The 70,939-nt window shown below is 44.9% G+C and overlaps 1 protein-coding gene, 1 pseudogene and 9 gene segments (V, D, J or C); all 11 read right to left on the minus strand.

Annotated features, from left to right (window-relative positions):
- Window positions 1-2,247: 2,247 nt before the first annotated feature.
- LOC113891085 lies at window positions 2,248-8,778 on the minus strand. The gene is made up of 3 exons (XM_027538797.1): window positions 8,641-8,778; window positions 8,011-8,379; window positions 2,248-3,175 (listed from the first exon to the last, which is right to left on the minus strand). The coding sequence occupies exons 1-3, from the start codon at window positions 8,672-8,674 to the stop codon at window positions 2,859-2,861; spliced, it is 720 nt and encodes a 239-aa protein (XP_027394598.1). The 5' UTR covers window positions 8,675-8,778; the 3' UTR covers window positions 2,248-2,858.
- Window positions 8,779-9,529: 751 nt separating this feature from the next.
- LOC113890846 lies at window positions 9,530-11,209 on the minus strand. The segment is given in 3 exon segments: window positions 9,530-9,579; window positions 10,494-10,865; window positions 11,128-11,209. Coding segments are annotated over 3 exon segments (504 nt in total).
- An 8,249-nt stretch (window positions 11,210-19,458) lies between these two features.
- LOC113890847 lies at window positions 19,459-21,721 on the minus strand (annotated as a pseudogene).
- A 54-nt stretch (window positions 21,722-21,775) lies between these two features.
- Window positions 21,776-27,464, minus strand: LOC113890848. The segment is given in 3 exon segments: window positions 21,776-21,816; window positions 26,597-27,025; window positions 27,361-27,464. Coding segments are annotated over 3 exon segments (513 nt in total).
- Window positions 27,465-32,554: 5,090 nt separating this feature from the next.
- On the minus strand, window positions 32,555-33,068 carry LOC113890849. The segment is given in 2 exon segments: window positions 32,555-32,859; window positions 32,986-33,068. Coding segments are annotated over 2 exon segments (354 nt in total).
- A 6,625-nt stretch (window positions 33,069-39,693) lies between these two features.
- Window positions 39,694-40,265, minus strand: LOC113890850. The segment is given in 2 exon segments: window positions 39,694-40,067; window positions 40,189-40,265. Coding segments are annotated over 2 exon segments (423 nt in total).
- A 1,128-nt stretch (window positions 40,266-41,393) lies between these two features.
- Window positions 41,394-41,937, minus strand: LOC113890851. The segment is given in 2 exon segments: window positions 41,394-41,761; window positions 41,889-41,937. Coding segments are annotated over 2 exon segments (417 nt in total).
- Window positions 41,938-47,090: 5,153 nt separating this feature from the next.
- Window positions 47,091-47,796, minus strand: LOC113891089. The segment is given in 2 exon segments: window positions 47,091-47,525; window positions 47,655-47,796. Coding segments are annotated over 2 exon segments (456 nt in total).
- Window positions 47,797-56,406: 8,610 nt separating this feature from the next.
- LOC113890852 lies at window positions 56,407-57,094 on the minus strand. The segment is given in 2 exon segments: window positions 56,407-56,774; window positions 56,908-57,094. Coding segments are annotated over 2 exon segments (555 nt in total).
- A 4,131-nt stretch (window positions 57,095-61,225) lies between these two features.
- Window positions 61,226-61,729, minus strand: LOC113891098. The segment is given in 2 exon segments: window positions 61,226-61,561; window positions 61,674-61,729. Coding segments are annotated over 2 exon segments (375 nt in total).
- Window positions 61,730-70,292: 8,563 nt separating this feature from the next.
- Window positions 70,293-70,772, minus strand: LOC113890853. The segment is given in 2 exon segments: window positions 70,293-70,618; window positions 70,724-70,772. Coding segments are annotated over 2 exon segments (375 nt in total).
- Window positions 70,773-70,939: the final 167 nt, after the last annotated feature.

Genomic DNA, 70,939 nt, shown 5'->3' on the forward strand with positions numbered 1-70,939 from the left:
ACTCCAGTACTCTTGCCTGGAAAATCCCATGGATGGAGGAGCCTGGTAGGCTACAGTCCATGGGGTCGCTAAGAGTCGGACACGGCTGAGCGACTTCCCTTTCACTTTTCACTTTCATGCATTGGAGAAGGAAATGGCAACCCACTCCAGTGTTCTTGCCTGGAGAATCCCAGGGACCGGAGAGCCTGATGGCCTGCCGTCTATGGGGTCGCACAGAGTCGGACACGACTGAAGCGACTTAGCAGCAGCAGCAACAGCTTTTAAAGAGATTTCACACACACAAGCAGCGGTGGTATGCTGATTTTCCTTTGTGTTGAATTTCAAGCTTCCCTTTTCATGTTTTCATCGTGAGGTGCGCAGAATATTATTTCCTGTTACAGAGGCTGAGACCAGGCGTCAGAAAGGTTCCGTCTTGCCTGAGAACATAGATCTAAAAATGGCGGAGCTGACCTCAAGGCCACTGGAGGACAGGGAAAGTGCTGTGAAGTGTGGGAATCACTGCAGATGGCAGCTCAGGGGTCAGGCCAGGGAACAAACTACATCCGGATCCCTCCTGATGCTGGCTTCCCTGGCAGAGGAAGAAGCTTGAATTAATCTGGCACCTGGCACCACCCCCCAGCCCCACCTTGCCATGGCCTTGGGCCCCTCTGGGCCACGTCAAAGGCCGGTTGTGCTCACCCAGTTGTGGAGCCTCCATCACAGAGGCTTTTTTTTTTGCAGAAATATCAAAATATGCTATTTTGTTTTGACCCCTTGTCGTGGGGTCTTCATAGGAAGCCTGGCTTTAGAGGATGAGAATCGTCACGTCTGTTTCCTTTCCCAGCCTGCGGGGTGAAGGTAGGGGGCAGAGGGGGCCGGCTCATGTTTTGGGCCACCATCTGCTCAGGTAGAGAGGTAAGAGCCTCTGTCCCCTGTTAGAATGACTTGGCTCATTTCTAGTGGCCTTACATTGCCTAAACTCACGTTCTGTAGTGCTCTTCTCCATGGCAGTCCACATGGCTAGGCAGATTTTTCATTCTTCTGAATCCTATTTATTGACTCAGTGTGTGAGTTTGCTAGGGCTGCCTTAACAAAATAATGGCAGAAATCCATCTTCTCACAGTTTTGGGAGCTGAGAAGTGCGTGATCAAGGAAGGTGTTGATAGAAGAAACTTCATATATTGAGTCATGGAGAAGTCATTCTGGCTTATACATGAGTTAACTTGAATTTTTTACCAACTAAAACAGCCTATTTGTGGCCTATCAAACATACACTGTATATCTGCTTTACTTAGTAAAGAAAAGTACTTTACTTTTAAAAAGTGCTTTACTGACTGGAAGTAAAAGATGTCTGTGTTAAAAGATAAAGGGCCCCCCTTCCTGGGACACCAGGGCTGGTGCTCCTTTGATGACATGACTCCCTTCCCAGAGACCAGTGCCATACTGACTCACTGAGTTCCTGCTGATCTATTTGTTCAATTTGGTCTATTTGGAGGGAATGTATTCCTGACTTGCTTAATGTTCTTTGTTCTGCCAAGATATAAAACTGGGCTGAAAACCCTGCTTCTCTGGAGCAGCTCCTCAGAGTTGTCTTAGAGCCTGCCTTTCGGGTTCTAGGCTTCTGTTTGGCTTAAATAAAACTTGTTTCTATTCCTATTTCAGATCATTTATTATTTTTGTCAACAGGGTTGGTTTCTCCAGGGGTCTCTCTCCTTGCGTTGCCGACGGTCATCTTTTCACTGACTTCACGTGGCCTTTCCTCTGTGGGTACCTCCCTAGGGCCTCTCCTTATATATCCTGATCTCTTCTGATAAGAACAAGGTCAGATTGGCTTACGGGCCACCCTAATGGCCTCAATTAAATTATTTATTTAAAGATCCTATTACATTCTGAGGGACTGGGGGTTAGGATTACAACATATAAATTTTGGAGGAACACAGTTCAGTCCATAGCACTAAGGAAATATTTCCTGTGTTCCTGTGATGTTCCTGTAATTTTTCTAACCTGTATGGCAACAGCAAAGAAGATAATAGTAAAAGATCTGTTCTTTCATGGCATCTGGGTGTATTTACAGACTTCCCTGCTGGCTCAGCAGTAAAAGAATTCACCTGCCAATGCAGGAGATGCAGGTTCAAACTCTGAGTCGGGAAGATCCCCTGGAGAAGGAAAATGGCAACCCACTCCCATATTCTTGCCCAGGAAATCCCATGAACAGAGGAGCCTATCTGACTACAGTCCATGGAGTTGCAAAGAGTTGGACACAACTTAGCAACTAAACAATAACAATGTGTATTTATGCATGTGCACATCCACACATATGGAAGGAGATATGACTGTGAGAGGCAGACAGTACATTAAAAAATATATATGTATCTTTATATATATATGTATATATATGATGTGTATATAATATATATAGTTGATCTTTGAACAAGATGGAATTTGAACTGCCCTGGTCTACTTATACATGGAATTTTTTTTCAATAACTATTGTAGTGTTACATGATTTGAGGTTGGTTAAACACAGGATGTGGAACTTTAGATACCAAGGAGTCCCTACAAAGTTATATGTGGATTTTCAACTGTGCAGAGGGTTAGTGTCCCTAATCTGTACCTAGTTCAAGGATCAACTATTTATATCAAATTATAATGATTAATTGATTATATTCCAATGATTAGATCATCGGAAAAGACCCTGATGCTGGGAAAGATTGAAGGCAGGAGGAGAAGTGAACGACAGATGACAGATGGCATCACCGACTTGAGGGACATGAGTTTGAACAAGATCTGGGATTTGGTGATGGACAGGGAAGCCTGGCAGGCTGCAGTCCATGGGGCCGCAAAGACCCGGACATGACTGAGTGGCTGAACTGAACTGACTAATGATTAGGCATTATTGAAATGGAATAAAGTGATAATAAATGTGAGTAACTGGTGGCTGGGTCCACAGGTACTATGTGAGCATAGAAGGTTAGGAAAGCTCTCTCTGGGGAGATGGTATTTGAGTTGAGACCTGGATAACAAGACGTCAGCCCTGTGAAGGTGGGGAAACGAGTGCTTTTGCCATTCCCTGTCCAGTCTACAACAGAAATAAATTGACACAGGGACTTCCCTGGTGATCCAGTGGTTAAGACTCCACACTTCCAAAGCAGGGTCGAGGGTTCGATTCCTGGTTGGGGAACTGAGATCCCGCAGGCTTCATGGCACAGCAAAAAAAAAAAAAGAAAAAAAAAAGAGAGAGAGAAATAAATTGACACCTACAATGACTGCTTTTTAAATTAAATTACCCTATCATCTAGCATATGGATACTTCACCTTGGTATTAATTTTAATGTAAAAAGTTGTATTTAAAGGAGGGTCATAGATACACTGAAATATTCTTATAAGTTAATGTAAGCGCTATCTTTTGACATGGCATTTATGAAATATTGTTGGGTTAAGAGAATGAATTATAAAATACATATCATATTATATAATCTCATTTAAATAGTGATTTTAATTTTCCTCAGTTTAATAATCTGTGTATTTTATACTGTGCATTAATTTTGTTAAAGAAATAGTTGAAATAAAGAGAAACAGTTACAATAATAAATAAAAATTTCCCAGAGAGGGCAATACTTAATCTTGAGGATGGAATTGTTAATGGTAAAATGTCATGTGTCACAGTGAGAAATAAATTTAGATATTAATTAAAATGTGTGTTTTATCTCTACCAGGCACAGTGCTGTGTGGTTTACATGGATGACTTCATCTCAGTCTTATGAAAATCCCATTCCTTATATTTTTGCATCACTATTATCCTTATTTTATATATGAGGATATTATATGTATGAATATGAGATTGTGTAACTTGTTCAAGGTTATACCTGGTGATGAAGCAGGGGAGCCAAGTTTTATTTTTTATTAATTTTTTAATTTTATTTTATTTTTAAACTTTACAATATTGTATTGGTTTTGCCAAATATCGAAATGAATCCGCCACAGGTATACATGTGTTCCCCATCCCGAACCCTCCTCCCTCCTCCCTCCCCATACCATCCCTCTGGGTCGTCCCAGTGCACCAGCCCCAAGCATCCAGTATCGTGCATCAAACCTGGACTGGCGACTCATTTCATACATGATATTATACATGTTTCAATGCCATACTCCCAAATCATCCCACCCTCTCCCTCTCCCACAGAGTCCATAAGACTGTTCTATACCTCAGTGTCTCTTTTGCTGTCTCGTACACAGGGTTATTGTTACTATCTTTCTAAATTCCATATATATGTGTTAGTATACTGTATTGGTGTTTTTCTTTCTGGCTTACTTCACTCTGTATAATAGGCTCCAGTTTCATCCATCTCATTAGAAGTGATTCAAATGAATTCTTTTTAATGGCTGAGTAATTCTCCATTGTGTATATGTACCACAGCTTTCTTATCCATTCATCTGCTGATGGACATCTAGGTTGCTTCCATGTCCTGGCTATTATAAACAGTGCTGTGATGAACATTGGGGTACATGTGTCTCTTTCAATTCTGGTTTCCTTGGTGTGTATGCCCAGGAGTGGGATTGCTGGATCATAAGGCTGTTCTATTTCCAGTTTTTTAAGGAATCTCCACACTGTTCTCCATAGTGGCTGTACTAGTTTGCATTCCCACCAACAGTGTAAGAGGGTTCCCTTTTCTCCACACCCTCTCCAGCATTTATTGCTTGTAGACTTTTGGATTGCAGCCATTCTGACTGGCGTGAAATGGTACCTCATAGTGGTTTTGATTTGCATTTCTCTGATAATGAGTGATGTTGAGCATCTTTTCATGTGTTTGTTAGCCATCTGTATGTCTTCTTTGGAGAAATGTCTATTTAGTTCTTTGGCCCATTTTTTGATTGGGTCATTTATTTTTCTGGAGTTGAGCTGTAGGAGTTGCTTGTATATTTTTGAGATTAGTTGTTTGTCAGTTGCTTCATTTGTTATTATTTTCTCCCATTCTGAAGGCTGTCTTTTCACCTTGCTAATAGTTTCCTTTGTTGTGCAGAAGCTTTTAAGTTTAATTAGGTCCCATTTGTTTATTTTTGCTTTTATTTCCAATATTCTGGGAGGTGGGTCATGGAGGATCCTGCTGTGATGTATGTCGGAGAGTGTTTTGCCTATGTTCTCCTCTAGGAGTTTTATAGTTTCTGGTCTTACGTTTAGATCTTTAATCCATTTTAAATTCAGGTCTGCCTGAGGACAGAGATCAAGTTCCTAACCACAGTGTTTTTACTGCTTCTTAGGAGAAAATTTTGCCATCCTATAGGAGGGGGCTCACAGTCCAAAGCTTATCTGTAGGTGAATTTGCCCACTTCCTGGGGAAATGGGAGCAGGAAACAGGAAGGGAAGCCAGCATTTTTGATCCATTCCATCAAACAGGTGCACATGTGGATCCTGGTGACCAGGAGAATCAGCATGTGTACGAACTAGCTGAGACCCACTGGACCTTGTACAGCACTAGGAGCGTGATGGGAATTGCTCCTTCCTCAAGCCAGGATGCACGAACAGAACACACTTAGTGACAGGGAAACTACAAAGCTAACCTCTCAGGCAACTGACAGGGACTATTACTTTCCTTGGTCTTCTTGGCTTTGGCTGGGGGGTTTTAAGTAGTTTCCTCTGAATATTCATGGCCACCGAGTAGTCAGCCCACTGGGGTTTCGCATAGACACTGTATGGCCATAAAGATGGACACTGAGAATTACAAAAGAAAACATCAAGTCTATTGCATCCCAGTTGCTTGACAGAGCCAAAAATATATATTTCCTGGAAAGCCTACCTTTACTCCAAGATTTAGGGGATTCCCAACGATAAATTTATAATATCAAATTACATAATGCATAAGAAGCCACTCTGAGTAAGAGGCAGCAGAAACCACCAGAAAATTGAGATTGTCATGAATAGATAAAAATTCCAAGTAGAAGTTTAATTTTCTTCAGTGCTCAGTCGTGTCCAACTCTTTGCAACCCCATGGACTGTAGCCAGCCAGACTCCTCTGTCCAACCAGGCAAGAATACTGGAGTAGGTTGCCATTTCCTACTCCAGAGGATCTTCCTGACCCAGGCATTGAACCTGCCTCTTTTGTGTCTCCTGCGTTGGCAGGTGGATTCTTTACCACTGTGCCACCTAACCTTAGAGAAATAAAATACATGTGGAGCAAGGTTCTTTAAAAATGACTACTCATCAGATTTCCCTTGTGGTCCAGTGGTTAAGAATCTGGCTGCCAAGACGGAGGACATATGTTCAGTCCTTGGTCTGGGAAGATCCCACGTGCAGTGGAGCAATTAAGCCCATGCTCCACAACGTGCTCTAGGACTCATGGGCCAGAACTACTGAGCCCACGTGCTGCAACTACCAAAGCCTGCGTGCCTTAGAGCCTGGGCTTCATAACAAGAGAAGCCACCGCAAGGAGAAGCTCTCGCGCTGCAGCTAGAGAAAGCCCACATGCAGCAATGAAGACCCAGTGCAGCCAAAAATAAGTGGTTAATTTAAAAAAAATGACGGCTCACATATGTGAAAGACCCAAGTAGATTTCCTGGACATGAAAATAAAGTTTAAAAAGTCGATTGGAAGGTGAAACAGGTTATTGGAGCTAAGGTGTGAATCAGTAAATGGGACAGAGAGTCTAAAGGAATGACCCCCTAACAGAGTAGACAGAGCAAAATGGGGGGAAATGTGAATGAATGGCTAGAGTCTAGATGACACTGAAAGAAAGCTGAACACGGGCTAGATCTATCCTTCGGGACTGAAGTTCTGGACCTGCTGAAGATTTTCCTTTGTCACCACCTTTCAGAACCACACTTGTGTTAAAATGGAGTGATGATTCCAGAATAAAGTACAAGCCTACCCAGAAACAGGCTCATGGCTTTTCAACTAGGGAACAGAGAAATTCCCACAAAACTGTAGACTGAGGGGAAGGTGTGAGTGTAATAAGAGTATGTATCGTAAAACTGGGACTTGCTCTTGCAATTGAATTGTGCCTCTTTCCAGCTGTGCTAGAATTTGGTCTTGATTATACATTTTCCACTTCATAACAGAATACTCCATGCGTCAAGTTTACAGTTCTGCAGGTCTGCTGATGTCCAGTTCTGAATGCCATGATAAACCTTTAGTAAAGAGCCAAGAGCAGTTTTTCAAAGGGAGAATAGTTATTGGCAGGTAGAAGGGAGTAAAGCATGACACAGAGCTCTGTGCATCTGCCTCGTGATTCTCACTGGGGAATGTCAGGAGCTCTACAGAGCACTGATATCTGCCACAGGCACTTCAAGAATAACTGAGCCTGCTTGGTTTACGACGCTGGTGGCCGAGAAGCTTCCATCATAGCCTCGTTCTGCTACCGAGCTCTGCCTTGCACTGGCCCAGCCTGACAGATTGTATAGTAAATGGGCCAGAGTAGCATACCCAAGAGTAGTATATGTTAACTCCAAAACCAGAGGGTCCCACGAAGCGTTGTGCCTCTTTCTCCATGTCTGGAAACAGCTCGCCTCTCACTTTGGAGGACATTCCAGCATATCTCACACCTCTGGACTACTCAGAAGCTCACCAAGGGGGCAGATCCCTGAATTTTTGCAGATTGACATTGGTCTGCCATCCATATATCATACCAAGGCATCTAGAGGGCTTTATAATTCCCATTTGCCAAGAACATTCAGCAAAATGCCATCAGTGTAATGGACCAGTATGATATAAATATGACTAAGTGCATTCTGAACTATATTAATAGAGAACAGGCTAAATATAGCTCAGAGATAAAATACTTAAAGAGTATTTCTGACTCTGCCACTTGAAGGCAAACTGTATCCGATTGTCTTTATTATTTCTAAACACTCCCTGGGAGAAATTTTATCCTCGGCCTCCAGTAGTCAACTTCCTGTCTGTGGATTAAGTCCTCCAGCTGGTCACCCAGTTCCCTCCTCATCCCCAGCCGACCACTCACACTAACCCCCACCCACCAGCACACAGGCAGCTGCCTCTGTGGTTTCCCCCTCCAGCCTGCCTCCCAGGGTTCTCAGGCTCACCTGGCCGGGAGCTGGGTGGGAAGGAGAGGGGTTCTTGCTGAGACCCTTGATCTGTGCCCAGCGCTGTGTCTCCAGCACTGCAGAAATAAGAGCTACTGTCTTCGGAGCTCATGTTGCTCACAGTCAGAGTTGAGAACTCCAGTTTCGGGCGGTCAATGGGAAACTTGTCCTCAGTAAACCCACTCTCGTAAGTAGCCCTGGAGCCCTGATTGGCAGTAGCCATCAGCACCAAGCTCTGTCCTGGAAGCTGTCGGTACCAGTACATCATGGTGAGCTGGCTATCGACATGACACTCGATCGTCATGGAGGTCCCGTGTTGACGGATGGCCCTGCTTGGCTCTTGAGAGAGGAGAGCACTGAACACAGAACCTAGATCCAGAGAGACAGAAACACCCTTGAGAGCTGACAACCTTGTCCCCAGGCAGGAGGGTCTCCTACTATTTGCTCCAGTATCACCTTGCTCCCAATCAGCCCTGGAGCACTGTCTCCACTCTGGATTTGTTCTTCCAGCTGTTACTGTGTTAGGATTCCCTAAACGAATATCTCTCCCATCCTCTGACTGTGGGCCTCAGACCCTCTACTCCTCAGCATGCATATTCACCCCAAAAATCCCCCGGGATAAGGCCATACCCAGTCCCAGGAGAAGTAGCAGAAGAGACAACATCTTTAGGTGAAAGCCTTGCCTCTCCGCAGAGAAAAGGCACTAACACATCAAATTCAAGTTCTTCTTCCTTCACCAACGTGTAGCTCTTTCCTATGACTCTGTTCCTGGCCTGTCCCAGGAAGCCTAGTTTCTGCAGAACATGGGGACAATTCTTCTGCCCCCTAGTGGAGCTGTGTGGCTCTTCACTTGGGCTGGATCTTTATTCGCTAGGCTCCCAGCCTCCAACTTTGGTCTCATCACCACCCTCTGCCACTCCCCATGCATCATTGTTGAGCACCACTCATGTTCTACTCCTCGGTATAAAGCAAGAATGGGATGCAGTATTGACCTCAGATAACTAAAGGTAAGATTTTAGAATACTAGGGTAACATAACTCAGGATTGCAACCGTTGGCTGAGTATTTCCGTTATTCCAAACTGAGCTGATTTTTCTTTCCCTGATACCTACTCCGGTAAACTGACTCCTATTCCTGAATTCATTCCTCTTAATAAATAGAGATCCAACCAGTCCATTCTAAAGGAGATCAGCCCTGGGTGTTCTTTGGAAGGAATGATGCTAAAGCTGAAACTCCGGTACTTTGGCCACCTCATGCAAAGAGTTGACTCATTGGAAAAGACTCTGATGCTGGGAGGGATTGGGAGCAGAAGGAGAAGGGGATGACAGAGGATGAGATGGTTGGATGGCATCACCAACTCGATGGACGTGAGTCTGAGTGAACTCTGGGAGTTGGTGCTGGACAGGGAGGCCTGGCATGCTGCAATTCATGGGGTCGCAAAGAGTTGGACACGACTGAGTGACTAAACTGAAATGATACATTTTCCACTTCAAAACAGAATACTCTGTGCGTCTTCAACTTTACAGTTTTTCAGGTCTGCTGATGTCCAGTTCTGAATGCCACGATAAGCCTTTAGTAAAGAGTAAAGAGCAGTTTTTCAAAGGGAGAATAGTTATCGGCAGATAGAAGGGAGTAAGCATGACATGGAGCTCTGTGCATCTGCCTCGTGATTCTCACTGGGGAATGTCAGGAGCTCTACAGAGCATTGATATCTGCCACAGGCACTTCAAGAAAAACTGAGCCTGCTTGGTTTATGACCCTGGTGGCTGAGAAGCTTCCATCATAGCCTCGTTCTGCTACCGAGCTCTGCCTTGCACTGGCCCAGCCTGACAGATTGTATAGTAAATGGGCCAGAGTAGCATACCCAAGAGTAGTAGACGTTAACTCCAAAATCCAGAGGGTCCCACGAAGCATTGTGCCTCTTTCTCCATGTCTGGAAACAGCTCAACTCTCATTCTGAAGGACATTCCAGCATATCTCACACCTCTGGACTACTCAGAAGCTCACCAAGGGGGCAGATCCCTAAATTTTTGCAGATTGACATTGGTCTGCCATCCATATATCATACCAAGGCATCTAGAGGGCTTTATAATTCCCATTCGCCAAGAACAATCAGCATAATGCCATCAGTGTAATGGACCAGTATGATATAAATATGACTAAGTGCATTCTGAACTATATTAATAGAGAACAGGCTAAATATAGCTCAGAGATAAAATACTTAAAGAGTATTTCTGACTCTGCCACTTGAAGGCAAACTGTATCTGATTGTCTTACTATTTATAAACACTTCTCTGGGAGAAATTTTATCCTCGGCCTCCAGTAGTCACCCTTCCTCTCTGTGGATGAAGTCCTCTAGCTGATCCCCTAGTTTCCTCCTCATCCCCAGCTGACCCATTCACACTGACCCCGCCCACCTGCACACAGGCAGCTGCCTCTGTGGTTTGCCCCATCCAGCCTGCCTCCCAGAGTTCTCAGGCTCACCTGGCTGGGAGCTGGGTGGGTGGGAGAGGGGTTCTTGCTGAGACCCTTGATCTGTGCCCAGCACTGTGTCTCTAGCACTGCAGAAATAAGAGCTGCTGTCTTCGGAGCTCGCGTTGCTCACAGTCAGAGTTGAGAACGCAAGGATTGGGCGGCTAATGGGAAATTTGTTGTCAGTAAACCCACTCTCGTAAGTAGCCTTGGAGCCCTGATTGGCAGTAGCCATCAGCACCAAGCTCTGTCCTGGAAGCTGACGGTACCAGTACATCGCGGCGAGCTGGTTATCAACCTGAGGACACTCGATCATCACGGAGGTCCCGCGTTGACGGATGGCCCTGCTTGGCTTTTGCGAGATGAGAGCACCGAATACAGAACCTAGATCGAGAGAGACAGAAACACCCTTGAGAGCTGATAAGCTTGTCCCCAGGCAGGAGGGTCTCCTACTATTTGCTCCAGTATCACCTTGGCTCGCAATCAGCCCTGGAGCACTGCCTGCCCTCTGGTTTTGCTTTTCCAGCTGTTACTGTGTTAGGATTCCCTAAACGAATATCTCTCCCATCCTCTGACTGTGGGCCTCAGACCCTCTACTCCTCAGCATGCATATTCACCCCAAATTTCCCCTGGGATAAGGCCGTACGCAGTCCCAGGAGAAGTAGCAGAAGAGACAACATCTTTAGGTGAGAGCCTTGCCTCTCCGCAGAGAAAAGGCACTAACACATCAAATTCAAGTTCTTCTTCCTTCACCAACGTGTAGCTCTTTCCTACCGGCTCTGTTCCTCGCCTGTCTCAGGAAGCCTAGTTTCTGTAGAATGTGGAGACAATTCGTCTGCCCCCTAGTGGAGCTGTGTGGCTCTTCACTTGGGCTGGATCTTTATTCACTAGGCTCCCAGCCTCCAACTTTGGTCTCATCACCACCCTCTGCCACTCCCCATGCATCATTGTTGAGCACCACTCATGTTCTACTCCTCGGTATAAAGCAAGAATGGGATGCAGTATTGACCTCAGATAACTAAAGGTAAGATTTTAGAATACTAGGGTAACATAACTCAGGATTGCAACCGTTGGCTGAGTATTTCAGTTATTCCAAACTGAGCTGATTTTTCTTTCCCTGATACCTACTCCGGTAAACTGACTCCTATTCCTGAATTCATTCCTCTTAATAAACGGAGATCCAACCAGTCCATTCTAAAGGAGATCAGCCCTGGGTGTTCTTTGGAAGGAATGATGCTAAAGCTGAAACTCCGGTACTTTGGCCACCTCATGCAAAGAGTTGACTCATTGGAAAAGACTCTGATGCTGAGAGGGATTGGGGGCAGGAGGAGAAGGGGATGACGGAGGATGAGATGGCTGGATGGCATCACTGACTCGATGGACGTGAGTCTGAGTGAACTCTGGGGGTTTGTGCTGGACAGGGAGGCCAGGCATGCTGCGATGCATGGGGTCGCAAAGAGTCGGACAGGACTGAGTGACTGAATTGAACTGATACATTTTCTACTTCATAACAGAATACTCCGTGCGTCTTCAACTTTACAGTTTTGCAGGTCTGCTGATGTCTAGTTCTGAATGCCCTGATAAACCTTTAGTAAAGAGTAAAGAGCAGTTTTTCAAAAGGAGAATAGTTATTGGCAGATAGAGGGGAGTAAAGCATGACACAGAAGTCTGTGTATCTGCCTCATGATTCTCACTGGGGAATGTCAGGAAGTCTACAGAGCATTGATATCTGCCACAGGCACTTCAAGAAAAACTGAGCCTGCTTGGTTAACGACCCTGGTGGCTGAGAAGTTTCCATCATAGCCTCGTTCTGCTACCGAGCTCTGCCTTGCACTGGCCCAGCCTGACAGATTGTATAGTAAATGGGCCAGAGTAGCATACCCAAGAGTAGTATATGTTAATTCCAAAATCCAGAGGGTCCCACGAAGCATTGTGCCTCTTTCTCCATGTCTGGAAACAGCTCAACTCTCATTTTGAAGGACATTCCAGCATATCACACACCCCTGGACTACTCAGAAGCTCACCAAGGGGGCAGATCCCTAAATTTTTGCAGATTGACATTGGTCTGCCATCCATATATCATACCAAGGCATCTAGAGGGCTTTATAATTCCCATTCGCCAAGAACATTCAGCAAAATGCCATCAGTGTAATGGACCAGTATGATATAAATATGACTAAGTGCATTCTGAACTACATTAATAGAGAACAGGCTAAATATAACTGAGAGATAAAATACTTAAAGAGTATTCCTGACTCTGCCACTTGAAGGCAAACTGTATCTGATTGTCTTACTATTTATAAACACTCCTCTGGGAGAAATTTTATCCTCGGCCTCCAGTAGTCACCCTTCCTGTCTGTGGATGAAGTCCTCTAGCTGATCCCCTAGTTTCCTCCTCATCCCCAGCCGACCCATTCACACCGACCCTGCCCACCAGCACACAGGCAGCTGCCTCTGTGGTTTGCCCCATCCAGCTGCCTCCCAGGGTTCTCAGGCTCACCTGGCCGGGAGGTGGGTGGGTGGGAGAGGGGTTCTTGCTGAGACCCTTGATCTGTGCCCAGCACTGTGTCTCCAGCACTGCAGAAATAAGAGCTACTATCTTCGGAGCTCGCATTGCTCACAGTCAGAGTTGAGAACTCCAGTTTCGGGCGGTCAATGGGAAACTTGTCCTCGGTAAACCCACTCTCGTAAGTAGCCTTGGAGCCCTGATTGGCAGTAGCCATCAGCACCAAGCTCTGTCCTGGAAGCTGACGGTACCAGTACATCATGGTGAGCTGGCTATCAACCTGACGACACTCGATCATCACGGAGGTCCCGCGTTGACGGATGGCCCTGCTTGGCTTTTGAGAGATGAGAGCACCGAATACAGAACCTAGATCCAGAGAGACAGAAACACCCTTGAGAGCTGACAACCTTGTCCCCAGGCAGGAGGGTCTCCTACTATTTGCTCCAGTATCACCTTGCTCCCAATCAGCCCTGGAGCACTGTCTCCACTCTGGATTTGCTCTTCCAGCTGTTACTGTGTTAGGATTCCCTAAACGAACATCTCTTCCATCCTCTGACTGGGGGCCTCAGACCCTCTACTCCTCAGCATGCATATTCACCCCAAAAATCCCCCGGGATAAGGCCATACCCAGTCCCAGGAGAAGTAGCAGAAGAGACAACATTTTTAGGTGACAGCCTTGCCTCTCTGCAGAGAAAAGGCAGTAACACATCAAATTCAAGTTCTTCTTCCTTCACCACCGTGTAGTTCTTCCCTACTGACTCTGTTCCTGGCCTGTCGCAGGAAGCCTAGTTTCTGCAGAACATGGGGACAATTCTTCTGCCCCCTAGTGGAGCTGTGTGGCTCTTCACTTGGGCTGGATCTTTATTCGCTAGGCTCCCAGCCTCCAACTTTGGTCTCATCACCACCCTCTGCCACTCCCCATGCATCATTGTTGAGCACCACTCATGTTCTACTCCTCGGTATAAAGCAAGAATGGGATGCAGTATTGACCTCAGATAACTAAAGGTAAGATTTTAGAATACTAGAGTAACATAACTCAGGATTGCAACCGTTGGCTGAGTATTTCCGTTATTCCAAACTGAGCTGATTTTTCTTTCCCTGATACCTACTCCGGTAAACTGACTCCTATTCCTGAATTCATTCCTCTTAATAAATGGAGATCCAACCAGTCCATTCTAAAGGAGATCAGCCCTGGGTGTTCTTTGGAAGGAATGATGCTAAAGCTGAAACTCCGGTACTTTGGCCACCTCATGCAAAGAGTTGACTCATTGGAAAAGACTCTGATGCTGAGAGGGATTGGGGGCAGGAGGAGAAGGGGATGACGGAGGATGAGATGGCTGGATGGCATCACTGACTCGATGGACGTGAGTCTGAGTGAACTCTGGGAGTTGGTGCTGGACAGGGAGGCCTGGCGTGCTGCGATGCATGGGGTCGCAAAGAGTCGGACAGGACTGAGTGACTGAATTGAACTGATACATTTTCTACTTCATAACAGAATACTCCGTGCGTCTTCAACTTTACAGTTTTGCAGGTCTGCTGATGTCTAGTTCTGAATGCCCTGATAAACCTTTAGTAAAGAGTAAAGAGCAGTTTTTCAAAAGGAGAATAGTTATTGGCAGATAGAGGGGAGTAAAGCATGACACAGAAGTCTGTGTATCTGCCTCATGATTCTCACTGGGGAATGTCAGGAAGTCTACAGAGCATTGATATCTGCCACAGGCACTTCAAGAAAAACTGAGCCTGCTTGGTTAACGACCCTGGTGGCTGAGAAGCTTCCATCATAGCCTCGTTCTGCTACCGTGTTCTGCCTTGCACTGGCCCAGCCTGAGGGATCCTTTAGTAAATGGGCCAGAGTAGCATACCCAAGAGTAGTATATGTTAACTCCAAAATCCAGAGGGTCCCACGAAGCATTGTGCCTCTTTCTCCATGTCTGGAAACAGCTCGCCTCTCATTTTGAAGGACATTTCAGCATATCTGACACCTCTGGACTACTCAGAAGCTCACCAAGGGGGCAGATCCCTGAATTTTTGCAGATGTACATTGGTCTGCTATCCATATATCATACCAAGGCATCTAGAGGGCTTTATAATTCCCATTCGCCAAAAACAATCAGAATAATGCCATCAGTGTAATGGACGAGTAAGATATAAATATGACTAAGTGCATTCTGAACAATATTAATAGAGAACAGGCTAAATATAGCTCAGAGATAAAATACTTAAAGGGTATTTCTGACTCTGCCACTTGAAGGCAAACTGTATCTGATTGTCTTTATTATTTCTAAACACTCCCCTAGGAGAAATTTTATCCTCGGCCTCCAGTAGTCACCCTTCCTGTCTGTGGATGAAGTCCTCCAGCTGGTCACCCAGTTCCCTCCTCATCCCCAGCCAACCCATTCACACCGACGCCACCCACCAAAACACAGGCAGCTGCCTCTGTGGTTTTCCCCCTCCAGCCTGCCTCCCAGGGTTCTAACGTTCACCTGTCTAGGAGCTGGGTGGGTGGGAGAGGGGTTCTTGCTGAGATCCTTGAACTGTGCCCAGCGCTGTGTCTCCAGCACTGCAGAAATAAGAGCTACTGTCTTCGGAGCTCGTGTTGCTCACAGTCAGAGTTGAGATCTCCAGTTTCGGGCGGTCAATGGGAAACTTGTCCTCAGTAAACCCACTCTCGTAAGTAGCCTTGGAGCCCTGATTGGCAGTAGCCATCAGCACCAAGCTCTGTCCTGGAAGCTGACGGTACCAGTACATGAAATTGACCTGGCTATCGACCTGACACTCGATCATCACGGAGGTCCCGCGTTGACGGATGGCCCTGCTTGGCTTTTGAGAGACGAGAGCACCGAACACAGAACCTAGATCCAGAGAGACAGAAACATCCGTGAGCTGACAACCTTGTCCCCAGGCAGGACGGTCTCCTACTGTTTGCTCCAGTCTCACCTTGGCTCGCAATCAGCCCTGGAGCACTGCCTGCACTTTGGATTTGTTCTTCCAGCTGTTACTGTGTTAGCATTCCTAATTGAACATCTCTCCCATCCGCTGACTGGGGGCCTCAGACCCTCTACTCCTCAGCATGCATATTCACCCCAAATTTCCCCCAGGATAAGGCCATACCCAGTCCCAGGAGAAGTAGCAGAAGAGACAACATCTTTAGGTGAGAGCCTTGCCTCTCCGCAGAGAAAAGGCACTAACACATCAAATTCAAGTTCTTCTTCCTTCACCAACGTGTAGTTCTTCCCTACTGACTCTGTTCCTGGCTTGTCCCAGGAAGCCTAGTTTCTGCAGAACATGGGGACAATTCTTCTGCCCCCTAGTGGAGCTGTGTGGCTCTTCACTTGGGCTGGACCTTTATTCACTAGGCTCCCAGCCTCCAACTGTGGTTTCATCACCACCTTCTGCCACTCCCCATCCATCATTGTCGAGCACTACTTATATTCTGCTCCTCGGTATAAAGCAAGAATGGGATGCAGTATTGACCTCAGATATCTAAAGGTAAGATTTTAGAATACTAGGGTAACATAACTCAGGATTGCAACCATTTGCTGAGTATTTCGGTTATTCCACACTGAACTGATTTTTCTTTCTCTGATACCTACTCCGGTAAACTGACTCCTACTTCTGAATTAATTCCACTTAATAAACAGAGAGCCAACCAGTCCTTTCTAAAGGAGATCAGCCGTGGGTGTTCTTTGGAAGGAATGATGCTAAAGCTGAAACTCCAGTACTTTGGCCACCTCATGCAAGGAGTTGACTCATTGGAAAAGACTCTGATGCTGAGAGGGATTGGGGGCAGGAGGAGAAGGGGATGACAGAGGATGAGATGACTGGATGGCATCACCGACTCGATGGACAGGAGTCTGAGTCAAATCTGGGAGTTGGTGCTGGACGCAGGGAGGTGTGCTGCAATGCATAGGGTGGCAAAGAGTTGGACACGACTGAGTGACTGAACTGAAATGATACATTTTCCACTTCATAACAGAATACTCCGTGCCTCTTCAACTTTACAGTTTTGCAGGTCTGATGATGTCCAGTTCTGAATGCCATGATAAGCCTTTAGTAAAGAGCCAAGAGCAGTTTTTCAAGGGAGAAAAGTTATTGGCAGATAGAATTGAGTAAAGCATGACACAGAGCTCTGTACATCTGCCTCGTGATTCTCACTGGGGAATGTCAGGAGGTCTACAGAGCATTGATATCTGCCACAGGCACTTCAAGAACAACTGAGCCTGCTTGGTTTATGACCCTGGTGGCTGAGAAGCTTCCATCATTGCCTGGTTCTGCTACCGCGCTCTGCCTTGCACTGGCCCAGCCTGACGGATTGTATAGTAAATGGACCAGCGTAGCATACCCAAGAGTAGTATATGTTAACTCCAAAATCCAGAGGGTCCCACGAAGCGTTGTGCCTCTTTCTCCATGTCTGGAAACAGCTCGCCTCTCACTTTGGAGGACATTCCAGCATATCTCACACCTCTGGACTACTTAGAAGCTCACCAAGGGGGAAGATTCCTGAATTTTTGCAGATTTACATTGGTCCGCCATCCATATATCATAGCAAGGCATCTAGAGGGCTTTATAATTCCCATTCACCAAAAACAATCAGCATAATTCCATAAGTGTAATGGACCAGTATGATATAAATATGACTTAGTGCATTCTGAACTTTATTAATAGAGAATAGGCTATATATAGCTCAGAAATCAATTACTTAAAGGGTATTTTTGACTCTGCCACTAGAAGGCAAACTGTATCTGATTGTCTTTACTATTTCTAAACACTCCTCTGGGAGAAATTTTATCCTCGGCCTCCAGTAGTCACCCTTCCTGTCTGTGGATGAAGTCCTCCAGCTGATCACCCAGTTCCCTCCTCATCCCCAGCCAACCCATTCACACCGACCCCCGCCCACCAAAACACAGGCAGCTGCCTCTGTGGTTTGCCCCATCCAGCCTGCCTCCCAGGGTTCTAAGGCTCACCTGGCTGGGAGCTGGGTGGGTGGGAGAGGGGTTCTTGCTGAGACCCTTGATCTGTGCCCAGCACTGTGTCTCTAGCACTGCAGAAATAAGAGCTGCTGTCTTCGGAGCTCGCGTTGCTCACAGTCAGAGTTGAGAACGCCTGCTTTGGGCGGCTAATGGGAAACTTGTTGTCAGTAAACCCACTCTCGTAAGTAGCCTTGGAGCCCTGATTGGCAGTAGCCATCAGCACCAAGCTCTGTCCTGGAAGCTGACGGTACCAGTACATGAAATTGACCTGGCTATCGACCTGACACTCGTTCATCACGGAGGTCCCGCGTTGACAGATGGCCCTGCTTGGCTTTTGAGAGACGAGAGCACCGAACACAGAACCTAGATCCAGAGAGACAGAAACACCCGTGAGCTGACAAGCTTGTCCCAGGCAGAAGGGTCTCCTATTGTTTGCTCCAGTCTCACCTTGGCTCGCAATCAGCCCTGGAGCACTGCCTCCACTCTGGATTTGCTCTTCCAGCTGTTACTGTGTTAAGATTCCCTAAACGAACATCTCTCCCATGAGTTGACTGGGGGCCTCAGACCCTCTACTCCTCAGCACCCCAAATTTCCCCCGGGATAAGGCCGTACCCAGTCCCAGGAGAAGTAGCAGAAGAGTCAACATCTTTAGGTGACAGCCTTGCCTCTCTGCAGAGAAAAGGCACTAACACATCAAATTCAAGTTCTTCTTCCTTCACCACCGTGTAGTTCTTCCCTACTGACTCTGTTCCTTGCCTGTCCCAGGAAGCCTAGTTTCTGTAGAATGTGGAGACAATTCTTCTGCCCCCTAGTGGAGCTGTGTGGCTCTTCACTTGGGCTGGATGTTTATTCACTAGGCTCCCAGCCTTCAACTTTGGTCTCATCACCACCCTCTGCCATTCCCCATCCAACATTGTTGAGCACGACTTATATTCTACTCCTCGGTATAAGCAAGAATGGGATGTAGTATTGACCTCAGATAACTAAAGGTAAGATTTTAGAATACTAGGATAACATAACTCAGGATTGTAACCGTTGGCTGAGTATTTCAGTTATTCCAAACTGAGCTGATTTTTCTTTCCCTGATACCTACTCCGGTAAACTGACTCCTATTCCTGTATTCATTCCTCTTAATAAACAGAGATCCAACCAGTCCTTTCTAAAGGAGATCAGCCGTGGGTGTTCTTTGGAAGGAATGATGCTAAAGCTGAAACTCCAGTACTTTGGCCACCTCATGCAAGGAGTTGACTCATTGGAAAAGACTCTGATGCTGGGAGGGATTGGGGGCAGGAGGAGAAGGGGATGACAGAGGATGAGATGACTGGATGGCATCACCGACTCGATGGACATGAGTCTGCATCAACTCCGGGAGTTGGTGCTGGACAGGGAGGTCAGGCATGCTGTGATGCATGGGGTCGCAAAGAGTCGGACATGACTGAGTGACTGAACTGAAATGATACATTTTCTACTTCATAACAGAATTCTCCGTTCGTCTTCAACTTCACAGTTTTGCAGGTCTGCTGATGTCCAGTTCTGAATGCCATGATAAACCTTTAGTAAAAAGCAAAGAGCAGTTTTTCAAAGGGAGAATAATTATTGGCAGGTAGAAGGGAGTAAAGCATGACACAGAGCTCTGAGCGTTTGCCTTGGGATTCTCACTGGGGAATGTCAGGAGCTCTACAGAGCATTGATATCTGCCACAGGCACTTCAAGAAAAACTGAGCCTGCTTGGTTTATGACCCTGGTGGCTGAGAAGCTTCCATCATAGCCTCGTTCTGCTACCGAGCTCTGCCTTGCACTGGCCCAGACTGACAGATTGTATAGTAAATGGGCCAGAGTAGCATACCCAAGAGTAGTAGACGTTAACTCCAAAATCCAGAGGGTCCCATGAAGCATTGTGCCTCTTTCTCCATGTCTGGAAACAGCTCAACTCTCATTCTGAAGGACATTCCAGCATATCTCACACCTCTGGACTACTCAGAAGCTCACCAAGGGGGCAGATCCCTAAATTTTTGCAGATTGACATTGGTCTGCCATCCATATATCATACCAAGGCATCTAGAGGGCTTTATAATTCCCATTCGCCAAGAACAATCAGCATAATGCCATCAGTGTAATAGACCAGTACGATATAAATATGACTAAGTGCATTCTGAGCTATATTAATAGAGACCAGGCTAAATATCAGATCAGATCAGATCAGTCGCTCAGTTGTGTTCGACTCTTTGCGACCCCATGAATCGCAGCATGCCAGGCCTCCCTGTCCATCATCAACTCCCGGAGTTCACTCAGACTCACGTCCATTGAGTCAGCGATGCCATTCCACCATCTCATTCTCTGTCGTCCCCTTCTCCTCCTGCCCCCAATCCCTCCCAGTATCAGAGTCTTTTCCAATGAGTCAACTCTTCGCATCAAGTGGCCAAAGTACTGGAGTTTCAGCTTTTGCATCATTCTTTCCAAAGTAATCCCAAGGCTGATCTCCTTCAGGATGGACTGGTTGGATCTCCTTGCAGTTCAAGGGACTCTCAAGAGTCTTCTCCAACACCACAGTTCAAAAGCATCAATTCTTCGGCGCTCAGCCTTCTTCACAGTCCAACTCTCACATCCATACATGACCACATCCATACATGACCAGGATAAACCATAACCTTGACCAGATGAACCTTTGTTGGCAAAGTAATGTCTCTGCTTTTGAATATGCCATCTAGGTTGGTCATAACTTTCCTTCCAAGGCTAAATATAGCTCAGAGATAAATTACTTAGAGGGTATTTCTGACTCTGCCACTTGAAGGCAAACTGTATCTGATGTCTTTACTATTTCTCAACACTCCTCTGGGAGAAATTTTATCCTTGGCCTCCAGTAGTCACCCTTCCTGTCTGTGGATGAAGTCCTCCAGCTGGTCGTCCAGTTCTCTCCTCATCCCCAGCTGATCATTCACACCGACCCCGCCCACCAGCACACAGGCAGCTGCCTCTGTGGTCTCCCACCTCCAGCCTGCCTCCCAGGGTTCTCAGGCTCACCTGGCTGGGAGCTGGTTGGGAGGGAATGGTGTTCTTCCTGAGACCCTTGATCTGTGCCCAGCACTGTGTCTCCAGCACTGCAGAAATAAGGGCTGCTGTCTTCGGAGCTCGCATTGCTCACAGTCAGAGTTGAGAACTCCAGTTTCTGGTGGTTAATGGGAAACTTGTTGTCAGTAAACCCACTCTCGTAAGTAGCCTTGGAGCCCTGATTGGCAGTAGCCATCAGCACCAAGCTCTTTCCTGGAAGCTGACGGTACAGTACATCAAGGCGAGCTGGCTATCAACCTGACAACACTTGATCGTCACAGAGGTCCCGCGTTGATGGATGGCCCTGCTTGGCTTTTGAGAGAGGAGAGCACTGAACACAGAACCTAGATCCAGAGACACAGAAACACCCTTGAGAGCTGACAAGCTTGTCCCCAGGCAGAAGGGTCTCCTACTGTTTGCTCCAGTCTCACCTTGGCTCGCAATCAGCCCTGGAGCACTGCCTCCACTCTGGATTTGCTCTTCCAGCAGTTACTGTGTTAGGATTTCCTAATAGAACATCTCTCTGCTGTTTGATTGGGGTCATCTCATCATCTCATTATGATCCTCATGAGAGGGTCATCTCATCTGCTGATCCTCTACTCCTCAGCATGCATATTCACCCCAAATTTCCCCCGGGATAAGGCCATACCCAGTTCCAGGAGAAGCAGCAGAAAAGTCAACATCTTTAGGTGACAGCCTTGCCTCTCCGCAGAGAAAAGGCACTAACACATCAAATTCAAGTTCTTCCTTCACCACCGTGTAGCTCTTCCCTACCGGCTCTGTTCCTCGCCTGTGGCAGGAAGCCTAGTTTCTGCAGAACATGGAGACAATTCGTCTGCCCCCTAGTGGAGCTGTGTGGCTCTTCACTTGGGCTGGATCTTTATTCACGAGGCTCCTAGCCTGCAACTGCAACCTCCGCCACTCCCCATCCATCATTGTTGAGCACCACTCATGTTCTACTCCTCGTTATAAAGCAAGAATGGGATGCAGTATTGACCTCAGATAACTAAAGGTAAGATTTTAGAATACTAGGGTAACATAACTCAGAATTGCAACCGTTGGCTGAGTATTTTGGTTATTCCACACTGAACTGATTTTTCTTTCCCTGATACCTACTCTGGTAAACTGACTCCTGTTCCTGAATTCATTCCTCTTAATAAACGGTACCCCCCACTTGTCTTGTTGTCTAGGCTCAGAAGTTCATCTTCATCACCTCTTTTCTTCTCACCTCCCACATTTATTAATTCACAACTTAAGTGCACTGTACCTCTATCGTCTCTCACTTCTCATTTTGGTCATTTCAGTTATAACTATTTGGTTCCTCTTTACTTAATGGCTATTTGTGGGAGACCTGGTTTCAATCCCTGGGTTGGGAAGATCCCCTAGAGAAGGGAAAGGCTACCCACTTCAGTGTTCTGGCTTGGAGAATTCCATGGATACAGTCCATGGGGTTGCAAAGAATTGGACATGACTGAGCGACTTTCACTTTCACTTTTCTGCTATTATACTGCAGCTCATTGTGGACTATAAGACATATCTCTGTCTGTAAAATTCGGCCACAGTGCTGTGGTCCATTTAATCATCCAGTTGTTTCCTCTATCATGCAACTTCCTGAAACAGCTTAATACTTGTGTAAAAGCTAAGCCAGTCTTTTTGAACACTTACTCTGTTTTACACATGTCATTTCAGACTGTCTATAAATTAGGGTACTTAGGCAACTATGATCCCATATTTTACAGATTAGGCAAGTTTATAGATTTAGTTCGGTTCAGTCGCTCAGTTGTGACCGACTCCTTGCAGCCTCATGGACTGCAGCACTCCAGTCTTCCCTGTCCTTCACCATCTCCCAGAGCTTACTCAAACTCATGTCCATTGAGTTCATGATGCTAATCCAACCATCTAATCCCAAAGATTTTTATGTAACCTGATCAAGTTCACATAATTTGTGACTAAGCAGCAGAAGCAGGACACGGATCCATGTGTACATGATACCAAAGCTCAAAAGTTAGCACAGGTACCACAAGAGGTTGCCTCACGTTCAGTTACTCGTGCCTTAGTAGAGTAGAAGCTGGTGGATGGCTGACAACTATAGGCCTAATGCCCTAAAGGAAATGAGGGATCTCTAGAAAGAGATCCCTGCAAAACTAACTTAGTTCTTTGGTTCTGAGATGCCATCTGTTGTAAGATGTACTTTAAAATAACTTTTGTTGTTTTTGGGTGGTGGTTAATTCTAATATGTTAGTAATAAAAATTGATTATGGGATTTGCCAATATTTTAGAAAAGTAAAACTGTGCAAAAAATTTCTATTAAAAAGGAGGAAATGTGAACCACAGAATTGAACTGGAGTCTCTTGCACTGAAGGCAGATTCTCTGCCAGCTGAGCTACCAGGTAAAAGGTATAGAATAATCCAATTTTTTCTTGACATGAAACATTAACTACATTAAAATCTCTTGGTCAAATATATCAAACGTTCTTCCAAAATAACCCAGTCTTTTTCTGTTTTAGCAATCCTAAATTCTTCAGACAATTGCCTAGTGATTTACTGTGAGGGCACAAGCAAGAGTCTAAAATGGAAGAAAGCCCTGACTCCCTGTTCCGTTTCCCAGCTGTAATGAGGCGCTGCTCAAGGGTCAGGTGGATCAGCACAGGAGTGGGGGTCTTCCCACCGCTGAGAGAGCTCCAGACAAAACACTCTTTGGGCCCTGAGGTGGGGAGGAGGTTGTGAGAGGGAGCTAGGATCTAGAAGCACCTGAAGCTGAATTAGAGGGGAAAGTGTCCCCGGATTCCCCCTCCTTCTCCTAGGAGGAGGCCTCAGCAGAGGGGCTGAGAAAATCTTCCACCCAAAGCCCAAGGCCTCAGCTAAAGAGACCTAGGAATGCAGTTCCAGGGCTAGGGATGCAAATACTATGAAAAATATATATTTTAAAAACTGTATTTATTATTTATTTGGCTGCTCCAAGTCTTAGTTGAAATCCGTGGGATCTTCAGTCTTGGTTGTGGTATTGGAACTCCTAGATGCAACATGCAGGATCTATTTCCCTGACCAGGGATCGAACTCCAGCTCCCTGCCTTGGGAGTGTGGAGTCTTAGCCATTGAAACACCAGGGAAGTCCTGAAAAAGAATTTAAAAAAATGTTAATTTGTTAATTGTTTTTTATTGGAGTATAGTTGCTTTACAATGTAGTGTTAGTTTCTACTGCAGAGCAAAATGAATCAGCCGTAAGTGTACATATCCCCTCCCTTTGGACTTCCTTCCCACAGTGCAATTAAGTAGAGTTCCCTGTGCTGTATACCACGGGTTCTCATTCGTTATCTACTGTATACATAGCATCAATAGTGTGTATGCGTCATTCCCAATGGCCAGCCCAGGGGTCTGAGTCCTCGACTGCAGCTGCCTCAGAGACTGCAAGGCGGTGGCCCCTCTGAAGCCACCATCTCCAGAACTCGCTCATCTCTCAGGCAGAACTAAAGAGAGGTCTGGAAATCTTGCATCGGCTGCTAAAACGTTCTGGCCTGGCAGTAACGTGTCACTTATACTTATTGCTCATTCTCGGCAACAAGCCTCATGCCCTGCCCCACCTCCAACCTCCAGAAGCCAGGAAGTACAATCCCATCATGTGTCAGGAAGCGGGGAAGCCAGAAATATGTGGGGGACAGCACTCATGATTGTTGTGTGTGAGTGTGTGTGTTAGTTGCTCAGTTGTATCCAACTCTTTGTGACCCCATGGACTGTAGCCCACCAGTCTCCTCTGTCCATGGGATTTCCCAGGCAAGAATACTGGAGTGGGTAACCATTCCCTTCTCCAGGGGATCTTCCTGACCCAGCGATTGAACCTGGGTCTCCTGCATTGCAGGCAGATTCTTTACTGTTTGAGCCACCAGGGAAGCCCTCGGGATTGTTAGTCACCCATAGAATACAAGTCTCCTCTGTCTCCTTCCTATGAGAATGCTGATAAGTTTGATTAGTTATCTATCTCTCTCCCATGCTGCCCATTAGGTTAGGCAACTCTGACCTTGTTTCCTGTTCCATGAATAGACCTGGATGCATTTCAGTAAATCAAAACCATCATAACCTGATTGTAACTGGTTCAGGAAGGAACGTGAGACATAATGCAGGTTGATGAGATGCTATGAGAGGTTGCAGGGCCTTTGGGAAAAGCTTTTCTCATTCTTCTAGGTCAGCTTCTAGGAGTAACTCTCTTCTTCCTGGAGATGAGGGAGAAAGTGAGGGAGACCTGCTGTGGCCTCGTTACAACCGAATTCTTACCACCTCCTGCATCCTAGCTTATTCCTTCTCTCAGAACTTTTCAGTCATTACCAACCACTCAGAGAATGTGGAGAAAGATTCCTTTTTCTCAGTTTTCCTTTATAGGCTGAATGAACAGAATTTGGATTCCCCAAACATTCTCTGGAATCAGCACATATGGTTGATCAGGTTTATATCAGGGAGGGGTTGACAATGTGTGACTGTCCTCAGTGGAGAGTAAAGCTACTCAGGACTTCCCAGGTGGTCCACTGGTTAAGAATTCTCCTGCCAATGCAGGCGACATAGTTTGGATTCCTGGTCTGGGAAGACCCCTCATGCCTCGGGGCAACTAAGCCTGTGTGCCACAACTGCCGAGCCATGTTCCAGGGCCCGTGCGTGCCACTACTGAAGCCCGTGTGCTTAGAGCGCGAGGTCTGAAACAAGATAAGCCACACTAGGAGAACCCTGCACGTGGCAAAGAAGAGTAGCCTTGGCTTGCGGCAACTAGAAAAAGCCTGCACAGCAATGAAGACCCAGGACAGCCAAAAAAACAAGAATAAATAAATAATAAAATTTTTAAAAATATTTTTAAAAAGTGCAAAGATACTGAGCAGGGTAGCAAATGTATAGTAAAAGGAAGAGGATAGGAAAGGAAAGGAAAAAAAGGATTTAACCAATGCTAGGATGGCAGGGCCTGGTGGGTTGCCGTCTATGGGGTTGCACAGAGTCGGACATGACTGAAGCGACTTAGCAGCAGCAGCAGCAGCAGGGCATAAACAGCTATACTTCAATAAAATTGTTTTTAAATGTTAAACTATAATTTGTAAACATGTTATTTATTTATTTTGCTTTTTATTTAGTTTTGGCTGTGCTGGGTCTTCATTTCTGTGTGCAGCCGTCTTGCCTGGTAAATTCCACGGATGGAAAAGCCTGGCAGGCTACAGTACCGGGGGGGCTCAAAGAGTCAGATATGAATGAGCACAAGCACAACAGCAACGAAGCTCTAATTTGCCTTTGTAAAAATTCTAAATAGATGTTTAAAAAAATTACATCACCACTTTTTATAACCTGAGACCCTTACAGTTGAAATATAATTTCAAAGACTAATACATTAATAATAATAAAAAAAATGGTAGGGGAGAAGTTCCCTGGTGTGGATCTGAGAGAGGAGTCCTCCCGGTGTGGGTCGAGTTTCATGACTTGAGGTTGGGAACAACATACAAGATCGGGCAGGTCCACTCCAGAATGGCCCCTGACTTGGAAAAGGGTGGTGACGGGGGCTTAAAAACTAGCCTGTGCTGCCCTGGCCAAGAAGTGTGGCTGTGGGCTTGGTCCCTCCCTACTGTCTGCCTTTCTTCCAATGGGCACACACGCGAGGTAGGAGCAGCATAACTCGGGCCCTGACTCATGGTCCCCCCACCCCGCTTCCTGCATCTGCCCTTTTTGTGCAGAGAGGATGTGGCCGTGCTGCGCTGTGTATTCACTGCTGGCGCAGAGGTACATAGACGTCTGGTTGGTGGTGGCAGACGCCAGGGTCAGAGGGAAGCTCTCCTTCTTCTTTCTGGAGACGCTGTACCCATGGGGCACATCCCCTTCCTCAACCGTGCCAGCACCGATTGAGAAATGGAGCAGCCGCAGCCCCAGCGCTGGGTCTTGTCGGTACCAGAACATTCTCTCATGGTCCATGTTCTGTATGCACTCTATCACGACTTTCTCTCCCCTCCTTTTGACCAGGTATCTTGGAGTTTGGGTTACCTGTGCATCCACGAGGCCTGTGAAGGAGGATGGAGGAGGTGAACAAAGAGGCCATCAGGAAGCTTCCCTGGCGGCTCAGTGGGAAAGAGTCTGCCTGCAGTGCAGGAGACCAGGGTTCGATCCCTGGATTGGGGAAGATCCCCTGCAGAAGGAAATGGCAACCCACTCCAGTATCCTTGCCTGGGAAATTTCATGGACAGAGGAACCTGGCGGGCTACAGCCCTTGTGGTCACAAAGAGTCAGACATGACTAAGCATGCAGGCACACACAGGAAGCTTAATGAGAGAAAAATCTTGTATCCAGGGTCTAGAAGCAATGGGACAGGGGTTTGCCACCGACTTTCTGGACTCACCTACTCCCAGGAAGCAAAAGGCATAGAGGAGCCTGATTCCCATGGCAGGTTCAAGGCAAGAGGGTCCTCTCCCAGACCCAGGCTACAGGGGGATGAGCTATGAAGTCATGGTCCTGCCCAAGCCACTCAGATTCTAGAGAGTCAGGAGGTGCTAAAGTGAAAGCCAGCCCTTTTCCTTGTGGGCTATGTGTGTGTGTGCATGTGTATAGAAAAAAGTTAACCTTGTCTGATCTGTGGAAGGACCTGCTTACAAGGTTGGTATTCAGCTTGATCCTGAATCGGCCTGGGAACTTGAATTTCTGGAGTGTTCTCACGATTTGATAACTGGTGACTGTGATTCATTTTACCTAGAGTGCTTGCACAAACAATGTAGCTTATACTGAGCACTGTTGTGTTTCTCTGAGTCTGGAATTCAGTATGTGCTAGACAGCAAGGGCCTGTGAGGTGAGCCCTCTCAGTTTACAAGGGCTCCCTTAATAATGTTCTGTAGAAGGGGCGACTTAACAGAAATTTATCTTCTCACTGTTCTGGAAGCTGGAAGTTCAAGATCAAAGTGTCGGTGGGTTGGTTTCTCTGGAGGCCTCTGTCCTTGGAGGGCTGGTGGCCGTCTTCTCCCCTGTCCTCACGTTGTCTTGCTTCTTTGTGTGTCTCTGTGTCCTCATTTTTCCCTCTTGTAAGGACACCAGCCATACTGGTAGATGGCCCGTCCCCGTGACCTCATTTAACGTGGATTACTGCTTTAAAGACCTTCTCCCCAAAGACTGAATGAATTAGTTTTCATCAAGACTGGCAGAAAGATTAAGTTTGTAGAACATGGCAAATTGAGTTTGAAGTACCAATGGAGATTTCAAGTGACATTACCATGTAGAAAGTTGCGTTGGGCTGAACCTCAAATTAGGTAACTGACTAGAATACTGAATCTGATAGTTGTTAGAATAGAGAGTTTTATTAAAGTGATGAATTTGAATGATGTTGTTCCAAGAAAGTGCATAAAGTAATGAGAAGGGAGAAAGAGAAAGGAATGTTGGAAAAAATTGATTTAATAGAAGAATACAGAAATAGTAGTCTACCAAGGACATTGACAGTGAGTGAACCAAAAATTAAGAAAACAAATCATGAGTAGTGTTCTGCTTTAGTCTGGCTGCTTTAACAGAACTTCAGACTGGGTAGCTTGTAAATTACAGAAATTATTTCCCACAGTTCTGAAGGTTGGAAGTCTGAGATCAGAGTGCTTGCATTATTGGTGGGTGCTCTTTTCTGGTTGTAGACTTCTTGCAACCTCACTTGGTTAGAGGGTGGGCTAGGGAGCTCACTGGGGTTTCTTTCATAAGGGCATTAATTCCATCCATGAGGGCTCCATTATTTTGACCTAATCATTTCCCTGGGCTTCCCTGATGGCTCAGTCATTAAAGAATCCACTTGCAATGCGGGAGACCTGGGCTCAAGCCCTGGGTTGGGAAGATCCCCTGGAAGAGGGCATGTCAACCCACTCCAGTATTCTTGCCTGGAGAATCTCCATGGACAGAGGAGCCTGGTGGGCTGCAGTCCATAGGGTTGCAAAGAGTCCGACACGACTGAGTGACTAAGCATACAGTAATCATCTCCCAAAGGCCCCACCCCCAATACCATCACATTTGCAACTAGAATTTCAACATAAATTCAGAGTAGAGGGGGGAACATAAACATCCAGACCATAGAATGTTTTAGCTCTAAAAATCCACCCAATTTTGTAGATATTTCTTTAGCATGTGAGCAATTATTTGAGGTAGAGGTTAGGCACCAGAAAAAAAATTCCATAAGGAAGACCAAGACTGAATTCCTTCAAGGAACAGTTTAAATTAGAACTCTCCTAGTCCTAGGAACAAAGAGAAAACTGGTGCCTTAGGGCAGGTCTAAGTCAAGAATAGTGGTATGCCAGCTCCAGGCTCAGCCCACTCCAGTATTCTTGCCTGGAGAATCTGTGGATGGAGGAGCCTGGTGGGCTGCTGTCCATAGGGTCGCACAGAGTCGGACACGACTGAAGCAACTTAGTAGCAGCAGCAGCAGCTCCACGCTCTGATACAACGGAGGGCACCGGGTTTGTGGATTCTATATAAGTGCAAAGGAGTCTGTCGACATCATTGTCTCAGAGTCTCTCATGAGATAGGGTTCACTTGTGATGACTTCCAGGAACTAAGAATAAGTTATTGGATATAGACTCTTTCACAGGAAGCAGTCTTTGGGTGTCAGTCTCCACTGACATCTTTGATTTAATTAGTATAAATCTATTTATATTGAGAATATAATAAAAGTGGGGCTTCCCAGGTGGCGCCAGTGGTAAAGAATTAGCCTGCCAATGCAGGAGACGTGGGGGTTCAATCCCTGGGTGAGAAAGATCCCCTGGAGAAGGACATGGCAAGCCACTCCAGTATCCTTGCCCGGGGTACTACAGACATGGCTGAACACAGCACAGCCATAAATAAAAGGTATAATCTGGCTTGGACCTAAAGAGCAACAATTATTGTAGTTCAGAAATACCTTGGGTAAGTCTTGCAAAAAATAGAGAATGGTCCCGGGGAAGTCTCTGTGTATGACAGCGTGTGATATTCCCAGGAGAGAACTCACCTTGAAGTAAGGGTAGGTATGGAGCCTGGCAGGATAAACTTACCCAGTAATACAGCCATAGTTCTTAAAAAGATGAGCAGATTCTAAGCTCAGCTGGGTTTTACTGCCTGAATTTGTGTCTTGGATGAGGTCCTCTGTCTTCCCTTGCTTCAAGTTAAAATTATTATTTTAATGGTTGGAGTGTATGTAATTGAATGAAACTGTGTGCTAAAATCTCAGTAAGACGCTGGAGATCAAGACATAGATCTGTAGTCTTGCCCCTTCAGCACTGACAAAGAAAAGGTTGAGCCAAAGGCTTTCTCTTGTATTTTCATCAATAGAGATGCCACTCGGCAGGAAACTTTCTACTGGGTGTGATGATGGAACCCACTGGGAACAATAGTACAGTCTTGCTGTATTGAGCTGCAAAGCTGAAGAAGCATCTGCAGTGGCCGACAGGTATTTTAGGGCTCAACAGAAAAGAATCCAATGGATACAGTGGTACCAAGAGAGGCAACATCCTTGTTGGATGACATATAGCACAGAGTAAACGGGGGCTGCAGTAGAGGAGGAATAAAAGTACCCGAGGACGTGATTTATCTTGTTTACGTACCCAGGTGGAAACCCCTGGCATTTCCCCAAGGTAGGTGTGGGAGAGGACTTTGCAGGGGACTTAGATCCTGGACAAGACAGAGAAGTATTGGGAAGATGATTGAAAAGAAGATCAATTCCTTTATGCATATAACAGGACTCTCTTCAGGCACTCTGGTAAGTACAGGGAAAAGTAACCAGTATAGGAACGGTCCCTGCTCTCGTTGACTTTGCCTTTATTCATATGAATTTTAAATAGCAAACAATGGAGTGTGTTAATTGCCCTGAGAATAATAGTTTAGGCTGTCTTTAGAGCACTTTCCTAGTGGCTCAGATGGTAAAGTGTCGGCCTGCAATGCAGGAGACCTGGGTTTGATCCCTGGGTTGGGAAGATCCTCTGGAGAAGGAAATGGCAACCCACTCCAGTACCCTTGCCTGGAAAATCCCATGGACGGAGGAGCCTGGTGGGCTACAGTCCATGGGGTCGCAAAGAGTCGGACACGACTGAGCGACTTCACTTCACTAGAGCACTTAGCAGAGGAAATAATCCCATGAGGGATTCGAGGAAATCTTCCTGAGGAAAAGACCTCTGGATTGGTATGTGGAGAAATCATCAGCTAGGTGTCCAGGTAGAGAGGGAGAGGAAGAGGGAGAGAGTAAACACTCTCTGGGAGAGTGAACATTACTGGTGAAGATCCAAGAGTGAGTCAGCGTAGTATGGATATGGGGACCTGAGGGAGATGGACTCTGTCTCCTTGAATGGAAAGCAGGTGTGGTAACTGAAAGAGGACGTTCCTCTTAGGAAGCTGGTGGTTTAGTCCCTTAGTCATGCCTAACTCTTGCAACCCCACAAATGGTAGCCCGCCAGGCTGCTCTGTCCATGGGGTTTCCCAGGCAAGAATACTGGAGTGGGTTGCCATTTCCTTCTCCAGTTAGGAAAGTGCGTGCGTGCGTGCGTGCGTGCGTGCGAAGTCACTTCAGATGTGTCCAATTCTTTGAGACCCTGTGGATTGCAGCCCACCAGGGTCCTCTGTCCATGGGATTCCCCAGGCAAAAATACTGGAGTGGGTTGCCATGCCTTCTTCCAGGGAATCTTCCTAACCCCAGGATCAAACCTGCATCTCTTATGTCTCCTGCATTGGCAGGTGGGTTCTTTACCACGAGTGCCACCTGGGAAGCCCAATTAGGAAGGAAGACAGGTGCAAAGACTGCATCTTGGAGGGTGTTGAGAAGCTTGTGAACTACCATAAACTTGTGACTTTAAGTAAATGAAAGACACTGATGGGTTTTAGGCTCCAGAGTGGTTTGTGGGTGAGGGCAGGGAGCACATTGGAAGGTGGTGGGAGACCACATATCAGATCACAGTGTTATCAGTGAGATTAGGAAAATTAGTAAAATTTGCAAGGAATTTAATACTAAGAAGCGTGCAGGCGATGGTGGTGGATTAAGTGTGGAGGAAGAGTATGTCTGAGACGGTGAGCATGACTCCTACATCTCTGGCTTGTGTGTTTGGCTGGATGGCAGACCACTTGCAGAGATGAAGGAAATGGGAGAGATATTAGATTTAGTTAACAACTCAGATGTGCTATTCTCCCCAAGTGTCAAAACCTCCAGGAATAGGTCCTAGCAGGTGGGATTGAAATTTGGTTGAGTGATTGGGCTGAAAATGAAATCTTCAGTTTGGGCTACAGTGAAGCTCAGCGAGGACAAAGGATTGAAGTATGCATAAAATTCCTTTTCTAGGAGAGAAATTCTTTACTAGAATTATTTACTGTGCTAGACTTCACACAGGGAGCGTGTCCTGTCTGCACTTTGAAAAGCTTGTGGGTACCGGAAATAAGAGGGGAACACGTTGCCAACAGGTTGCCTTGCTCAGACTCCCCAAAGCTGGGGAGGCAAGGGAGGACTCCTGGGGTCTCTGATGGTGGGGAAGTTTGTCCTCTTGGCTGGGTGGGGCCTCCTAAGGGAGGAGCCTCCTCTCTTGTGGCCGCCCTTTTTGTGCAGAGAGCAGCTGGCTGTGTCACACTGTGGATTCACTGCTGGCACAGAGGTACAAGGAGGTCTGGTTGGTGCTGGCCAACTCCAAGGTCAGGGGGAAGTTTGGTTTCTCTTCTCGAGAGGCAGTGTATCCATCAGGGATATCTCCATTTTCAATAAACCCAACATTCCTTGAAAAGTAGATCAGCTTTGGACCCAGCCCTGGGTCTTGTCGATACCAGTACATCGCATCATGGTTCATATTCTGAGAACAAGTCAATGTCACCCTCTTTCTGGTCTCTGTGATGCGGTGTCTTGGGCTCTGGGTCACATCGGCTTCCAGGGGGCCTGTGGAGGAAGGAAGTAGAGCAAGAGAAAGCTGAGGAGGCACCTGGTGCTGCAACCTTCACAGAAGGACTTGAGCTAAAACCGGCAAGCTACGGCCAAGGCTTGCCCATGGGTTCTGGGACTCACCTGCTCCCAGGAGATAAAACAGGAAACAGCCCAGGAGCCAGGGACCCATGGCAGTGTCACTCAGGCTTTGCCTGCCCTGGGGGCCCTAGTTGGTTTCTGTGATGTCTCTCTGCAGTTACTTGACCCTCATTTTCAGGAGAGCAGCTCCTCCCATTTCCTTAGAGGGCTGAAGGGTAACACAGGTCCTGGGCCAATGTGGGTTGGCAAGGCTTGCAGTCACTGGCATTTTCCTTGCCCTCCTCTGAGACTGCTGGTTTCTATCAATTTGACACCTTCTTATTAGCACACTCTTGTCAAAGTTGAAAAATATTTCTGTATTTTTATATCTTTATCATGAAAATCGGTATAACATATTTGGTCATCACTTAGAAATGTGAGAACATGAAACTTCCACTATCATCAAAGCAACAGTTTTTCTACCTCAGAAGATCTCATTTCTACTCTGTAGGAAAAAATTCCAAGATTATTCCTATCTTTGACTATCCATTGGTGTATTTTTTAACCACGACCTCTTGAAAGTATCTCCTGTGTAAAAACTTAGCCAAATCCACTTTATGGGTTATTTTTATCAGTCTGTATTCAGTTCAAGATCCTAGACTCAGGGCTCTTTTCTTGTTAGCAGATTAAATTTAGTAGTAGCCAGTGTAAGTTGGCATCATTGACTCAATGGACATGAGTTTGGGCAAACTCCGGGAGATGGTGAAGGACAGGGAAGCCTGGCTTGCTGCAGTCCATGTGGTCACAAAGATTCGGACACGACTGAGTGATTGAACAACAGCAACTGTGTAAGTAGCTTCTTTTCTCAAGGCTGGTATTAGATGGATCTTTCTTCCTTCTCTTTTCTCTCCTCTTATGCTGCTGCTGCTGCTGCTAAGTCGCTTCAGTCGTGTCCGACTCTGTGCGACCCCATAGATGGCAGCCCACCAGGCTCCCCCGTCCCTGGGATTCTCCAGGCAAGAACACTGGAGTGGGTTGCCATTCCCTTCTCCAATGCATGAAAGTGAAAAGTGAAAGTGAAGTCGCTCAGTCATGTCCGACTCTTGGCGACCCCATGGACTGCAGCCTACCAGGCTCCTCTGTCCATGGGATTTTCCAGGCAAGAGTACTGGAGTGGGTTGCCATTGCCTTCTCCCTCTCCTCTTATAGAAGCTGTGAAAGGCAGAGAAGAGATCTGCCTTCTTCAATAACCTCTTACTTTTACCAGCCAGTTCAGTTTCTTTGCTGCCTGTGGGGTGTGGCTTTCCTGGTTTGTGGTCTCCACATGGGCGGGTTCTGTTGCTGCATATTGAATTGTAGCCAGGCTGTGTTCTCTGCTCTGGCTCACAGTTACGGGGAGCTCTGCCTATAACTGGGGTGTCATAGCATCTTCTTAGCTCCTCCAGCCACTCACATATTGCTCCTTTTCCAGGACACAATGTCCTTCCTGCATTGAGGTGACTTTCCTGGGATTGCTTAGAATATTTCCCTGCATTGAACAGCTTTGAGTTTTTCTTGAGCTTTGCTGGAACCAAAGTATTCTTGGTCAGGAGGAGGAGAAGGAAAGACACTGCCCCTTCCTCCTAATTGCTTCAGCCACAGCTAGAGCTTTGCTGAATCACTGTCATCTCCAGGCAAGAAATGGGTCCTTATCTCAAACTTCAGAGGTGGCCTTCTTTCCCCCGGTCTCCTTCATGGTGGAATGAGTTCAGGGCCAACAGTCCCTATTCCATACAAATAAAGGAGATGCAGCTGCTGTCATGACATTAACTCTGCTCTAAGGAGGAGTCTTCTTTCTTTTTCTATTTCTGTGCCATTCCTTATATAAAAAAATTATTTTTGGCAGCACTGGGTCTTTTTTGCAGTGCTCGGGCTTCTCATTGTGGTGGCTTCTCGTTGTGGAGCTCAGGCTCTAGGCACACAGGCTTCAGTAGCTGTGGTCCATGGGCTTAATTGCCCTGCACCACGTGGGATCTTCCCAGACAAGGGATCAAACCCGAATCCCCTGCATTGCACGGTGAATTCTTAACCACTGGACCAACAGCCCTGTGCTGTTTCTTTTTGGAAAAGATGGTAGGGATCAAAATTGGCTCTACTTCAGTCCTAGGCAGTCCTCCAAATATCCTAGCTATGGGTACAGCATTCTCGAAGAGGGGAAAAATTCTCATGAACCTGCCTCAAGTAAATAATTTTGCTTTACTCAGTAAACCTTATCATTCCAAATTGCATCTTTCCAAATCTTTCAGTTTGTCTACATTCACAAAGATAAACTAACAATGCACACTTTTATCCATTGGATTTTCCAAATTCTTTTTTTTTTTTTGGATTTTCCAAATTCTGTGGTACTTTCAACACCGTAGAGGTGGACAATTACAGCTCAAAGATTTATAGTTTATCCCAAGCACTTCCTATATTAGATTAACCCAATATTTAGGAGGCAGCTGCTTCTATATTCTTACCAAGCCATGAGCTAATTCATTCTCCTCAGACACATGCTTCTTCCCCCATCCCTGTCCTGTTGACTGTGAAGCTGTTCTGGTTTCTTCTTTCTCAACATCAAGCAAAACACTGAAGTGATGCTGTTAACCTGAGTCCCCCTTATCCTTATACTAGGAACCAGTTCCTATACCTCCCCACTCTTCCTTCTCAGAACTTCCGTCTGATCACTCCTTCCCAAGGCCAACACTTGAGTTTTGGGAACTCCACTTCCCCAATATGGGCCAGGCTCCTGTATCCTAACAAAGGGAGTGAGAAGAAAACAGAATCCTCGAGATGTCCAGGAGCTCCGAATGGCCCCTCCATCTTTTACACTTTAATGTAACACCTTTACGCAGCACTGTCCATCTCTTTCTGTCTTTCCCTGAGCCTCTTCGGTAATTGCTCTCAGCCTCCTCTCTGAGGCTCTGCTTAGTAAACTCTGCTGCATCTCTCATCCTCCTCCTGGCTGACAATTTCCTGACAATAATAATCAGGTTGCCTCTACCCAACTGAGGAAACATCTCTTTAAAATCCCTGCAAGTAGAACACATTTTTCCCTTTAAACACAGCATTGTTTTTTTACCTCTGGATGATCCTGAATATAGAAACAGACTATAGAATTTTCACCATCCTTCAAATCCTATTTTACTTCTGGTGACTGCAGCCAGGAAACTAAAAGACGCTTACTCCTTGGAAGGAAAGCTATGACCAACCTAGATAGCATATTCAAAAGCAGAGACATTACTTTGCCAACAAAGGTCCATCTAGTCAAGGTTGTGGTTTCTCCAGTGGTCATGTATGGATGTGAGAGTTGGACTGTGAAGAAGGCTGAGCACCGAAGAATTGATGCTTTTGAACTGTGCTGTTGGAGAAGACTCTTGAGAGTCCCTTGGACTGCAAGGAGGTCCAACCAGTCCATCCTAAAGGAGATCAGTCCTGGGTGTTCATTAGAAGGAATGATGCTAAAGCTGAAACTCCAGTACTTTGGCCACCTTATGCAAAGGGTTGACTCATTGGAAAAGACCTTGATGCTGGGAAGGATTGGGAGCAGGAGGAGAAGGGGATGACAGAGGATGAGGTGGTTGGATGGCATCACCAACTCAACGGACGTGAGTTTGAGCAAGCTCCGGGAGTTGGTGATGGACAGGGAAGCCTGGCATGCTGCGGTCCATGGGGTCGCAAAGAGTAGGGCATGACTGAGTGACTGAACTGACCTGATTCACTTATTGAGTCCAGAAATAGCTGATGGCTCTGAAATTTCTTGTTTATTGATATGGCAGGAGATATTTTTCATTTCACAAAGGGGAGGTTGATCCTTTCTTTTCTTTTTCCCTTTCTCTCTCTTTCTCCCAGTTTCCATCTCTCTTTCTCTCTTTCCCCCTATGTATATGAGTGTGTTTGTGTGGTCACTTTATGGTGGAATGAAGCAGAAAAGTGAATGGACTTCTGATATGCTCAACAACAAGGGCAAATGGCAATCTTCTGCTGTTTGGAGGGTGACTTCATGTGTCACACCTCCTTGCTTTCCTTGACAGCAGCACCCTGGTGGCTCTGCACCACCTCGAGGAGACTGTCAGGTCAAAGGAAGGAATTCTTCCCAGGAGAACAGTACCTCCCTGAGGCTAGCAGTGACTGTGGGGCTCCCTGCTGGAACTTTCTAATCCTAACCCTGCGGAGATGAGGCATTAGCAGAAATGGAGTTTGTCAAGAGCAGACATTGGTAGCATCCGCCTTTAAAAGTGCATCATCTGATTCAAGCTCCCATCCTTAGCCCTTTCCCTCTTAGACTGCTCGCAGAGTAGCTTTCTTCATCAGCCCTCTTCTTGCAGCTGCTTGGCAGTAGGGCTCTGTATTAGCTTTCTATTCCTGCTATATAACAAATGTTTACCAAATCCAAGCCCACTCTGCTCACCACAGGATCAGCCAATACATAGGGAGATGAGGAGTTGAGATAAGGAATAGAGACTTTATTTGGAAAGCCAGCAGACCAAGAAGATGGCAGACTAACATCCCCCCAAAATCATATTATTGGGGTTTGGATGCCAGTTTCTTTTAACAGAACAGAGAAGGGGAGAAGGTGAGGTAGTAAAGTAAAAAGGCCATTAGTTTGTCTTGGCTTGGCCAGCATTGGGGGGTGGGGGGAGGAATGTGTTAATTTCTGCTTTCCTATAGCCATTCACAGGTGCTGCATGCTAAGTCACTTCAGTAGTGTTGATGCTCTGCAGCCCTCTGGTCTGTAGCCCTCCAGGCTCCTCTGTCCATGAGCTTCTCCAGGCAAGAATATTGGAGTGGGTTGCCGTTTCCTGTTCCAAGCGATCTTCCCAACCAGGGATAGAACCCTCGTCCCTTTATGTCTCCTGCATCGACAGATGGGTTCTTTACCACTAGCGCCACTGGGAAGCCCTGTGGGCAGAATCAGATTGTCTCTTTGTTCAGTGAGCTGAATGAGCCACTTATTTAACATTCAGGCAGAAGGGCAGGGTTCCCAGAGTCAGGCCATTATGTATGATTATAATAAGAGCAACAAAAAGCAAAGATTTAAGTCTAAGAAGGAGACCCAACCTGGAGTCAGGTTTTGCTCTTCACTGTTACAAAATTATCCAAACTCAGTGGCTTAAAAGAACATAAATTAACTATCTTACCATAGGTTAGAAGTTTGACATGGGTCTCATTAGGGTGAAATCAAAGTATGCAGGGATTTGTACCTTTCCTGGGGCTCTAGGGGGGAATCTGTTTATTTGTTTTTTCCAATAACTAGAGACCACCCACGTCCCTTGGACCCCTTCCTCCATCTTCAAAGCCAGTAACAGCAGATGGAACCCTCCTCAAAGTACACGGACGCCAGGGGCTGTTAAGGGCCTATGTGTCTAGTTGGGTCCACAGGATGATTCAGGCGACTCCCTATCTTGAGGTCAACTGATTAGCAAATTTAGCTGCATCTACAAATCTAATTCTCTTTTTTCACGTAAGGGATCCAACAAGTCCATCCTAAAGGAGATCAGTCCTGGGTGTTCATTGGAAGGACTGATGTGGAAGCTGAAACTCCAATATTTTGGCTACCTAATGCGAAGAGCTGACTCATTTGAAAAGACCCTGATGGTGGGAAAGATTGAGGGCAGGAGGAGAAGAGGACGACAGAGGGTGAGAGGATGATGGCATCACCAACTCAATGGACATGAGTTTGGGTGGACTCCAGGAGCTGGTGATGGACAGGGAGGCCTGGCGTGCTGTGGTTTGTCTTTTTCAATTCCTAGAGACCACCCACGTCCCTTTGACCCCCTTCCTCCATCTTCAAAGCCAGTAACAGCAGATGGAACCCTCCTCAAAGTACACGGACATCAGGGGCTCTTAAGGGCCTATGTGTCTAATTGGGTCGCAGAGTTGGGCACGACTGAGGGACTGCACTGCACTGAACTGGACATATTCACAGGTTCCAGGACTAGGGCATGGACAGTTGCTTATCACAAAATACGCTTCTTTGGGGGAACTACACGGTAAACTTAAAGTTCTGCTCCCTAATAATCCCTGAAGACAAACGTATTTCATTTTCTTTTTCACTTCCTACTCCTTCCCCTCACACACAAAGTAAGTTTCTCCTCTCTCTGGGTGGTCCACACATTGTCTGAAAACTTTTCAACACCCTCTGGGTCCTCTTACTCAGGCCATTCCATGTCTGGGTATCACGCGTGCTCAGTCGCATCAGCCATGTCTGACTCTTTGTGACCCCATGGGGTGTAGACCATCAGGCTCCTCTGCCCATGGGATTGCCCAGGTAAGAATACTGGAGTGGGTTGCTATGCCCTCCTCCAGGGGATCTTCCTGACCCAGGGATCGAACTCACATCTGCCTGCATCTTCTGCATTGCAGCCAGTTTCTTTACCTGCTGAGCCACCTGGGAAGCCCTTCAATGTCTGAGGTCATCTCAGTCCCCTACCTATTTTCCCACACAACATGATAACTCATTGAGAGACTCACTGAAGAATCTTTGAACATCTTTGCAGATCTGAGGGCCCTTTTTTCTTAATTGAACAGAATTCAATTTCATCAGAATTTTCTTACATCTGAATCTGAAAATTGAAGTCTGTTTTAGAAAACATTCACATTGGGTTAAGAGCCTGTAGTCAAGTGGAATATCAAGCAGAAACAAAGGTTTTGGTTACAATAGAGAAAGAGTTAGAAGGACAAGAATGGGAAGAGGAGAGTAAAGAATAGTAAGGTCAGGGCAGGGCTTAGGTGCAGGCTTTTGAAAAACTTCTAGTTGGGGTCAGGGATCTTGAGGACCTCGGTCTGCCCCTCTTTTTGTGCAGAGAGGAAGCAGCCGTGCCACGCTGTGGATTCAGCGCTGGCACAGAAGTACACAGATGTCTGGTTGGGGCTGGCGGACTTCAGGGTCAGGGGGAAATGTTCCAACTCATCTCGAGAGACGTGATACCCCTCAGGGACATCTCCTTTCTTAAAGGAGTCAGGGCCAGTTGAATAATAGATCAGCCGAAGTCCAAATCCCGGATCTTGGCGATACCAGTACATTGCATAATGATTCATTTTCTGAGAACACTGTAGAGTGAATTCCTTTTCAGTCTCCAAGATCCTGCGCCTTGGGAACTGTGTGACTGCAGCATCCTTAAGGCCTGTGGGAGATAAGGCAGGGATGACGGAGGGGAGCCCAGTGCTACGGTCCTGAGAAGACATTTGGTCGCCGGAGCCTGGGAAGCCAGTGACCGTGGTTCCTCACCTGTGATCAGGACTCACCTACTCTGAGAAACAAAAGAACAACACAGCAGAGGAGCCTGTTGCACATGGTAGCGTCAAATGAGGAATGCTGTTTGCCCCTGAGATGAATTTAGTCTCTGAAACCAACATGTTTCATCTGCTTCCTGGCCAGAGACCACACCCTCTTCCCCCACTGCTTTAAAAAGGAGGGAAAAATCTCTTAGACTTGATAGAACGTGATGATTTCTTTTATCTGTCACAGACAACTGCATTGTTGCCCATTGTCTGAGTAGCAACAGATCTATTCAAGGTTCCAGGTCTGGTCCCATGCAGATAAAAATCAACACCCCTTGGATTTGTTGTATCCAAGTAAGAAGAAGCATTGACCTGTGAAATGGCTTCCCATTGGGCAGGGTGGTCGCTGAAGAAATTCAGGGTTGAATAAAGGGAAGAGGTTGGAGGGTTTTCTTTGTAGGCACCATTTCCATTCCTTATGCCTCATGTAGATTTTGTTAAAATTCCATTAAATTAGAGGTAGAGGTAAGCTTCCCAGATGGCTCAGTGGTAAAGAATCCTCCTGTCAATGCAAGAGATGCTGGAGACGTGGGTTCGATCCCTGGGTCGGGAAGATCCCCTGGAGAAGGAAATGGCAACCCACTCCAGTATTCTTGCCTGGAAAATCCCATGGACAGAGGAGCTTGTCGGGCTACAGTCCACAGGGCTGCAAAGTGCTCGATATGGCTGAGCAACTGTGCACACAGAGTAGTGAAAATAATCAGTTCAGATCCTTCTTTTATTTCCAGCTCAAAATCACAGAAGGAGACCTGAAGTTGTGAGAAGGGGGACTGAGGTGGGGGAAGGAAAGGACTTCGAGTTGCTGTGTGTAAAGAAACAAGTCTGATGTGAGGAAGGAACCATTAACCAGAGACAGACAATCTGTGGAAGAAGTCAAAGGAAACGTTTCCTGTTTCTTAGCTAGCAAAGGCTCCCCTGCAGGTGTCTATTAGGCAACTATCAAATTAATATCCCACTTACCTTGAGGGACACAATTTATTCAAGTCTCACTGGGCAGTGTAGTCAGAGGCAGGGGGGAAGTCAGTCCTGACTGACTGGGCCCTTCCCCAGCTTGGGAGACACTGACCCAGGAATTGCTTTCTGGCCAGATTGTTGCTCAGGCCACACAGGCCCCTCAGGGCTGAGGTGTCCGGGAGATTTGCAGCAGCTTCCGTAGTTTGAGGTGGGATTTAAGCAGGTGGGACTTCTTGGCCTTTGTGACTGCCTTTTTGTGCAGTCTGTGGGGGCCTGTGTCGTGCTGTGTAGTCACCGCTGGCGCAGAAGTAGCTAGACGTCTGTGAGGAGTTGGCGGTCTCTAGCGTCAGGGGAAAGTGCTCTTTGCTTAATCTGGAGACAGTCAACCTAGACGAGCGCTCTCCTTTCTCCGTGGTATTAACCCCGTATGAATAATGGATCAGCTGCAGTTCCATTCCTGGGTCTTGCTGATACCAGTACATGTTGTCAAGGCCCATAGTTTGAGAACATTCTAGAGTAATCTTCTTTCCCATCCCTATCACACAGTATCTTGGGGTCTGGTAAATATCAGCATCAGAGAAGCCTGAGAGAAAAAGGCAAAAATTGGTCACGGAGTCCAAGATGGGCCTTAATGCTGAAGCCGGAAGCAAACCTAGCACAGAGAAAGCTGTTCCTGTTTGATTTTAGGGAATTCTGCGTCTGTGACTCACCTGCACCCAACAGGTAAAGGGCCACAGAGCAGAGGAGCCTGACAGCCATGCCGCAGTCAGGGCCAGGAGAGTGCCTCCCAGGTCTGGGGAAGTGGGATGAGCAATTGGTGAAGTCATCAAGACTGTGATGGCAATGTTGCTGCATTTCTGGGCCCCACATCCTGTTGATAGCATGCTGTCATGTATATCCCTTTACCCATCAGAAGACTAATATTTTTGTTCACTTATCTCATCCACAACAGGCTAGCTGCTTGGCTTATCTTAAGTCTCTACTCTTTTGATGAAACATTAAATCACACCTGTTTTACAAACTAAGTAGATGAGGACACCAAAGCTCTGAAAGTTTATAATAGGAGGATTTTGTCTAATTAGGGAGGTTAGAAAAGGAAGTGATGTTTGAGATGAGTTTGGAAGGATGAATTGGTCAGAAGTCTACAAAACTGAGAGAGAACATTCAGGCAACAGAGTGGCTTGGTCAAACATGATGCAGGAGAGCATGTTGTGAGGATTAATTGAGGCAATACATACGAAGCATTTAAAACAGTGACTGGCCATCACTGAGTTCTCAGAAAATATGCTGTTATTATTGTGTGATAACCACACATTGTTCTCTGTCTCATTTCTCACTACTTGGTGTTCAGATTTCATCCACTTTCTCAACTTAGGCTTCATGATATTAGGTTCATCTTTCTTTTAACTGCATCGTCAATTGCACCAGAGCAGAAAACTGAGATCCACAGTTTTTTCCAGTACAGACTTTGGTAATGTTGGCTAAAAAATTCTGGGTGCTGCTGCAGTAAACAGCTTCCAAACCACTCTCCCCTCTCCTCTCTTTTCTTCATTTCATCTCAAGAAAAAATTTTAGCTTTGACTGTGAGTCACAGAGGTTAATCCCAGGATCTTTTCCCTCTTTGTCTGTTCCCTTTGCCCCAGTTCACTAGAAAACACAGCTGACATTCAATAAAATTCTTGCATAGAGGCTGCTGACCTGGGGTTTTGGATTTTGACTATTATGGATTCGTTATTTGAGGATCAGGGCTTCCCAGGTGGCTTAGTGGTAAAGAATCCTCCCACCAATGCAAGAGACATGGGTTTGATCCCTGGGGTGGGATGATCCCCTGGAGAAGGGAATGGCAAGCCACTTTAGCATTCTTGCCTGGGAAATCCCATGGACAGAGGAGCCTGGCAGACTACAGTCCATGAGGTTGCAAGACAGTAAGACAAAACTTAGAGACTAAACAACAACAACAATTTGAGGACCATCTCTTCAGTCTTCACTTATTGTATGTAACACCTATAGGCTCCTGCTCACTCTAGGTCTCTCATACGTCCTCAAGAAATATAACAATTATAACTGACCAAACCTCTTGTTCCATTAAGGGCTCCTTTAAGACAAGAGTTATCATTCAAATCATTAGTGACATTTATCCTTTGCTTTTACTTTGAAGTTGATCTTACTTTAATAGAAAGTCGCCAGCAAGAGAAAAATAAATGAAAATTTACTGCCACCTGCCGAAAATAAGGTGGAATTGGTGAACAGATACTTAACGACTTGGGAGGATTCTTTCTGATGAATTTTAAAGAAACAGGAAGGAGAGAGACTTTCGGTTGTTCCAAGTGTGAGAAGGTTTTTGGATAAGTGATGAGTTGGTAAAAGTTCTCAGCAGCAACTGGATGTAAAATCTGTGTCTCACAGTAGAAGTGATTAAAGAAAGAGGGAAGAATGATGGGGTAGAAGTTGGGTTGGGAGTAGATATGAGAGAAGCTCAGGTCCTCAAATGAAGGGATGCTTGAAGGCAGGGATAAAACATCTATCCCTTGTTTCTCAATCCAAGAATAACTCACGAATGACTTACCTTTCCAGTATAGCTAAGGAAGTCTCTGGCTTCCCAGGTGGCTCAGTGGTAAAAAATCTGCCTGCCAATGCAAGAGATGCGAGAGATGTGGGTTTAATTCCTGGGTCGGGAAGATCCCCTAGAGTATAAATGGCAACCCACTCCAGGATTCCTGCCTAAAAAATTCCATGGACAGAGAAGCCTGGCGGGCTACAGTCCATGAGGTCACAGAGTTGGACACAACTGAACAGCTGAGTAGACACCCAGGGAGGTCTCTGCAGCAACTGCTGAGAATTTCTAAATGTCAACACTTGAGGATGCAGGAATCATCAGCCATAATTGTCCCATACGTCTCTATACACTTTTGGTCCAGCTTCTCTCACTTTCCACTCTTCTTTGTCTTCTTATATAATTCTGCTTAAAAGGACTGGTAGGTCAGGGGGTGCGGAGCACTTAAATACACATGTGCCAGAACTCAGAAAACATACTACCTGGAAGAAAATCATGAAGACTACTTGAGACATATTTGAGTCTATTTTCCTTCCCTGCCTCCCTCCCTCCTTTTCTTCTATCTTTTCTTCATTAAGTCAAACATTACACTCAATCTAGGGATACATAATTGGAGGGACATGACTCTGAAACTGAAGAATATAGAGTCTTGAGAAGAGTGAGTATAGAAAGAATGATGGAAGAATGCACTGACTATGGTAGTTTTGAAATAGATAGGAGCTAAGACTTCTTTGTAGGAGTCAGGAGAGCCTCTATGGATAAGCTAACCTCTGAGCTCAGAATGAAAGGATGTTCAGGAGTGAGCCCAGTGGTCAAGAAGTAATCACCCATTTCAGACACAGGAGAGAGTATTGGCAAAGGTGTGTGTGTGTGTGTTTGAAGTTGCTCAGTCGTGTCTGACTCTTTGCAACCCCATGGACTGCAGCCTACAAAGCTCCTCCATCATGGGATTTTCCAGACAAGAGTACTGGAGTGGGGTGCCATTAGCTGTGCAATTCAGCTTGGCCTATTCAGGGAAACACAAAACCTTCAGTAGAACTAGACTATAAGTGCTGGCGTGGATTTGGAAGACTTGGCTATATTTTTAGATAGAGACTCATTTATAGAGGGCTTTGTGCACCAAGTAAAGAATGACAGACCCAATCAGGCTGGTGGGAATGTCCGAGATGGAAGAAAAGCAGATACAGGGAGAGGCTGGTGGGGTGGTGAGAAGGGTGATGTATTTCTCCCCAGTCACAGGTGACAAAGGCCTGCATGAAATAGAAGCAACGGGGGAGGAAAGGAGCAGCTGAATCCGATAAATGTGTGTATCAGAGACTGTGATAGTCTCCTGTCTCCCCCTTCAGGCATGAAGGACATTCTCCCCCATCTGTAGGAGCACTGCTGGCTGAACACCCTCCTTGTGGATTGTCTTGGCTACAGAGGCACCTCTTCCCCTGAGGGCATGCCTTTTCTCAGGGCCACTATCCCAGTGACATGGCTGCCGTGGAAATGAGCTTAAGACATGGGCCCCTCACCTTAACTTTGGATAGTTCTACGGTCACACAACTTCCCAGCCCCCTGGGGATGTAGCTTAGGCCTTTGTTGAGGCTGCAAGCCAGCCCCACTTCCCCTTCTTCCTTCCATCCATGTGGCTCATAAGTCACTTTCTAATAACTTTCCTGCACATTAATGCCCCCTGCAATGTCCATTTTCCAGGAAACCAAATCTACGACAATGTGCCATATAGAAGTAATAGATTTATCAAGCAAAGCAATGTGAGGACTAATGGAAAAGAGGAGCTCAGAGGCACTGCTCCAATCACTGACACAGAAATACAATACATGGGCCAGAATGGATGCAGGTAGGGGTGGAAAGGCAACCAATTCAGCAATAAATTACTTGACTTTGAATTGTGGAGCATCCAGCTGGAAGTGGCCAGTAGAGGTTGGATTTACCAGTTAGGAACTTATGAAAGAAATTGTCATGATCATGGATGGAAAGGTTCAGTGTTAGTCACCCAGTCGTGTCCAACTCTTTGAGACCCCAAGGACTGTAGCCCTTCAGGATCCTCTGTCCATGGAATTCTCAAGGCAAGAATACTGGAGTGGGTAGCCATTCCTCTCTCTAGGGCATCTTCCTGTCCCAGGGATTGAACCTGGGTCTTCTTCATTGCAGGCAGATTCTTTACCCCTGCACTGCCTGGGAAGCCCATGAGAAGGTTAAGGATGAATATTTACAGTGAGGAGGAAAGAGGGCAAAAGAAAAGTCTAGGAATATCTACCACTAAAAATGTTCAGTAGACAAATGGAACAGTTAGTTTATGAAATAAAGATAAATTATTATTACAGATGAGACTGCTGAAGAAGCGTGCATAGAAAAGCTGGGAACAAAAGTCCACAGAAAACTGATTTCTTTTTTAAAGGGATAGCAGATGAAATAGAAGTAGTAAAGGAGAATGAAACAAAGAACTATGACTTTTCCCCCAATTAGAACAGGTAGAAAATAAAAGAAACTGGGCTTTTTGTATCTGAACTGTTATCAGGTCCTGTGGATTCTTCTGTGGAAATAATTGAGGTTTATGAGTTAAGAAGACAAACCCCTCAAGGAAGGCTTCGACCTGATTCTCAGGCAGACTTTTGCATCATACTTAGCAGCCTCTGATTAAGCACTTTTGTGTCTAGAGTTCACTGGCTCCTAGTAGGGTCCTCCCCGCAGGGCAGTCAGGGTTTTTTCCAATGTCCTGAGAGAAAGGGCAGTCTCCAAGCTCCTAGCTTTGGCTCCATGCTGGACAGCAGGCAAGTATTTTGGAATTCAGAAAATGAAGCGAGTCTATTTGCTCTTGCAGGTTAAGATTGATCTCAGCAGAGATCCATGTGTCAGGCAGTAGGTGAAAAATAACTTTTATAGATCACATTCTCCAGTGACTAACTTCATCTTCTGAGTCAGATTTAATGGTGATTAAATTTACTTAGAATGAAGTTTTAGAAAATGAGTTAGTCAGTTTGTTCTTGGTATAAAGGCAACCAACTACAGACCTAAAGAGTAGGCTTGGAAGGGATGGGATGAGAAAGGGCTGGCAGGATAAAGGGGCTGTCAGCTTTAACAGAGTGGATGAGGATACAGAAAGGTAGGTGGAGACAGACATCAAAGGACCATTAAAAGCCACAATGTGGAAAAGCTAATAGGAAATGCTTTTATTAAAAATCACTATGGTGTTCCCAAATGCTCAGGCTCATTCTCCCAGGAGGACAGTATTGGGCTGGCCACTACCCCACTAGAAAAAAAAAAAGAGGTTCAGTAGGCAGGGGAGGTAGGATCAGTCTAGGCTGGGGTTTAGGAGTCACCCCATGGCCTGGGGACACTGACCCAAGGTGGCCCTAAGTTTAGACTGGGGCTCACACAGCATAGAAACAACCTCTAAGGAACCCACACCCCACATCGAGGAAGTCTGTGTGCCCTTCCAAGCAAACACAGCGGTCTTTCTGTGTAGAGAGCAGGTGGCCAGGAAGCACTGTGCAAATATTGCTGGCACAGAAGTAAATGGCTGTCTGGTTGGGAGTAGCAGGCTCTAGGTAGAGGGAGAATTTTGCCTCCTCCTTACGAGAGACATTGTACCCATCAGAGACATCTCCTTTGTTAATATCATCGATACCGTAGGAGAAGTAGATCAGCCGGAGCCCCCGTCCTGGGTCTTGTCGATACCAGTACATGGACTCATGGCCCTTAGTCTGAGAACATTCCAGTACAGTGCTCTTTCCTGTGTTTGCGATCCTATTTCTTGGGGTCTGGGTAACACCGGTATCCATGGAGCCTGTGAGGAAACAAGAGAGAAACTAGAGCAGAGCCTAGGAAGGGACGCCTTGCCACGATCTCAAGGGAGAAGCTTCAGCCACGACCCGGGAAATTTAAGGCAAGGGTTTCCTGTGTTTCCCAAACTCACCCGTTCCCAGGAGACAGAAGATCACATAGCAGAGGAGCATGGAGCCGATGGTGGGGAGAGGCGGGATGAAGATGGTCTCAGCTTTGAGTGCTGGGGGAACAGGGCATGGAAATAGGAAACTGTAAAGATTCTGTCAGGGAAGTCATTGCCCCTCCCAACTTAGCAAGTCTCAGAGAAAGATGCAGCCACACCCTTTCCCATCACATCCCCCAAGGCCCTAACGTTCTTCACTCCCTTACTTCTTAGGTGGTGCTTTGGCTTATTGTGTATCATATCAGCAGATGCTGAAATTTTTACTCCTTCCTCTTCTCTGCCATCTGTCAGAGAGCAAGGTCTCTGCTTCTCAGACCTTATCTATTTCAGTCATTCAAGGAACCATCACCCTCCCAGTTGGCTAGGCAACAGAGAACATTCAGAATCCTCTCAAACAAAAGGAGTCTAGTCTCACTGGAAGTTTGCTTAACTTTTCTATTTTTCTGCATTTATTTTTTTCTAACTCAGGTCTAGATAAGTTTTCCAACTTGAATATATGCACTGGGAAGTTTGAGAATTTTTTTAAAAGAAGGGCAACGTGATAACTTTGTTTCAAATTGCCACAGTTCTTTAAATGGCTGATGCTTTTCTGGTCAATGTTTTCAAGGTGCGTATCTTTACTGCAAGTATTGGCGCATGGCAGGGAGATAGTCACTTAATATGGGCATAGATTTCAAAGAAATATTAACATCTTCACTCATATTTTGAATAACTGTAAATGGTTCCTTCAAGAGAGAGAATTTCAGCATAACATAAATTGTTCCTGATTTTAGGAGGCAAGTGCTCAGGATTTCAAGACAACATACTACAAATAATGCCATAGTTCAGCTATGATGATCTGAAGCACTTTGTGACATAATAAGCAAATGGTGTTTGCTGTTTGAGCTTGTCCTGGCTCCACCCAATCTGTGGCTATATCATGGCATCCCACCACAGTCAATCCCACTTCATCTCACATTGGGCAAGCCTTCTTTCTAATGTTTTTTCTTTTGGTTATGAAAATTTCTAACATATGCCAAGTAGATGCAATCATATAATGAACTTCCATGTCCCCACATTTGATGTTTTTCAGTTGCTCAGTCATGCCTCATTCTTTACGACCCCATGGGCTGCAGCATGCCAGGCTTCCCTGTCCTTCACTATCTCCTGGAGTTTGCTCAAACTCATGTCCTTTGAGTTGGTGATACCATCCAACCATCTCATCCTCTGCTGTCCCCTTCTCCTCCTGCCTTCAATCTTTCCCAGCATCAGGGTCTTTTCCAATGAGTCAGCTCTTCACATCAGGTGGCCAAAGTATTGGAGCTTCAGCTTCAGCATCAGTCCTCCCAGTGAATATTCAGGGTTGATTTCCTTTAGGATTGATTGGTTTGATCTCCTTGCAGTCCAAGGGACTCTCAAGAGTCTTCTCCAATAACACAGTTCAAAAGCATCAACTCTTCAGTGCTCAACTTTCCTTATAGTCCAACTCTCACACCCACACACGACTACTGGAAAAGCCATAGCTTTGACTCTACAGACCTTTGTTGGCAAAGTAATGTCTCTGCTTTTTAATATACTGTCTAGGTTTATCATAACTTTTCTTCCAAGGAGCAAGCATCTTTTAATTTCATCCCCACATTACCTGGCTTCAATAATTACCAACTCATGGGGACTTTCTTGTGGTCCAGCGGTTGAGTCTGCCTTGCAAATGCATAGATCAAGGATTCAAACCCTGGTCTGGGAACTAAGATCCCACATGCTGTGGAGCAACTAAACCCATGCACCACAGCTAGAGAGTCCTTATGCCAATAAAGATCCTAAGACTTGATGCAGCCAAATAGAAAGACTGGGGGGGAAAGTTTTTAAATTACCATAAAAATAATAATAATTACCAACTCATGGCCTCTCTCATTTATTCCCAATTTGTTTCTCTCTCTCTTTTGTTATTTTGCACAGTTCCTGATTTATTTAGGAGCACCCAACCACATTTCCCAGCTGGTGCACCATTCCATGTGACACATCCCAGTGTTATCTTCCTTGTCTGTCTTTCTGGTAGAGAATTCTCCATTAATCATGCCAACAGAAAAGTGGATTCATTCCAGTAAATTGCTTATCCTGGTGTTCAATTAACACAAACAGGGTAATTGTAATAAAGATGATCACTTCTGGTTTGTCCTTAATGGGAAAAATATAATTGCCCTAATTTGCAATTCTTAAACTTAATGTTTTGCTGCCCCCTGCTGTAGGCAGTGATTTGACCAGAATGGAGATTTAGGAGGTGAATATAACCTGCTATCAGACTTCCTAGGTGGCACTAGTGGTAAAGAATCTGCCGATTCAAGAGATAAGAGACTCGGGTTCGATCCCTGGGTCAGGAAGATCCCCTGGAGGAGAGCATGACAACCACCATTTTTGCCTAGAGCGTCCCATAGACAGAGGAGCCTGGAAGGCTACAGTCCGTAGGGTTGCAAAGAGTTGGACATGACTGAAGAAACTTAGCAACAAAAGCAAAAATAAACTATTACTGGGAGTCACATCAGTTGAGAGAACAGGGGACTCGGGTCCAACAGAGTCCTACAGGAGAAGTTTGGAGTTACACGTGACAGAGGTGAGGCAGAATCTATGTCTGAGGAGGAGTGAGTTACTATGATCAGAAGAATGAATGGAAGAGACACACATTGGATGGGAAAGGAACTGAAAAAGACACTCTTATTTCTGGGCAACCAAGAGGATCCTTGGTGGCACAGACCAATATTTCCCCTACTCCGGGTGGTTTGTATGACTCTCAAATCTTATCTGTAACCCACTTTTCCTCTGACTTATCTGCAGAGCTCTCAGAGCATGGACCCCTCATTCTCACCCATGTACCATGCTCTTTGCCGGCTGTGTGCTGTGTGTCCATAAATGTGATCCTATGGATGCTGAAAATGGTCTTCACTTGTAATTACTCAACTGTATAATAAACATCCTCTAGCAAAAAGGATGCCAAAGGAGAAAGGGTTTTTTTTCACTACTGGTTTCTGCTTTCTGTCATAAGATATTTTTGCCTACCTTCAACTCACAAAGGTATTTTTCTAAGCTTTCTTCTAGAAGATTTGTAGTTTTAGCCTTCACACTTAGGCCTCTGATCCATCTGAAATTTATTTTTGTTTATGGTATGCTGCTGCTAAGTCACATCAGTTGTGTCTGACTGTGCAATCCCATAGATGGCAGCCCACCAGGCTCCCCCATCCCTGGGATTCTCCAAGCAAGAACACTGGAGTGGGTTGCCATTTCCTTCTCCAGTGCATGAAAGTGAAAGTAAAGTCACTCAGTCATGTCCAACTCTTCAAGACCCCATGGACTGTAGCCTACCAGGTTCCTCCGTCCATGGGATTTCCCAGGCAAGAGTACTGGAGTGGGTTGCCATTGTCTTCTCCTGTTTATGGTATGAGGTATCAGTAAAGTTCATTTCTTTCCATGTGCTCATCCATTTCAGTTCAGTTCAGTTGCTCAGTTGTGTCTGACTCTTTGTGACCCCATGAACTATAGCACGCCAGGCTTCCCTGTCCATCACCAACTCCCAGAGCCTGCTCAAACTCATGTCCATCAAGTGATGCCATCCAACCATCTCATCCTCTGTCGTCCCCTTCTCCTCCTGCCTTCAATCTTTCCCAACATCAGGGTCTTTTCCAATGAGTCAGTTCTTCTCATCAGGTGGCCAAAGTATTGGAGTTTCAGCATCAGCATCAGTCCTTCCAATGAATATTCAGGACTGATTTCCTTTAGGATGGACTGGTTGGATCTCTTTGCAGTCCAAGGGACTCTCAAGAGTCTTCTCCAAAACCATGGTTCAAAAGCATCAAATCTTTGGTGGTCAGCTTTCTTTATAGTCCAACTCTCACATCCACACATGACTACTGGAAAAACCATAGCTTTGACTAGATGGACCTTTATCAGCAAAGTAGTGTCTCTGCTATTTAATATGCTGCCTAGGTTGGTCATTCCAAGAAGTAAGCATCTTTTAATTTCTTGGCTGCAGTCACCATCTGCTCTGATTTTGGAGACCAAGGAAATAAAGTTTGTCACTATTTCCATTGTTTCCCCATCTATTTGCCTTGAAGTGATGGGACCAGATGCCATGATCTTCATTTTCTGAATGTTGAGTTTTAAGCCAGCTTTTTCACTCTCCTCGTTTACTTTCATCAAGAGGCTCTTCAGTTCTTCTTCACTTTCTGCATAAGGGTGGTGTCATCTGCATATCTGAGGTTATGGATATTTCTCCAGGCAATCTTGATTCCAACTTGTGCTTTATCCAACCCGGCATTTAGGCTCATCCATTTACCGCAACATTATTTGTTGAGTAAATTGCTACCTTAATGCAGTGAAATTTTCAATCCGTAAACAAGGGTTATCTTTCCATTTTTAAATTTTCTTTAGTTTCCATTTGTGATGGAACATCATTTGCTAAATTTATTTCTGTTGTTGATACTATCATATACGGAATTGTTTCCTGAAGTTTGTTTTTCACTTGTTTGCAACTAGTGTAAAGACACTTGATTTTTTTATATTGATTTTGTATCTTGTGATCTTTCAAAATTCACTAATTCTTTCTATCTGTGGCTCATCGATTCTTATATAAACAATCAGTGAAAGTGAAAGTATGAAAGTGTTGGTTGCTCAGTCGTCCACCTCTTTGCAACCTTGCAGACTGACTGTAGCCTGCCAGGCTCCTTTGTCCATGAAATTTTCCAGGCAAGAATACTGGAGTGGGTTGCCATTCCCTTCTCCAGGGGATCTTCCCAACCCTGGATTGAACCCAGGTCTCCTGCATTGCAGGCAGATTCTTTATCATCTGAGCCATAAGTAACGCTCTATAAACAATCATGTAATCTGAAAATAGTGACAATTTCACATCTTCCTTTACAATATTTAGGATTTCTTTTTCATTTTTGTTTGGCCCTATGACACCGGTTAAGACCTCCAGTATAATGTTGAAGAAAAGTAAGCAAGCTTATCAGGTCCTACAGTGATTTATGGAGGTAGGGCAATTAAGTAACAATTATCTATTTTGACCTGAAGTCAAATTCCAAAGTTATCTTTATAATTGTAGAATCTTTATACTGCTTATTGCATTTTTTTTAAGGTTCTGGATTCTTGCTGTCAAACTGACATCATCATATGAAAGTGAAAGTGTTAGTCGCTCAGTCGTGTCCGACTCTTTGTGACCCCCATGTACTGTAGCCCACCAGGCTCCTCTGTCCATGAATTCTCCAGGCAAGAATACTATGCCCTTCTCCAGGGGATCTTCCTGACTCAGGATTGAACCTGGATTTCCGGGACTGTAGGCAGATTCTTCACCATGTGAGCCACAAGTAACCCTCTGGCTAGGCTCTTGATGAAACTGGATAACATAATTCATTTTTTAAGTGTTTCAAAGCATTTTTTCACAAATTTTTTTTTTCCAGATTTACATGAATTTTTTTCTATGTATAGTTTCTCATTTCCTATTAGATTGTTCGTTTTTTTTCTTTTCTTAAATCTTTACCTTCACCTTCATGGTAAACACTGATGGTTTCTGAATATCACTTAAAATTTGTTTCCCTAAATTTATTTCTCAGAAATTTGCTTTAAGTTATACAAAGGAAAAGTGTACTTCAAACAGCATATAACACTCATGTTTTTCATTTAAACATCCATAATGCGCCCTAAGTCCGCATGTTCTGTGAAATGTATTTTTCAGGGCTCCTTTCAGCTCTCTCCTTTTCCAGAGACTGAAACTCCATGGAATTCAACCAAATTTCTCAGTCGTGTTAAGCCTCAGTGAAAGAGGGTTGTTCTGGAAGCACTGGCAGAATTAAAATGGATTAGCTGGCGTATCAAGAGTGATGAAATCGGTGATTTCATGGACGGGATCTGACTCTAAAATAGATAATATTAGGACAGATAAGATAAGAAAGATGTGTGTATTTCTGCTGCCCCTTGGAATAGAATTTAGTTAGAATTAGAAAAATGGAGGGAGAGAAATTAGTCTGAATCAAGCATACGCCAGGGAGCACAAAGCATAGCTGAATGGACTGAAGCATTTTTTCCGAATTTGCAAATGAATGGGTAATTATTGACGAGTGATGGGCAGTTTTGGATGCAGCAATGGTTGGACGCTTTTCTATGCCACACAGCGACAAGAGTGAAGATGGAGGACCACAGTCTGGACGTGCAGGGGACCTGAGAATGGGGGAAGACAAGCTGGGAGCAGGTAACAGAGCTCACCTGCTCAAGAAGAGAGACCACCTCTTCCCCACACTCAGTGGTTCCTTGAAGCCTGGGATGGGGATGAAGCCACACAGGGAGGCGGTATTTCAATGTTTAAAGGAGAAAAGGGACTCAAATATAGCATATCTCAGCACTGTCTGTTGGAGAAGGCAATGGCAAGCCACTCCAGTACTCTTGCCTAGAAAATCCCATGGATGGAGGAGCCTGGTAGGCTGCAGTCCGTGGAGTCCCTACCAGTCCGACGCGACTGAGCGACTTCACTTTCACTCTTCACTTTCACGCAATGGAGAAGGACATGGCAACCCACTCCAGTGTTCTTGCCTGGAGAATCCCAGGGATGGCAGAGCCTGATGGGCTGCTGTCTATGGGGTCGCACAGAGTCGGACACGACTGAAGCGACTTAGCAGCAGCAGCACTGTCTGTCCGTCGCTCCTTTGTTTCTGCTAAGCGCCCGTTAGTTAGCCTTGTATTCAATTACGTTGTGCTTAATCTAGCTCCAGTTGACTTCTGTTACTTCCTTCCAATGTAATAAATCACCCGTTTCCTGACCTGGGCCCATGGTGAGCTTGTGCATGAAGAGGAAGTAACACTTGAGTGCCGTGGATTGACTGCTGGCACAAAAATACACTGCGGGGTCTCCTGGCTCAGAAGACTGGATTTCCAGGCTTCAAGGTGAGTGTGGGGGACATGCAGCTGAGAATTGCTTCTTGGACCAACTTGATTTGATCAAGGACTTGTTCATTCTGAAAAGAAATAAAAAACTCCAGCTCTTTTTTCTAGATCCATTGATACCGATTAGAAAAATATATGTCCTTTGTGGGGAATACACTCCATCCTTGCTTTCTGTCCTTTGCTTTGACCAAGTGTCGTGGAGTCTGGATAACTCTGACATCAATAGAACCTGTAGAGAAACTATAGACAAAATCCAAGAGGGACCCTGACAAGGAAAACACTTGGTTGAGGGAGTTGGCAAGCCCAGAGCAGGATTTTTGGTCTGTGCTCAGGACTCACCTGATCCCAGGAGACAAAGAGCTACAGAGCAGAGAAGCTGTGGCCCATGGTCGCACCAAAGAAGCACAAGGGTGAGGTTTTAAAATCTCCATCAGCAACCTTCTAGTGATGAGATCACTTTGTAGACTCATAATCGTCATGTTACTAGGCAGAACATTTTGTGGTATCAGAAGAAAAGCTTTTATCCTAGTTCAGAAAATGTAACTAGTTTATATTTCATTCAATTAGTTTTCATTTGTTAAAATGTTTATTTTAAGCTATTTTAGATTTATTTTTACTGACAGAAATAATACTAGTCATGGTGCAAGGGATTTGGTGCTCTGTGGCATATGGTATTTTCCCGGACCAGGGATGAAACCTGTGTCCCCTGCATTGGCAGGCAGATTATTAACCACTGGACCACCAGGGAAGCCCCTCACATTCTAGCTTAATTCCCTCTTTTTTTTCCCTCAAACATTCCATGCCTTGATCAATCCCCATACAGTTCATTCCTGTCTTCTTTTATCTCCTAAAGGAACTAGAATACCACAATATATATTTCCAAGTATTTTATCCCTACCTAAATCTGTATTTTGGGTGGACTTTTCTGGTGCCATAGTTTAATCCTTTATAGGCTGAATTCTACAGAACCTGTATCTCTAACCCAGCTCTATTGACGTCTGTATATACAACTGCCTATTTCCAATTTTTATCTCATTGTCCAATAAACAATTCAAACTCTACTATCTCAAGTGGGGATTGCTGCTGAAAACATGGTCTCATTTTATCTGACGTTGCAGCTTTGTAAGGAACCAAAGTCATACAAAGACCACTGAAAAACTGTATTGATCGCCTGTCTGCTAATGACAGCTGAATATTTTTCTTGTTTCAGTTTCCTCTTTTGAGCAACAACCTATCATACACATCTACACTTACATCCATGAAACCAGAAACTCGTCTTGTTAAGAAACTCCATCCCATCAATCTCTCAAAATTATTCTACTGGATAAAATTTTTATCGGTTGATTAAGTTCTTTCTCTTCTGTAATTTTTTCAAAGTATGACTCATTAATATGAATGTTCTATTCACAATCACATCCATCTCATGAAGCTCAAATGCTCTTAGCTTTCTCTAATCCAACCAGACAGAACTGGCATGTCTTCCTCAGAGCTCCCAAAGGACTTCTGATTATAGCATTGCTATTATATTGTATTATTATATACTATATGATTTTATAGATTATTATATTCAAATCCATCATAATTATTTCCTTACTAGGCTGTCAGCTCCTTAGAGAAAAGATCTGTCTTCTACCCAGTTTTGTACCCTTTGTATTTGGAAAAATAGCGGGACATAGGAAAATGTCAAGAAAAACTATTGATAAGCGTACAGGGAGTGATGAAAAGACAAAGGAACAAAGTGTATCCTCTGGGTCTATTCTGATGAGTTCCTGATTAGGAATGCAGAGCATGAAGGGAAAGGGTACTTTACAAGATTTTAGAGGGAGGCTGTATCGGGGGCTGTAGGGCTGGAGTGGGGTTTGTGCACAGGTGAGAGGTGGCCGTGCTCCACTGTGGTGCCCCCAGAGCAGAGGTACACGGCTGTTTGGTTGGTGCGAGCCGACTTCACAGTGAGAGGAAACAGTTCCTGCTTCTCTCGAGAGACACTGTAGCCTTCAGATAAGTCTCCTCTCTGAATATCCTTTACAACCGTAGAGTAATAAATCAGCTTCAGACCCTGCCCTGGGTCCTGCCGGTACCAGTACATGGCACTGTAGCCCAGGTTCTGTTTACACTCCAGGGTCACATCCTGGCCAGCCTCAGTGAGCAGAAATCTTATCTGGTAGATTTCAGCATCCATGGGTCCTGTAGGATAAAGATACAAAGGCTGGTGATGACACCTAGAAGGGAGCCAGACACCACTGTGAGATGAGGGTGCCGAGTGGGCGGGGGTCTGCACGTCCAGAACCAGACTTTGCTGACTGGGTGTTGGGCTCACCTGCTCCCAGGAGACAAAGGGCCAGGTAGAGGGCCCAGCTACCCATGGCAAGGACTGCGTCTTTGTACAACCCCAGACGAAGTGTGAGGGAGGCCAAGGGCAGAGGCTGGAACCCAGAGCTCCCCCTGGCTCCACATGCAGAATTTGTCACTGCGGTCAAGTGACTGTCGCAGCTGAGCTTGCACATGGAGACACTGAGAACGATCAAGACACTTGCATTTTCCCTTCCGCCTAACAGAGCTCTTTATATCCCTTCTAAACGGACAAATGCCAAGTGGTGAGGAGACTGAATCTCCCATTTCCTGGTCAGAGTCACAAACAGACTGTGCCTGTGCATTCACCGTGATGAAAACTAGGAACGGGAAATGCCTACCATGTTCAGAGTCTATGGCCTCTCTGTCAACTGCTTGATTTCCCACTAACACTGTTAGTGGGGGAACTTCAAACACAAGAGAGGTTCAGAGGTTCTGCAAAACATAAAGCCAGTTCTCTCTGTCCTCTGTATTTATTACAAATAATTGATACAGTTACTTCAGCCGAAGCTGAAGCTCAGATACTTAGGCCAGCTGATGCAAAGAACTTACTCATTAGAAAAGACCTTGATGTTGGGAAAGACTGAAGGCAGGAGGAGAAGGGGACGACAGAGGATGAAATGGTTGGATGGCATCACTGACTCGATGGATTTTGAGCAAGCTCCGGGAGTTAGCAATGGACAGGGAAGCCTAGTGTGCTGCAGTCCATGGGGTCGCAAAGAGACAGACACGACTGAGTGACTCAACAACAAATTGATACAGTAGAGGTGAAGCAAAGGTGAGTCGGGTAATTTTAGCAAAAACCAAAGGGCCCTAAACCTACTCCCACCCCCATGTTGGTGGATTAGAGCAAGAGTTTGGGAGAAAACCTGGGCTTGAATTCTGGCCCTGCCAACTAGCAGCTATGTCAGTGGGCAAGTCTCTTATCCTCCCCTTGATTTTCTCACCTGTAAAATGGATATAATGAGCATCTTCTTGTAAAGTTGTTCTAAATATTATAGAAAGAATCTAGAACAGTTCTTAACACAGAATAAGCACCATATTTGTGTTTGCCGTTATTATTTTCTGGACTTTTTATTTCATTAAGAGGACTTAGGAAGCTAATACTACATCCAGGAAATTCAGATATTTACTGACATGGGATTGTGCAAGCTCACAAACATATCATTTTCCAGCACTGAGCTGAAATTTATGCAATAAGTTTACATTCATTGCATAAAATCATTTATTCTAGAGTCTTAGATAAATGATAATGTAGTCATAGATTATTTCTTACCAAATGTTGTTATTTTGGTAGATAAATGTTTGTTTTATTTTTATATCTGGGGGTCATCTGTGATAAAAGACAATTTTATGATGAAACTTGGTTGGAATCTGGTGGTTCAGACACTGTCGCTGCCACTTTCTGGAAGAAAGGTACGTGTGTGTGTGTGTGTGTGTATGTGAGAGACAGAGATACAAAGGGAGAGGAAATGACGGATGATTTAGAATGCGAGTGATGAGAAAGTGCAGCCCTGGGGTAGAACTCTGAGAAAGAATGCTGGCTGAGAGCTCACTTGCAAACATCGGGTCCAGGCTTGAGGTTGAAAAGCTCATCTGTAAAGTTGAGAATCTCATTCTTCACACAGGAACACTTTTGGTGCTTTGTTAAATACTAGGCATTGCTTCTGAGAATAATGTTTTAAACTCATCAAGTAGGATATACAGTATTACAAAAGATACCAATTATTCTGAAATGCAGAATAAATGCAAATGTTGTCAAGATATCTTCAAGGAAATTTATGATATATATACATCTTAAAAATTCATTTAATAAAACATATCCTGGGGGACTTTCTTGGTGGTCCAGTGGTTAAGAATCTGCCTTCCAATGCAGGGGACATGGGTTTGATCCCTAGTCTGGGAACTAAGGTCCCACCTGCCATGGGGCAACCAAGCCTGTGTGCCACAACTAGAGAAAACTGTGAGCCCAACAAACAATCGCCCATGCTGAAAGTAGACACAATGCCGCCAAATAAATAAGTAAATGTTGAAAATATATATATATATTCTGAAATATATCTGAAAACTGGCAAGATTTCCAAGCAGGGAGTGATGAGAGTAATGATATTTACTCTATGTAACAGGACATGAAAATATCTGAAAATTTCATATCAACTGTAATACACATCAAGTGTTATAATACACAAACTGCTGCTGCTGCTAAGTCACTTAAGTCGTGTCCGACTCTGTGCGACCCCATAGACGGCAGCCCACCAGGCTCCCCCGTCCCTGGGATTCTCCAGGCAAGAACACTGGAGTGGGTTGCCATTTCCTTCTCCAATGCATGAAAGTGAAAAGTGAAAGTGAAGTCGCTCAGTCGTGTCCGACTCTTCGAGACCCCATGGACTGCAGCCTACCAGGCTCCTCCACCCATGGGATTTTCCAGGCAAGAGTACTGGAGTGGGGTGCCATTGCCTTCTCTGATACACAAAAAATTTATGCAAATACCCTGTGATTTCCATTATTGACTTTGTCACAGGTTCTACTAACACTGCTCTGATTTATTCATTACGTCTATCGTGAACTAAAAGCTGTATTTTAGTTAGACGTTAGTAAAAATAAAGGCTCATTTTCCCACTCAGATTCATGGATTTCTGAATTCTACCCTTGTACCCCTTGGAGGTCCATGGGTCCCAGGTTAAAAATTTGTGCTTTAGAAGAGAACATTCTTTGTGGTAAAATACAAGGACAAGAAGTATTAGGAAGTTCATGTATCCTGAGAAATATTTTATCTACAGTGCAAGTTCAGATTTGTTAAAGCGGTTTGATTAAAAAAATAAAACACTTTAGACTGATTGACAGACCTAAGCTATGACAAGAACAGGACTTACTAGATTATGTTCTAGTCCTGGAAATATGATTCTTACAGACATGAGGTGATACCTCGTCTCAGGTGTGGCTCCTGGTGTACACGAATCTTCACTTCTGGAGAAGGTGTTTTTATAAGACTAAAATGAAATGGGCTAATGTGAAGTCTTGGCAGAAACTATTTTAATCAATAAACTCCTTCTGAGTATTAAAAGATACATTTATAATACATTAAAAAATAAATTTAGGAAAGACAGGAAAAAATCAACAAAATATGTAAGGTGTGTTGGATAAAAAATACAGAGCAATGCTGAGAGAATTTAAAGACCTCAATAAAGCAGCATGTGGGGACATTTGGAAAAGGGGAAATATTCTGTATCTAGAGTATCATGCTTGTTATTGTTGTTTAATCTCTAAGTTGTGTCCAACTAAGAGTGTCCAACTCTTTGGCAATCCCATGGACTGTAGCATGCCAGGCTCCTCTGTCCATGGGATTTCCCAGGTAGAGTGGGTTGCCACTTCCTCCTCTAGGGGGTCTTCCTCACCCAGGGATCAAACCCTTGTCTTCTACTTTGGCAGGGGGATTCTTTACTATTGAGTCATCAGGGAAGCCCATCAGGTAGGTCTCCTGTGTGTGCGTGTGTGTGTGTGTTTGTAGCTTAGTCGTGTCCAACTCTTTGCAACCCCGTACACTGTAGCCCGCTAGGCTCCTCTGTCCATGGGATTCTCCAGGCAAGAATACTGGAGTGGGTTGCCATTTCCTTCTCTAGCAGATGTTCCCCACCCAAGAATCGAACCCAGGCCTCCCCCATTGCATGCAGATTCTTTACTGTTTGAGCCACCAGGGAAGCCCTATCATGTAAGTTACATGGGTCTGAAAATTTATCAAACATGTTAAAATATATACTTGAAATGGGTATATTTTATTGTGACTATGTTATCTCAAAGTGCTTTTAAAACTTATCTGATTATAGTATTCAGGAGGTAGAGAGTTGTTGAGTTTCTTGCTCAGTTTCTCTGGCAGGAACAGCTGAGAAAAGCAGTGATGAACCCTGAGGAGTCTCTGGATCAATGAATGTGCAGAGCCAGGAGACCAGGGTACCCCTGCTGATTATCCTTATTCCTGCAGGCACTGTTTTGCAAGATGAAAAGCACAGAACTGCATATTTTAATAAAGATTGTTAGGAACCCAGCAAGGTCACATCCTGTGTCTCCTTTGCCAGATACCCTGCAACCTGGGGAATCCAAGACCCCTTACAGCTTCCTGCCCCACCCTTGGCTTTGTGTTCCCACCAGCTGTTTTCCACCTCCCCTTCTGCTTATCCTGTGTGGCCATTTACGGATTTTTCCATCTGGTGTATGCTCTTTCAAGGTGGGTTTCTGTTAGTTCCTACCCTCCTACGACACCACTGATTTCCTGAGCTGGGTGCACGGTGAGTTTGTGCTCTAAGAAGAGCTGACGTGCAGCACTGTGGACTGGCTGCTGGCGCAGAAATACAGAGCCGAGTCCACTGCCTCGGTGGAGTTGATTTCCAGGCTGCAGGGTGAGTTTTGGGGGCACTCAGCTGAAAATCGCTGTTTGAACAGAGCTGTATTTTCCATCATGTCTTGATTCTGAAAATAAACCAAAAACTCAAATGCTTCTTCCAGCTTCTTGCGATACCAGTGAACGTAAGCGTGTCCTTCTTTGGGAACACAATCCATCTTTGCTCTCTGGTCTTTTCCTTTGATCAGATGACTTGGACTCTGAGTGACCTCGGTGTCCATGGAACCTGTGAGAAAAGAGACAGATGGTGTAGTGAAAGCCCAGGAGAAAGCCTGATTTTGCAATCACAGGAGAAAGTCCTGAGATTGGAATCCAACAACTTCACAACAGGAACTTACCTGCTCCCCAGAGAAAAAGGGCCACACAGCATAGGAGGCTGAGGCACATGGCTGGGTCAGGGAGAAGGCAGAGCAGTGGCTTTTCCTCTGAGGTGCCTCATCTCCTTCAGCACCCCCTTGTGACGTGGTCGGTTTCTGTGGTCATCATTAGTCCCTGGGTACCTGAGACTCTAACATTTCTTAGGCTTAGGGGAGGGAAAGCTGGTGAAACAACTAGCTTGAATTTTAAACTGCTTTAATGTTTTTCCTGAATCTTCTCTTTCATTATCCTGTATATAAAATCACACATCATTAATTTATTTGCTTTTCAAATTTGTCAGTTTGCCTCCTCCCATCCTCACTTCCCTCTCAGGCAATGAAACATACAACTTGCTGTATGTCAATCACAGCTGCTTCTACCACATTTACAAAATCATGCAGCCACTATTTAAGTTAAATGTTGAACTTATAAAAATTATATTTCTGTTGAATATGCAATGCATCTGAAAGTGAAAGTGAAAGTCGCTCAGTCCTGTCCGACTCCTTGTGACCCCATGGACTATACAGTCCATGGAATTCTCTAGGCCAGAATACTGGGGTGGGTAGTGTTTCCCTTCTCCAAGGGATCTTCCCAACCCAGAGATCGAACCCAGGTCTCCCGCATTGCAAGCGATTCTTTACCATCTGAGCCACAAGGGAAGCAATGCATCTAGGTAAACACAAAAATGAATGATCTTGCCTGAACCAATCAGCTTAGGAGTTAGAGTATCCCTGAGACTTTTTCAATCCCTGTGCTTTTTTTTTTTTTTTTTTGATTTTTATGATTCTTTCTCTACCCCATCCAGGTAACCATAACCCTGAAGTTTATATTTTTATTCACTTGCTCTTCATTATAATTTATGTTAGGGCTTCCCTTGGGGCTCACGTGGTAAAGAATCCGCCTGTAATGTAGGAGACCCAGGTTCAAACCCTGGGTGCAAAGATATCCTTGAAAAGGGAATAGCAACCCACTACAGTATCCTTGCCCGGAGAATCCCTTGGACAGAAGAGACTGGCAAGCTATAGTCCATGGAGTCACAAAGAGTCAGACATTAATGAGTGACTAACACGCTAAGGGTCTATAAATTATATATTATTTAACATTGTATGTCTGAAATGTATCTAAGGGGGATCAGTCTCTTCATAATTTTTTTCTGTAACATGCTTTTTTAAAAATTCAACATTATGTCTATAATATTAATTCATGTTATTATATACAATTTTCGATAATTCCCTGGTATGTAGGATTCTATTCTATTTGTCAGAATTTATTATCCATTCTTAAATTAATGCACACTGGTGTTTTATTTTCTCCAGATTTTGATGCTACTGCAAATGGGACCTCATTCTTAGGTATTCCTTTACATACTTCGGTGCAAGATTTTCTCTACACCAGGTAATATAGTAATCAAGCATTAGGGTCACCACATCAGCTTAACATATTAATAACAAGAGAAAATGGTTTCTAATCTATTTAAGTCAAATAAATAGTCAAGTGTTTTCAAATGTTCCACATCTAGGACACATTTAGCATGTAATGTTCCTTGAATTTTGCCAGTCTAATGGGTGGGTGACAGAGGATGAGATGGTTGGATGGCATCATCGACTCAACGGACATAAGTTTGAGCAAGCTCTGGATAACAGTGAAGGACAGGGAAGCTGGTGTGCTGGAATCCATGGGGCTGCAGAGTCAGACATGACTTAGCAACTAAGCAACAAATGGGTTGAAATGATATCTCACTGTAGTTTTAGTTCACATTTTTATGATTGCTAAGGAGGCTCAACGTAGTTTTTGCTTTCATGGACCACTGGTGTTTTTTGTACACTGCCTTTTGCTTATATTACTTTTTGGTTGATTAGCTATTATTTATTTGTAACAATTCCTTATATATCCCAGGTATAAACTTTTTCATTGATTTGTGCTGCTAATATTGGGTTGGTCAAAAATTTCATTGGGGTTTTTCCATACTCTGCTACAGAAAAACGTAAATGAACTTTTTGGCCAACCCAATGCTTTTCAATTTGTGACTTGTGTTTCAGTCTTTAGGATGCTTTTTTTGGGTTGATATTCCTTTTTTAGGAGAATCTATATTTTTCTTCGGGGGGGGGGGGTATGCATTCTGTAATTCTTTATAAGCAATGCTCCTACAGTCGAAGTTCATAAAGATATACTCCCATGTTACTTGTGAAATAGTTAACACTTCGGATGTTGAATTTAAGCATTTAATCCTTTCATAATTCAATTTTGCTTATGCTGTGAAAATTGGTTTAAATTAATCTTTCTTTCTTTGGAAAGCAACCTGTCCTACAAGACATCATTGTATATTGCATTATTCTTCTAAATACCTGCAATGATGGCTGTATCAGATATAAACTGGCTATGTATGCAAGGGCCTATTTTTAATCTATTACTTTCCAATTGTCTATTTTTACCTTTTGCGTTATCCTAAAGTACAAAATCTCTTGCCTGGAAAATCCCATGGGCAGAGGAGCCTGGTGGGCTGCAGTCCATGGGGTCGCTAAGAGTCGGACACGACTGAGCGACTTCACTTTCACTTTTCACTTTCATGCATTGGAGAAGGAAATGGCAACCCACTCCAGTGTTCTTGCCTGGAGAATCCCAGGGACGGGGGAGCCTGGTGGGCTGCCATCTATGGGGTCGCACAGAGTTGGACACGACTGAAGTGACTTAGCAGCAGCAGCAGCAAAGTACAAAATAATTTGATGATTTGAAGGGAAAGTCCCCTTTGTACTTGTTCAATATTATCTTCCCTATTCTCCCTGCTTTTCACTTAAATTTCAGAAGAATTTTGTCAAGTCTTATGAAAATATCTTTTGTGGTTTTGCTTAGTGCTACATTGAACACATATATGGGAATACTCCTCCAATTGGTTAATTTTCATGATCATGGTACGTAGCTTCACTTAGTTCAGATCTTCAAAATGCTCTCCTCTAAAATTAAAAAGTTTTCTGAGTTAGTTTTATTTAACAGATAGATTTGTTTTTTATGTATTTTATGTTATGCTAGTAAGTGGTCTCTCTCTTTAAAAAATATATTTTAGCCATTTCTTGCTATTACATGAAAATAACTGACTTCTTATATTTATGCTAAATTTGTTAAATGTTGTTAATAATGCAACGCTTTTTAAGATTTCTTTGGTTCCTCTAAATTTGCCATGTGTAATCACTTTTCCCCCTTCTTTTCTCATTCTCACCCTTTTTTCTTGTTCCACTGGCTGGAAATTCAATACAATCTTGGCTAGAAATTGTGGTTGCATTCATTTACTTATTGATCAGTTATGTTTGACCCAGACAACTGCGGATACTGGTATGTGGTAGATGCTATGGGGGTTACAAAGTGTAAGGTCAGACTCTGCTATTAAAATTATTATTGGCATGCCAGGATATTTGCAAATCATTCTCTCAACCGTTACTGGACTAAGCCATGTTGGCTGACCCACAGGAAATCAAAACACGAGATGCCCAGGTTTGCAGCAGAGAAGGGGTTTGTTTGCAAGACTCCAAGCAAGAAGATGAAATTAAAAGATGTGTACTCCTTGGAAGCAAAGCTATGACAAACCTAGACAGCATATTAAAAAGCAGAGACATTCCTTTGCTGACAAAGGTCTGTATAGTCAAAGCTGTGGTTTCTCCAGTAGTCATGTATGGATGGGAGAGTTGGGCTATAGAGAAAGCTGAGTGCTGAAGAACTGATGCTTTTGAACTGCTGGAGAAGACAAGAGTGTTGGAGAAAACTCTTGAGAGTCCCTTGGACTGCAATAAGATCAAACCAGTCCATCCTAAAGGAAATCAGCCCTGGATATTCATTGGAAGCACTGATGCTGAGGTTGAAGCTCCAACACTTTGGCCACCCGATGCGAAGAACTGACTCATTGGAAAAGACCCTGATTCTGGGAAAGATTGAAGGCAGGAGGAGAAGGGGACAACAGAGGATGAGATGGTTGGATGGCATCCCTGACTTGATGGACATGAGTTTGAGCAAGCTCTAGGAGTTGGGGATGGACAAGGAGGCCTGGCATGCTGCCGTCCATGGGGTCACAAAGAGTCAGACACGAGTGAGTGGCTGAATTGAACTGAACTGAAGCAAGAAGATGGGAGAGCAGATCTCATATCCCCCTCTCTGCAGCCAAGGGACTCAGGCACATATGTGATCAAGAATAAAGAAACAAGGCTGCCTCAGGTGTGAGGTGCGTGGGGATCATGGGGAAAGGTGACTGGGAAAAGGTATGGTAATCCTGATCCTGCGCAGGGGTGACTAAGCTTACAAGTCTCTGCAGGTTCATAAATGAAGTCTCTCAGCTTGATCTGAGGGTGAAGTTTTTGGTCCTCTAATGTTAAAAGTCACCAAGCAGACACTTGCTTACTTCCAGTTGGAGGATCTCTGGTTCCGTCCATTCTTAACCAGCTCAACTGAAAGTAGACACAGTTGAACTACAGGCAGCTGATTCCAGGTCCTGGAAAACAAGTGGGACAAACATCTCCTTGCTGAGACTTACCTGCCCCTTGGAGGCTATGCAAGTCTTAAAAAGACTGAAGGCAGGTGAGGGGCCTTTGACTAATCATTACCCACAGTTGTACAGCCACTATTAAGAGATCTCACTTGAGTTCCATGCAGCACCCAACAGCTTCTCAGATGGGAGGTCAGTCTGTGCCTGCGCTTTGTGCTCAGTTTTACAGAAAGACCCGCATCACCCCCTAGTGGTCAGTTTTTGCAACTCTTCTTCCCACTTGGTCCTAACCCATGGCTGTGGTGAGTGAGCGAGTGACAACCGCTCATTCCTGTCCCACTCTTTGTGACCCCATGGACTGTAGCCCACCAGAATCCTCTTTCCATGGGGTTTTCCAGGCAAGAATATTGAGTGGGTTGCCATTCCCTTCTCCAGGGGATCTTCCTGACCCAGGGATCGAACCAGGGTCTCTTGCATTGCAGGCAGATTCTTTACCATCTGAGCCACCATCCATCCTATATGGCTATGGTAGCCCTCTCAGTTCTCCCCTTCTGTTGCCTCCTGTATTCTCAGCCTATGCTTTTTGCACACTGTCCTTTGTAGTTTCATACTCTAGCCAGGATGATTTAAAAAAATACACATGTGCATGCACACCCACATCAACAAATACTAACATGCTTACTACAGAAGTCAAATACCTAAAATCTTAATGGCAGGGCAAGGGGCATCTGAGAACACTCTGTACCTTCTGCTCAACTTGTCTGTGAACTTGAAACTGTTCTGGGAAATTAAGGCTATGAAAGATCTCAGGGACTCATATCAAATTGTATGTTAAGTTCCATAGCATATACTCTGATTTGCAAGTTCATGAACAGTCTGATGCTGATGTCTGCCTGCTTCTCTCCTGTCTCACCTCTCGCTCACCTCCTTCCTCTTTCTGCTCCTCTCACATCGCTGCATCTTCATTCATTAAGCACACCGGTTTCTTTCCTACCTGAACAATTTTGCACCAGATCTTCTATCCATGCTTGTCTGGTCTCTATCCCCAGTCCTACTTTGTAAACTCCAACCCATCTTTAGGATGTCATTGTAAACACAATTTTCTTTAAGGAAACTTCTCTGTAACTCTATTAAGTCTCCTGGGTCATAAAAAGTAGCAACTGGGTTCAAATAATACCCTGCCCAAGTCCCACTGATAGAAGGGACACCATATCCCAATAAATATTTTTTCCATGAATATGAAAATTTATCAGAGCCATAGACACAGAAAGTAACGGTTGCTGAGGCATTTTATGCCTGTCTTTTAGAAAGAAGACTTATGAGCTTCTGTTGCTTAGCAACAGGGGAGGAAGGTTTCTGTTCTTACTAAACTGTACTTGATTACCTCTTCTCTTATCCCCTCTGAGCTCATCTAACAATCCTTTCCACTAATTCCTTTTAATATGTAAGTTGCTATTGTAAGCAAGAGAAGGAAATGACAACTCACTCCAGTATTCTTGCCTGGAAAATCCCACAGATAGAAGAGCCTGGTGGACTACAGTCCATGGTGTTGCAAGGAGTTGGACACGTCTGAGCAAGCATACATGCACTGTTCTAAGCAGCCCTTTTGGCTTGAATTACGGTTACTTACCTTTTATTTATTTTTAACAGCTTCCTCCCAACCCAGAATTCGAACCCAGGTCTCCAACCCAGGTCTCCCACATTGCAGGCGGATTCTGTACCAGCTGAGCCCCAAGGGTAGTCCAAGAATACTGGAGTAGGTTAGCCTATCCCTTCTCCAGCGGATCTTCCCGACCCAGGAATCAAACCAGGGTCTCCTGCATTGAGGGGGATTATTTACCAACCGAGCTATCAGGGAAGCCCTAGATTTACTTACTTTCTAATTATTTTTAACAGCTTTATTGAGCTATAATTTATGTACCAAAACTGCACATATTTAATGTACACAGTTTAATGAGTTAGCATCAGCTCGGTTCAGTTCAGTCGCTCAGTTGTGCCCAACTCTTTGCGAACCCATGGACTGCAGCACACCAGGCCTCCCTGTCCATCACAACTCCCAGAGTTTACCCAAACTCATGTCCATTGAGTCAGTGATGCCATCCAACCATCTCATCCTCATGAAATTTCAATTTAACAGCTCCCCATGTCCCCCTTCTCCAAAGACATTAGCAACCAGTAAATGGAAGTATTTTATTTCTTTTAAGGTCTAAGCAGTATTCTATTATATGTGTGTGTGTATATATATATATATATATATATGTAAAGTACATACAGATATATTATATATATGATGGATCCCTTCATCTGTTGATTGACGCTTAGATTGAGACATCAGTTGAGAAAGGTAAATACTACATTGAATAGCACTAATGAGAAATCTTGGCAGAAAATACTTTAACAAATAAATTTCTTATGAGTATCTAAGTGTACTTTCATAAAATGATTCTTACATCAGGAAAATCTTTGGGAAACTTTAACAAAATATATGCAGGGTATTTTATTGTTCAGTTGCTCAGCTGTGTCTACTCTTTGTGACCCCATGGACTGCAGCATGCCAGGCCTCCCTGTCCATCACCAACTCCTGGAGTTTACTCAAACTCGTGCCCACTGAGTCTGTGATGCCATCCAACCATCTCATCCTCTGTCATCCCCTTCTCCTGCTGCCTTCAATCTTTCTCAGTGTTAGGGTCTTTCCCAATGAGTCAGCTTTTCACATCAAATGACCAAACTATTGGAGCTTCAGCTTCAGTATTAGTCCTTCCAATGAATATTCAGAGTTGATTTCATTTAGGATTGGTTGGTTTGATTTCCTTGCTGTCCAAAGGGCTCTCAAGAGTTTTCTCCAGCACCACATTTCAAAAGCATCAATTCTTTGGCTCTCAGACTTCTTTGTGGTTCCACTCACAACTGTACATGAATACTGAAAAACCATAGTTGGACAATATGGACCTTTGTCAGCAAAGTGATGTCTCTGCTTTTTAATACACTGTCTAGTTTTGTCATATCTTTTCTTCCAAGGAGCAAGCATCTTTTAATTTCATGCCTTCAGTCACCAGCTGCAGTGATTTGAGAGCCCAAGAAAATAAAGTTTTTCACTGTTTCCAATTTTTCCTCATCTATTAGCCATGAAGTGATGGGATTGGATGCTATGATCTTATGATTAAAAAATAAGAAGCCAAGCTTAAGAAATTAAAAATACCTCAGTAAAATAGCAAGGAGGGACTTTTAGGGGAGGGAGAAGCATTCTGTGTCTTGATTGTCATCTCAGCTATCTATGCTGCTAAGTCGCTTCAGTCGTGTCCGACTCTGTGCGACCCCATAGACCGCAGCTCACCAGGCTCCCCCATCCCTGGGATTCTGCAGGCAAGAATACTGGAGTGGGTTGCCATTTCCTTCTCCAGTGCATGAAAGTGAAAAGTGAAAGTGAAGTCGCTCAGTCATGTCGGACTCCTAGCAACCCCATGGTCTGCAGCCTACCAGGCTCCTCCTTCAATGGGATTTTCCAGGCAAGAGTACTGGAGTAGGGTAGCATTGCCTTCTCCTGCCAGCTATCTATACAGGTGCAAAATCTCGTCAAAAAGTATTGAAACATATACTCAAATTGGGTGCATTTTATTGCAGAGTTGTTGCTTTTAAAGCTTGTGTAATTGTAGTATTCAGGACTTAGGGAGTTGCTGAGTTTCTTGCTCAGCTCCTCTGGCAGGGACAGCTGAAAGAAGCAGCCATGAACCCCTAAGGAGTCCGTGGGTTTGGATCAATTAATGTGCTGAGCAAGATGAACAGGGTGCCTCTGTTGCTTATCCTTATTTCTGAAGGCACAGTTTTGCCAGGTGAAATGCTCAAAATTACACTTCTTAATAAAGATTATTAGGAACCCATCAAGGTCACATCCTGTGTCTCCTTTGCCAGATACCCTGCCAGCTGGGGAATCTGAGACCCGTTACAGCTTCCTGCCCCGTCCTTGGGTTTGTGTTCCCACCAGCTGTTTTCCACCTCCCCTTCTGCTCATCCTGTGTGGCCATTTACAGGTTTTTCCTTCTGCTTTATGCTCTTTCAAGGTGGGTTTCTGTTAATTCCTACCCTCCTACGACACCACTGATTTCCTGAGCTGAGTGCACGGTGAGTTTGTGCTCTAAGAAGAGCTGACGTGCAGCACTGTGGACTGGCTGCTGGCACAGAAGTACAGAGCCGCGTCCGCTGCCTCGGTGGAGTTGATTTCCAGGCTGCAGGGTGAGTTTTGGGGGCACTCAGCTGAAAATCGCTCTTTGAACACTTCTGTGCCTTTCACAATGTCTTGCTTCTGAAAGTAAACCAAGAACTCGAGTGCTTCTTCCAGCTTCCTGCGATACCAGTAAACATTAATATGTCCTCTTATGGGGACACAATCCATCTTTGCTTTCTGTTCTTTTCCTTTGACCAGATGACCTGGACTCTGGATGACCTCAGTGTCCATGGAGCCTGTAAGGAAAGAGACAGAAAGTTCACAAAAAAGCCCTTAAAGGAGCCTGATTTTGCAGCTGCAGGAGAAAGTCCTGAATCTAGAATCCAAGAAATTCACCTCACCTGCTCCCCAGATAAAAAGAGCCACACAGCACAGGAGACCAAAGCACATGGCTGGCTCAAGGAGAAAGCAGAGCAGAGGCTTCTCCTCTCAGGCTCCTCCTCCCCCTGCAGCACCTCCTTGTGACGTGCTCTCTTCCTGTGGTCATCACAGTCCCCACGTACTTGAGAGTCTAACTGGGAGGGCAGGGAAGCTGGTGAAACAACTCGCGTGGATTC

The sequence above is a fragment of the Bos indicus x Bos taurus genome, chromosome 4, assembly GCF_003369695.1.
Source record: "Bos indicus x Bos taurus breed Angus x Brahman F1 hybrid chromosome 4, Bos_hybrid_MaternalHap_v2.0, whole genome shotgun sequence".
Lineage (NCBI taxonomy): Eukaryota > Metazoa > Chordata > Mammalia > Artiodactyla > Bovidae > Bos > Bos indicus x Bos taurus.

Bases quoted from the DNA above. Each gene is read 5' to 3' on its own strand.
- LOC113891085 (XM_027538797.1), bottom strand. From the start codon at position 8,674: ATGTTGTCTCTTCTGCTACTTCTCCTGGGACTGG. The intron at 8,380-8,640 runs GTATGGCCTTAT...CTCTGGATCTAG, and splicing joins GCTACTTCTCCTGGGACTGG to GTTCTGTGTTCAGTGCTCTC. The intron at 3,176-8,010 runs GTGAGCCTGAGA...TGTGCCATGAAG, and splicing joins CCCACCCAGCTCCCGGCCAG to CCTGCGGGATCTCAGTTCCC.